The sequence below is a fragment of the Sorghum bicolor genome, chromosome 2, assembly GCF_000003195.3.
Source record: "Sorghum bicolor cultivar BTx623 chromosome 2, Sorghum_bicolor_NCBIv3, whole genome shotgun sequence".
Classification (NCBI taxonomy): domain Eukaryota; kingdom Viridiplantae; phylum Streptophyta; class Magnoliopsida; order Poales; family Poaceae; genus Sorghum; species Sorghum bicolor.
The window spans coordinates 65,047,870-65,106,332 of NC_012871.2; the positions used below are offsets into that span (position 1 = coordinate 65,047,870).

The 58,463-nt window shown below is 46.9% G+C and overlaps 7 protein-coding genes and 1 pseudogene across 8 annotated transcripts; 4 read left to right on the forward strand and 4 right to left on the reverse strand.

The window, feature by feature from the left end:
* On the reverse strand, window positions 471–2,034 carry LOC8059011 (UDP-glycosyltransferase 74F1). Its single transcript, XM_002462629.1, has 2 exons — window positions 1,360–2,034; window positions 471–1,199 (listed from the first exon to the last, which is right to left on the reverse strand). Exons 1-2 carry the CDS (start codon window positions 2,032–2,034, stop codon window positions 471–473), a joined length of 1,404 nt encoding a protein of 467 aa, XP_002462674.1.
* On the reverse strand, window positions 6,230–7,961 carry LOC8054853 (UDP-glycosyltransferase 74E2). The gene has a single exon (XM_002462630.2). The coding sequence runs from the start codon at window positions 7,791–7,793 to the stop codon at window positions 6,348–6,350; it is 1,446 nt and encodes a 481-aa protein (XP_002462675.1). The 5' UTR covers window positions 7,794–7,961; the 3' UTR covers window positions 6,230–6,347.
* LOC8054855 (UDP-glycosyltransferase 74F2) lies at window positions 26,533–29,108 on the forward strand. 2 transcript variants are annotated; one of them, XM_021453804.1, is made up of 3 exons: window positions 26,533–27,465; window positions 27,549–28,287; window positions 28,972–29,108. In XM_021453804.1, the coding sequence occupies exons 1-2, from the start codon at window positions 26,782–26,784 to the stop codon at window positions 28,272–28,274; spliced, it is 1,410 nt and encodes a 469-aa protein (XP_021309479.1). In that variant the 5' UTR covers window positions 26,533–26,781; the 3' UTR covers window positions 28,275–28,287; window positions 28,972–29,108. The 2 variants fall into 2 exon arrangements, with proteins under 2 accessions (XP_021309479.1, XP_002460531.1); XM_002460486.2 differs by lacking the exon at window positions 28,972–29,108 and having other exon boundaries at window positions 26,535–27,465; window positions 27,549–28,469.
* On the forward strand, window positions 29,008–30,589 carry LOC8059012 (annotated as a pseudogene).
* On the forward strand, window positions 35,225–39,192 carry LOC8059013 (ankyrin repeat-containing protein At5g02620). Its single transcript, XM_002460488.2, has 4 exons — window positions 35,225–35,566; window positions 35,670–36,395; window positions 37,031–37,440; window positions 37,814–39,192. The coding sequence occupies exons 2-4, from the start codon at window positions 35,987–35,989 to the stop codon at window positions 38,681–38,683; spliced, it is 1,689 nt and encodes a 562-aa protein (XP_002460533.1). The 5' UTR covers window positions 35,225–35,566; window positions 35,670–35,986; the 3' UTR covers window positions 38,684–39,192.
* Window positions 40,033–47,734, reverse strand: LOC8054856 (inositol-tetrakisphosphate 1-kinase 6). Its single transcript, XM_002462633.2, has 17 exons — window positions 47,300–47,734; window positions 46,757–46,792; window positions 45,961–46,156; window positions 45,700–45,788; window positions 45,545–45,616; window positions 45,255–45,457; window positions 44,508–44,661; window positions 44,301–44,414; window positions 44,033–44,095; window positions 43,798–43,934; window positions 43,483–43,630; window positions 43,171–43,303; window positions 42,051–42,136; window positions 41,771–41,945; window positions 41,434–41,512; window positions 41,231–41,345; window positions 40,033–40,910 (listed from the first exon to the last, which is right to left on the reverse strand). Exons 1-17 carry the CDS (start codon window positions 47,447–47,449, stop codon window positions 40,290–40,292), a joined length of 2,571 nt encoding a protein of 856 aa, XP_002462678.2. The 5' UTR covers window positions 47,450–47,734; the 3' UTR covers window positions 40,033–40,289.
* LOC110432847 lies at window positions 47,901–48,768 on the reverse strand. Its single transcript, XM_021453805.1, has one exon. The coding sequence runs from the start codon at window positions 48,478–48,480 to the stop codon at window positions 48,112–48,114; it is 369 nt and encodes a 122-aa protein (XP_021309480.1). The 5' UTR covers window positions 48,481–48,768; the 3' UTR covers window positions 47,901–48,111.
* LOC8059015 (DNA-directed RNA polymerase II subunit RPB1) lies at window positions 53,789–54,580 on the forward strand. Its single transcript, XM_002460490.2, has one exon. The coding sequence runs from the start codon at window positions 53,789–53,791 to the stop codon at window positions 54,578–54,580; it is 792 nt and encodes a 263-aa protein (XP_002460535.1).

The window sequence follows — 58,463 nt, forward strand, 5'->3', positions numbered from 1 at the left end:
ACAACTCTTTGCTAGGTCGGTCCAGCTGTTGATCACCTAGCACACTTGTTACACGTTGATTGTACTGTAAATTCTTTTTTCTTAATATAATGATATACAGATCTCCAATATATCAGAGAGAAAAACTATATTAGTAGATTGAGCTATCTAAACTATCCACATAGTAAATAGGGAACCAACAATCACAATAGTGGATGCTAAAGTGCTATAACGGACGCTAAGTTCCAATACACTATCTTTGGCTCACTGTAGCGGAGCATGTAGTAGAGGGCCATACACTATCGACCACTATTGTGGCCACTACATATGCTACAGTACTATGTAAATCAATTCTCCATGACGTATAGTAGCACCTTACAATTATAACACACATGCTAAATACATTGTGAAGCTCTCGAGGTACTGCAAACCACAATTATTTTGAAGACGGCCGGCCTGTAAGCCTGTTTCATTCATGACCTTGATGTCGATTATTTCTGGCTCTTAACCTTGGAGAGGAAATCCGAGATGTTGATATCCGAGCTGCCACCACTGTTCATTGCCTTCCTCGCCTTCTTACTCCACTCCAAAGCTTTCAGCCTGAACTCCTCGCACCTTTCCCCTTCCATCACTTGCCGCACACACCTCTCCACCTCCTTCCTCGTGACCACCCCATCGGAATCCGGCCGTACCCGCACGCCGACGCGCCACACGTCCTGGACGTACTTGGCGTTCGTCGGCTGGTCCGACCAGTGCGGCATCGCCACTATGGGCACGCCGGAGCTGATCGCCTCCAAGGTCGAGTTCCACCCGCCGTGCGTCACGAAGCACCCAACCGAGGGGTGCCCTAGAACCTCCAGCTGCGGGCACCACGGCACGACGAGCCCCTCGCCGCCGGCGAAGTTCTTGGGCAGCTTGCGGGTCTCCGTGGCACTGACCACCCACAGGAACGGCATGCCGCTGCGGCAAAGCCCCTCGGCTACTTCCTCCATCTGCCTCGCGCCTAGGGAGGCTATGCTGCCGAAGGAGACGTACACGACGGAGACCGCCGGGTGGGCGTCCAGCCAGGCCTTGCACTCTGCCGCCATTGGGGTGTAGAGGTGGACGCCGTAGGATACATTGTCGTCGTCGTCGCCCGGAAGGTGGTGATCGAGGTTCACCGATGGCATGTTTGGACCGACCGTCTTGGCACCCCACGTCGAAGCCAAGAAATCTGCTTCCTGTGAATGTGATATGCAGAGCATGACATGGTGTCCAGTGTCTGTACTATGCTAGCTAGCTTGTCCACACACACTCGCAAGTATCAGTCAGTGGCACGACATTTTTAATTTCATGCGTGCAGCGTGCATGTGTGGGCTTCGCTGAGCCACCCACACTCACCTGCGGCTCCAAGTCGTAGAATGAATTGACAAGCACGTGGTCCGCGGTGCCCAAACCTAAGAACTGGCTCGTCAGCAACTCCAAGAGTCCCGGGGGACGGTTCTTGTCAACGAAGAACGTCGGCAGGTCGGTCAGTTGGAGGCGGACCGGCAGCCCTGCCAGCTCCTCCGGCAGCTCCTGATCCCTCACCGGCGGCGACGGTATCCTGCCGGCCAGCAGGTGCGTGTACAGCACGTCCACGGCGCACGTCTGCGTGAGGAACGCCGCGCACGCCGCGCCGCGCCGCCGCGCCACGCCCTGCGCCCACGGCAGGAACGCGTCGTACACCACCACGTGCACCGGCCGGCCCAGCTCCGACTCCGACCAGAGGAGCCGGTCCACCGACCCCGGCCCGGCGGAGCTGAGCCGCCCGAAGTAGGGCGCGCGGTGCCCTCCTACCCCGTCGGGGCCGCTGTCGTCGCAGCCGTCGGAGAAGACGGCGACGTGGACCGAGCCGGTGGCTGGCCTGGTCGAGCCGGCGACGAAACGGGTGACGGCGAGAGTGCAACGCACGCCGCTGTGGCTGGCGAGGCGCCTGGCGAAATGGAAGAGAGGATTGATGTGGCCCTGGGACGGGTATGGCAGGAGCAGGATGTGGATGCTGTGCAGTGCCGGTCCTACAAATTTGAGGGCCATTGCGACGACCCCTAAACTATAAAATTTTATAATAATATAAGTTAATTTTTTCGTAAAGGGAAAGCAAATCCAGTCATATATAGACAAACTGCTCTTCTTATCTTTTTCATTTTCTTTTCATGGTCCTTGACAATTGTTTCTTAGGTAACATTCTAAAATTCTAACACCTAACTTAAATTACAAGAAAAATGGAACAAAAAACTAGTGCCTAGACAATTGGGACATAAACAGAACTAAGATTCACAAATCACAAAAAATAAAAGGATAGAAGGAAATAACAAAGATCACATGTTGTAGTCCTCTTCGAGCCCTGCCAGCTGGTCGCCGGTATCGTTTGGAGTTTGGAAGGCTAGAACTCGGGTGCAGAGGTTTTGGTATTATCCACTACAGCTCGTGATCGCGTGGTGAACTGGTGAAGTGTCGCTGATGCCGCTGCGTCTAATCACGACTCGTGATCGCTATGTGTGGCAACTCGTGTATGAGCATTGGTGACTTGACTGCTTTTGGCTCACGATTTTTTTATGATAAATCATTGCACCATATATATACATATACTAATAAATAAAGATTATAACTAAAGAGTATATTGTATTATATATATAGGTTTGGGCCCCTATCTCGCGAGGGCCCTCGGCCGTCGCACCTCCTGCCCTCCCCCTAGGGCCGGCACTGATGCTGTGATCGGAGTAGTTCACCATGGTTGTAGTATCAGCGGGTGGTAACAATGCTAGCCCGATATTCAAGGGAAAGACGAAAGAGGTCCACGCTATATATATATAGAGAGACGCCCTTGCGTTGTTGCTGTGTTGACAAAGCAAATTAAGTCCTTGTTTAAATGTGAAAAAAATTTGGATTTCGTTATTATAGCAGTTTCGTTTGTTTGTGGTAAATATTGTCCAATCATAGACTAACTAGGGTCAAAAGATTCGTCTCGCGATTTACAGACAAAATGTGTAATTAATTTTTGTTTTCGTCTATATTTAATGCTTCATGAATGTGCCGCAAGATTCGATGTAACAGGAAATTTTGAAAACTTTTTGATTTTCGGGGTGAACTAAACAAGGCCTAAGCTGAAGTAGTTTTTTCTATTAATTAAAATAAAATTACGCAAAAGTATTATTAGTGGTGGAGGACAAGTGAGGATCTGAGATATGACGTAGATGCACTGACGTATGTAGCGATGAAAGCTGATGAAATGACGTGCGTGATACAGTAGACATGTGCAAATAAAACTCAAGGTATGGCTGTGGCAGAGCTAGCTCCGCCACTGAACTGAAGGCCGAAGCAACCCTAACTTATCTCTATATGCGAGACGAATTTTAAAAATTATACACTGGATCTAATATACTGTCAGCTCAAGGTCGACCGCGTTATATTGCCTCTAGCTAGTAGCTACGACATGTTTTTAGTCTGGAGATACTATTTTTCAGCGCCCACCTGCTAGTAGCCTAGATAGCGATCATTCAAATATGGTAATATATCACCCGCCACTCCGAAATCCGAATCAGAGAAACATGTCGTAGCATCAGTGTTGCAATAAAAATATAACGCTTTTGACGATGTGTATCTTCTTGAATGTTTGTTATTGTGGTGCACAAGTTTCTAGAATAACATTATTATTGCTCTAGACCTAGCTAGATGCCCGATAGCTACTGGAAATGACTGTGGTTCCCTAGCTTCACCCAACGAATTGCATCTGACAGTGACTACATAACTAATCCCACTCCTGTTGAGATGCATTTCTGTTCAGACATGAACATTGCATCATTTCAACGTGACTAGCACTAACAGAGGCAAAAGTTAATTCACGAAAATGTGGATGGTGATACAAAGCATGCTGTGAAAAGTTTTTTTTATAAGAAGCACATGCTGTGAAATGTTGGTAGTAAGAGAAGCAAGCATAAAAGGAGATTTCTTCTAGGGATCAGGTATGCTCTCCTCTATTGATCGTGACCAAAATGACAAAACACCTTTGTGAAAGAGAATCTTTGATGACATGCTGGTCCGTCATGTCATGACTCATGACTCTTGCGAGGACCATTGCCCCCGGCCTCCTAGCAGAGGCTGCAACCACGTACTCTAGGGGTCATGCTGGATGTCACAATCAACACTACCATGGCAAGTCCCAGCAGGTTGTTCGTATGATTCTAAAAAGAAGATTATTCGTATGTTAAGGGCATCTCCAATGGTTTCCAAATAAGCTAGTTTAGAAAAAAAAATTGATTGACTATTAAGAAGAGAGATTAAATGGCTAGCGACTCCTAAATAGCTAGTCTAGCATGATGTCCTAGAAACATCTCTCTCACAGCTCATTTAACTTTTCAGTATAGTGTTTATTTTTTTTTATTATTTTTATGTCTCATTTAGTTAGCTATTTACAAATTAGCATTAGGCCTGGTAAATCAGATACATGTAGTGGTAAGGTGCTAATTGGGCCTGGCAAACGGTTTCGGCCCATCAAAGGTTTTGTCGCACTTTTCTGACGTATATGGGGACAAATCGTCGATACCCGAGGGGCCTTGAGCCCGAGGAGGCCCCGAGCCAGAGCTCACGGCGCGCGCGCGGCCCGTCTCGTCGATCGAGCGCCGGGCCTCCTGTATCACACACAGGCAGAGAGTGGAGACACACTGGCCGCCGAAGGCGACGGCACAGTGACAAAGCGCCGGCCGCGGCGACAGCAACAGCAATGGGCGGCGCGCCGTGCTTGCGGTTGCGGGGCCAAGTTGACCACAACGGGCGCGCGGCAGCTACCTATACTGCTCTGCTCGCATGCATCAATGCATGACAGTAACCGCGCTAGGCTACGCGCTATTCCGTACGCATTACAGTACTAGCTACGATTAGAAGATCACAGCAGCAGAAGCAATGCCGTTTTCCCGTCTCCATGGCCATGGTGCACCATCTGTTTTGAGAGCTCTGCTAATTATAAGCTCTAAGTTGGTGTGGCATAGTAGTATTTTAGACCGATTTCTCTATTTATATATTTTCATGCTCTTGCATATATATCTCGATCAGACATCAAATATTTATGCTCGAATATAGAGCCCGAGTGAAGCTCTAAGGTGTCTACAAGATTATGTGTTTTCTAACCTTTCAGTGTAGCGCAAAGCGACGAACTTCTCAACGTACGATGGCACCAAGGCCCTAGATAAACCACAATATATATGAGCTGGCTACAATACTTTTTTCATAGTTGGATTCAAATTTGAGATCTCTGGTCCTGTTGTATCGTATTGAGTTGTGAGTTGCATGCAGCTAAACTAAAAGTTTTAAACTAACAGAATAGGTAAAGATGAGCATATAACCTGCAGGCAGACGGTCCAACACGACCTCCACTAGTCCATGCCAGGCACGGCACGAAGCATAGGTCGTGCTTGGGCTACCACCTTAGCCTGTCGGGTAGCACGACACGGCCCGATAAATAACCAAAGGCCTAGTGAAGGCCCGCTATGTCTATAGCCCAACACCAATACTAAATCCCAATCTGGCCCATACACTAACTCGGTCATTTTGAACACCCATCCACTATCATCGTCTCGTCCACTCCACATCCCCTTCTAGGTTGCGACTACACCGCTTCCACTCCATCTCCGTCTGCATCCCCTTAGGTTGTGACTCTGCTGCTTCCCCTCTCTCCACGTTGGATCCAGACGCACCTCCTTTTCTCTGACGCGTAAGCGACCGTCGGCCGAGCGTGATGCAAGCCTCCCTCCCCCGACGCACGCCTCCGCTCAACCAGATTCCAATGCCCAACTACGTCGCCTCCTTCGCCGGCCCCATGCTTAAGGACCTCGTCATAGACTAGGCGCGTGGCCACGCCCTTCTCCTCTTCCTCCCTGCTCCCTAAGTCCCTATGTAGCGACTGTGCGATTTATGGGTCAGGCCCGCGCTATAAGATTGGTCGTGCTTTTTAGGCCAGCCTGGCACAAAAAAGACGTAGAGTTTCGTGTCTGGGCCGTCGGCTAGGCACGAGGCCCGACCGCCCCGCGGGTCCTTCTGTGTCATGTCGTGCCGGTCCGAGCGGCCCGATTGCTCGTCTTTTAAGAATAGAAGACAATTTGCTTATACTTTAACATCACTTGAGTGCTTATGCTATATTGCACACGCCTTACCAAATAACAATTTATATTTTGTGTTCACAAAATTTTGGGGTGCAATTTATTATTTATACCCTAGAAATGAGAGCCTCCATATGTATCGATCATCTCTTTAAATGTATAGGAGACGCGGATATCTTTGTATATATTAAGAGGTGAAACCGTATAGCAACGAACGAGACATCAAACGGTGTATCCGTATCCGGCCATGTGCAATCAGTTAGCCGGAGTCACAGGAGTGGAGTGTCCAAAACAGGATAGGAAGTCTGCGATGGCGACATCCGAGCTACCGCCTTCACTCATGGCCTTCCTCGCCTTGCCGCTCCAGTCCAAAGCTCTGTTCCTAAACTCCTTGCCCATCTCCCCCTCCATGACGTCCCGCACGCACCTCTCCACCTCCTCGCTCCTCACCACCCCCCGCGCATCCGGCCGCACCCGTACGCCGACGCGCCACACGTCCTGGATGTACTTGGCGTTCGTCGTCTGGTCCGACCAGTCCGGCATCGCCACCATGGGCACGCCGGCGCTGAGCGCCTCCACCGTCGAGTTCCAGCCGCAGTGCGTGAAGAAGCAGCCGACGGCGGGGTGCGCTAGGACCTCCAGCTGCGGGCACCACGACACCAGGAGCCCCCTGCTGGCCTCCCTGGCCTTGTCGGCGAAGCCCTCGGGTAGCTTGCCGGTCTCCGTTGCCCGGACCACCCACAGGAAGGGCTTGCCGCTGCCGTAGAGGCCCTCGGCGATCTCGCCCATCTGGTCGGCACCCAGCGACGCCATGCTGCCGAAGGAGACGTACAGGACGGACCGCGCCTGCTGGGCGTCCAGCCACGCCTTGCTCTCTGCCGCCATTGGGACGTGCAGGTGGATGCCGTAGGACACGTCGTCCGGCAGGCGGTTGTCGAGGAACGCCGACGGGACGGTCGGCCCCACCATCCTGGCTCTCCACGTAGCCGCCAGGTACTCCGCTTCCTGCGGCTCCAGGTCGTAGAACGAGTTGACGAGCACGTGGTCGGCGGTGTCCAGCCCCAGGAACTGGTTCACCAGCAGCTCGCGGAAGCACGGGGGGTAGCTGGTGTCAGCCAAGAACGTGGGCACGTCGCCGACCTCGAGCTGGGTGGACAGCCCGGGCAGGTCCCGCAGCACCTCCTCCTCCTCCTCCTCCTCCTTCGGGCGCAGCAGCGGCGGGGGCGGCACCCGGCCGGTCCACGCGTGCGCGTACAGGATGTCCACGGCGCACGGCTGCGTGAGGAACGCGGCGGACGCCGCGCCGCGCCGCCGCGCCACGCGCTGCGCCCACGGGGCGAACGCGTCGTACACCACCACGTGGACGGGCCGCCCCAGCTCCGACTCCGACAGGAGGAGCGCGTCCAGCGTCTCGGAGCCGGCCGACTCGATGCGCTCGAAGTAGGGGACGCCCATCCCGCCGAGCTCGTCGGGCCCGCGCTCGTCGCAGCCGTCGGAGATGGCGGCGACGTGGACGGAGCTTGGGGTCGGCTTGGTCGAGTTGATGATGAAACGGGTCGCCGCCAGGGTGCACCGGACGCCGCTGCGGGCGGCGAGCCGCTTGCCGAACTGGAGGAGCGGGTTGATGTGGCCCTGCGTGGGGAATGGGAGGAGAAGGACGTGGACTACGCTTTGGTCGGACGACGACGTCCTCGCCGCCATGGTTCAGCTGATAAATGAATGTGATGATTCTACCACAGATGTATGATTTGCAACAATGGCGACGATGTTGTTCGGAAGTACGAGACTGCAGGTGTTTCTCTATATATATAGATAGACGTCCGTCGAAAAGAATTCATCAGATGCTGAAGCAAAGCCCAAGCGGCCAACTGTTTCTATTGAATTCGGTGAGAAGGATCGGAGCTCGTTTTTTTTTGACGGAACTGGAGGGATTTGCATCCCTACAGGAATTTTATTAAAAGGAATCAAAATTACAAAGTAGCCGGCAAAGAAAAGAAAAGGGGGAGAAGGGGTCAGCCGGAAGCACGACTAGGAGACAAAGGAGGAGAAGAAAATAAAAGCTAACACAGAGAGAGACCAAGCTAAGATAAACTTGCTATCCATTGATTGAGACCTTGGAAGAACCTTCGTCTTATTCTCAGAACTAAAAGCTGAAGTTCAGCCCTGAAGAAATCTTTGGCTGATTGAAAGCTTAGGTTTATTTGTCGAAAGATGTTGTCATTTCTTATCTTTCAGATTGCCCATGACATTAAGATAATGATTTCCATGAAGAAGGGAACTTGAAGCTGCGCCTTGAAGCTTTCTAAAATTTGAAAAGGGCTTAAGCTTTGATCCACTTGAACATTGATCCAGGCCCAGCATTGAATGGCAAATGGACAGACTAAAAAGAGATGTGCCAGAGATTCATCCAAAGAGTCATTGCAGAGGACACAGCTATAATCTGGCAGTGCCATTCGCTTCCTTCTTAGCAGCTCCCGAGTACTTAGTCTATCCTTTATTAGTAACCAGAAGAAGACTTTGTGCGTGTTTTGACAGGAGCAACGCCAAAGCCATTTGTAGACCGGGTGAAGAGTTGAATGACCACTGAGACACTGATAAGCTTTTTTAACTGAGAAATCAGCCGAGTTCCAGATATAGATCCATCTATCCGGAGTGTGCATAAGCTGGAAACCCTCAAGGCAAGTTTGTAACTGAGTCATTTGTCTATGAGCTTGTTCAGACAGTGGTAAGTGAAAGAGACCATGAATGGGGACTTGGTTTAAGGCATCTGCGAAGGTGTTTTCCTTCTTTTTTGCAAAAGAAAAAAGCTCTGGAAACTTATGCTTGAGAAGATCCTCCTCCCAGAGATCACCCCAAAGTTGGCAAGATCTGCCATTTCTTACTTCCACTCTTGCAATTCCTTTAAACTTATCTAGGAGCTTTAAAATGTCCCTCCACCAGAAGGATCCCTTCTTTGAGTTACCTGGAAGATTCCCTGAGCCATAGTATTTTTCCCAGACAAGGGAGACCCAAGGTGTGTCATCTTTGTTGAAGAATTTATGTAAATGTTTCAAAAGAAGACTCTCATTTTGAGTCTTGATGTTAATTACTCCCAATCCTCCTTCTTGTTTTGATCGACATACCATTGTCCAAGCTGCTTTAGGCCTCTGTTTTGCATTGACATCTGCACCTCTCCAAAGACACAATTTTCGAAACTTATCAATTTGCTCAATCACCGATTGTTGCAGGAGAAAGGTGCTCATGCAGAAGGTTGGGAGAGATGTGAAGATTGAGTTAGTGACTTCCAGTCTTCCTGCTTGGCTTAAGAAGGTTGAAGTTGCAGCTAGTCTCCTTTCACATCTATTAACCAGAGGCGAGAAATCAATTATCCTTGGCTTTGTAAGGCTAAGAGGCAGACCGAGGTAGGTAAATGGCAGAGTGCCCGTATCACAGTTGAAAGTCCTTGCCAAATGCTGTAACTTTTCCTGGCTTGTGTTAATGAGAACCATTATAGACTTCGCATAATTTACTTTCAGCCCTGTTGATTCTCCAAAAGAATGCAAAAGAGCTTTGAGCGTCCAGAGTTGTGTAGCACATGCCTCCATCACCAATAGAGTGTCATCAGCATACTGAATTATGGGGAAATCAGCAGTGTATCTCAGGGGAATTGGAAGCTTAAGAAGGCCTTGTTCTTTAGCTTTGTTGAGAATGGATTGAAGAAGGTCAGCCACTATGACAAATAGAAGAGGTGATAGTGGATCCCCTTGCCTGACCCCTCTTTTACAGTGAAACACCTTTCCTGGTACCCCATTTAGCAGCACTGCAGAGGTTCCTGATCCCAGGATTTCCTGAATCCAGCTAATCCATTTCTGCCCGAAGCCTTTTGCTTTGAGTATCTCTAGGATGGCCGAGTGCTCTACTTTATCAAAAGCCTTTTCAAAGTCCAATTTTAGGATGATCAGATCTTTCTTGGACTTGTGACAGTTATGCAAGTATTCAAGGGCCCAGGCCAGGCAGTCCTGTATCGTTCTAGATCTGATGAAGCCGTACTGATTGGCATGGATGATTCTCTTGATGCAGCCCTGGAGTCTATTTGCCAACAGTTTGGTTAGCAGCTTCAAAGAGGAGTTAAGAAGAGAAATTGGCCTATAATCAGCAACAGTTTGTGGTCCATCCTTCTTTGGAATTAGAACAATGAAAGAACTATTGATGCTTCTCAGACCAACTTGAAGTTCAAAGAAACTGTTGCAAAGATTGTAGAAGTCTTGAGCTATTAATGGCCAGCATCCCTTTAGGAATTCATTGGTGAAGCCATCTGGACCAGGGGATTTATTGTTTGGAAGACCAGCCACAATGTTATCTATCTCTTCCTTAGAAAAGGGGTTCTCCAAGTTATTCAGTCCCTCAATCGGTTGAAGAAGCTCATTAAGATTGAAGATCATATGGTTGAATTCTGACTTTCCCATTCTGTCCTTGAAGGCCTCCCAAATGAATTGTGCCTTGAGTTCATGGGTCTGATGAATGTTTCCTTGGCTATCCATCAGAGTTGTTATTGTGTTTTTCCTATTCCTTATGGTGGCATGGGCATGAAAGAACTTTGTACCAGCATCTCCCTCCCTGACCCATCTAATTTTCCCTCTTTGTTTCCAGTATGTCCTTTGTTGTTTTAAGAGGGAAATAAGCTTTGCACTCACTATATTTCTGAAATTCCATTCGGGCAGGGACAGATCTCTCAACACCTCGATTGACTCCAAGAAGAAGAGGACCAATTTTGTGTTTTCTATTACTAGAGCAAGTTTTGATATTTGAAACTTCCACATCCTCAGTTCCTTCCTTAGGTTTTTGAACTTTGCAGTCAGCAGCTTGGCTGCATCTGATATATTTTCTGAAGCTGACCAACCATTAACAGCTACTGTAGCAAAATCATCATGACTAAGCCAGTAGTTTTCAAACCGAAACAGTGCACCCTTGGAGATTTTAGTGCCGACTTCTATTACGCAAGGCCAATGATCAGACGTCTCCATCACCAGGGTCTTTGCTAAGGAGTTGGGGAATTTAGTTAGCCAAGAGGTTGAGGAGAAGAACCAATCCAATCTTTCAAGCAAAGGAGGGAACTGCTTGTTTGTCCAAGTGAAGTGCCTCCCATGAAGTGGAAGCTCAATTAAACCTAGTTTGTTAATGGCTTCATTGAAGAGAAACATTTCATTTGTGTCTGCCCCTTCTCTATTTCTGTCAGAAGGTCTTCTAATTAAATTAAAGTCTCAAACTATGAGCCAGTCTAAATCTGGTGGCATTTCAATTTCTCTAAACCACTCAAGGAAGGCTCTTTTTCCTCCTGGCGTGCATGGCGCATAGACAACTGTCAGCAGCCAAAGCTCATTACTAAGTCTGGAGGTGAATTCAATGGAAATTGCAAAATTGTTGGAAAACACCATATGTCCAGTGAAGGCACTGCTCTTCCACACCACTAGAATACCACCTGAGGCTCCCACCGAGGGGAGATATTCAAAAGAGTCAAAGTCCAGGGGGCAGATGTTCTTGATGAAACCTGAGTCAAAACTTTCCTTTTTGGTTTCTTGTAGGCAAATAATTTCACTCCCACTCTCCACCACTTTGTCTCTGACTGAATTCCATTTTTTGTCCGAATTCAATCCTCTAACATTCCAGTTCAGGATTTTCCAGGATCTAGTTCCTTCCATAGATCAAAGTCGATAAATTCGAAGTAGAGAGAGGTCCTTTTAAGATGGACCCAAACCCAGCACCAAAAAAAGTGGGGAAGCTTTAAGAAGCCAGAAAGACCCCCTAAGCAAACTAAGAAGGAAAAGCCAATAGCAAACAAAACAAAGGGCAGTAAAATTAAAAGATGAACCTTAAAAAAGTCTAGCATAAAAGGGTACCAGTTTTCAAACAACCAACTAAACAGATCCCACAGCTGGGGCTTACAAAAGAGAAAGTAGCAGGGGATTCCTGGACAGACTTGACTAACAAAGGAAAAGCAAAAGAAACTACTCAGTACCACTCTCATCTTGGGGTTAGTTTTTGTCTTCATTGTCCTCCTTGTCATCCTTCTTTTTCTTCTTTTTTTTCTCCTCCTTGTTCTTCTTTATCTTCTTCCCAATGGGGTCTAGGTTCTTCTTACCCATCAGCATAGCTTCACCAAGTTGTTCCTCACTCAGGTCACACATGGACATTCCAATTTTCCTCAAAGATGCCGGGGATAGAGTTGGTATTTCGGAGGAGCAGCCCAAACAGTTCTTAGATTTGCAGTTTGGAGTTTTGAATCCATTACAGCTGATTCTAACTCTAGTACTGCGTCGCACAAGAGATTCAACGATTGGAGTCTCACTCTTTCCTTTCCTGGATTTCTTTCTGATAGGTGATATTTCCTCAACCTCTTCTAACTCCTCATCTTGTACAGCATGTTCCAATTCTTTGGGCCCTGACAGTTCAGAGTCCAGGAGGGGACAGGCTTTGTTAGGGGAGGGTTTGCAAGTAACAGAGATTGTAGTGATCCAGTCTGTTTCTCCCTGCAGCAAATTGGGAAAGTTGGTCCCGAGCAGCTTTCTGGCCCAATTGTTTTGGGCTGGGGACAAAAGAAGAGACTGAAAGAAGTCCAGCCACCGGCCGCCGAGTTGGCGTAATACCTACGTCCTGCGTCTGGTTGTATTGATTTGTGTTGAGAGAATCGTATGTATCATATTGTCCTCTAGGGGACCCCTGCCCCTCCTTATATATCGTGAAGGGACAGAGTTACAAGTAAACTATCCTATTTGGTACAATATCTTGTAGTCTTGCGGTGCACGCCGACCAGTCGTGCGCCGCACGTCTTCATCCTGTGGGCCGAGCCACCTCTGATGGTGCGGCCCATATAGGACCATGAGGGTATAGGGGTTTATACCCCCACAGCTAGTCCCCGAGCACCATGTATTGTGATGTAACACGCCGTCTTGAGCTTCTTCGATCAGTGAGGCTTAACGTCTTCAATAAGCAGGAAATTCGTCCAAACAGTTGCAACGGTATTTTGACCGACTCAAAAGATAGTTGATCAACATTGACATCGAAGAAGCAGGTTGTTCGAAGAATGCATGGTGCTCTTAATCAAAAAAGATTTCTTTCCTGGTGAAGTGTGCCCACTTTACTTTTCTGAAAAGTATAGTCTTTCAAAAAGCAAGCATATTCACCGCAAGGTGAAGTGTGCCCACTTAGTCTCCGAGCCTGGTAGTAGGTGACGTAGGCACGTGGTGCCAGGGTCAAAAGAAAAGTCCTCAAAGAAATTCTGAAACTGAGATGCATCGCCAGATGCATCGTACCGATGTAGTCCCCGAGCTTGCTGGAAGGCGAAGTATGAGCCTTGTAGCAAGGTCTAAAAAATTGAATTTACCAGTCCCCGAGCATATCATGCTCGTCTGCAATTGAATAGACTAATCGACCAGTCTCCGAGCATATAACGCTCGGTGGTCGGTACAGTCCCCGAATTCTCAAATTGGTGGGTTGGTCGACCAGTCCCCGAGCGTATAGTGCTCGGTGGTCGGTGCAGTCCCCAAGTTCTTAAATTGGTGAGCTGGTCGACCAGTCCCCGAGCGTATAGTGCTCGGTGGTCGGCACAGTCTCCGAGCACGGCGTAGGGACCGGTGGACAAGTCCCCGAGCGTGGTTGGGAACGTAAACGTGCTCGGTGGTCGGCACAGTCTTCGAGCACAGCATAGAGAGTAGTCGACAAGTCCCCGAGCGTGGTTGGGAACGTAAACGTGCTCGGTGGTCGGAGCAGTCCCCGGGCACAGCGTAGGGAATAGTCGACGAGTCCCCGAGCGTAGCTTGTCGACTGGGCCAAACCCCTGAAAAATAAATATAAAGAATAGGTAGTACATGATGTATAAATAAACTTTAGATAAAAAATCAGTACTGAGATAAGTTTTAGATTTTTTATTATAAAATTAGCACGAGTAATTAATTCATCCTAGAGCTTGTACCAGCTCTGGTCTAGCCAACAATCAGCATGAGGTGCGGAACCTAGGCATGCGTAGGATTGTCTGCCACGTCAGAGAGTACTGCCGACCACCCGGAACGCAGAGGGCGGATCTCGTGCACGTGTGGGGAGGAGTCGGAGACAGTACCGGCTCTGGAAAGCTCGTGTAGGAGAAAAAACTAGTCGGCTAAAAAAGTTCTTTTGAAGAATAATAATATTAAAAATATTATGCCAAAAATAAATAAGATATTAGAAGTGTACTTATCTTTGGATGAAAGTCTAGTCGGTGACGATAAAATTGTCTGGCCCTCGAGCTTTTGGACTTGTTATCGTGACGGTGGTCGCGGTTGTCGTAGCGCCGTTCTTCGCGGCGATTATTATTGCGACTCGTGGTCAGAGCAAGTAGGCCAAACAACTTGGTTGATAGGCTGAGCAGGTCGGTGTCGTTGATTTGCCTCCCTTTGTAGCAGAGAAGCGGCGACGCGTTGTCGGCGTGGTCGGAGACGCTGCTGGTGTGGTCGAAACCGTAGCCAGCGTGGTTGGAGCCGCAGCCGACGTCGGTGAAGAAGTGATCGGCACAGATCGGATCTACGCCTCCTCTGCGGTCATGGCGGTGAAGCTGTTGAAGCCGACGATGAACGTGAAGCCGCCCGCCATGACCGCGAAGTCGGGGATGATGGCCATCTTGTTCGTCGGGAGAGCTGTACGCACACCCCCTACCTGGCGCGCCACTGTCGACGAAAGCTGGTCGGCAGTCTACCTTGGGGTATACCCACGGTAGTAGTTTATCGGTAGACGGTGCGCAAACTACGAACTCGATGGTGACGCAAGACACGGACAAGCTTTTTATCCAGGTTCGGCCGCCGAGTTGGCGTAATACCTACGTCCTGCGTCTGGTTGTATTGATTTGTGTTGAGAGAATCGTATGTATCATCTTGTCCTCTAGAGGACCCCTGCCCCTCCTTATATATCGTGAAGGGACAGAGTTACAAGTAAACTATCCTATTTGGTACAATATCTTGTAGTCTTGCGGTGCACGCCGACCAGTCGTGCGCCGCACGTCTTCATCCTGTGGGCCGAGCCACCTCTGATGGTGCGGCCCATATAGGACCATGAGGGTATAGGGGTTTATACCCCCACAGGTGGGTAACTTGACCACTGCATTTTCCTTGAGAGAGTCCTTCTCATTTGAAACTGGGGCTAACCAGCAGGGGTTCTGCTTGGGGAGACTAGAGGGTTCAGCAAAGTAAGTCCTGACCATTCCTATCTGTAAGTTGTTCTGAAAGAAGGGAACCTCTTCTTCCATGTTCTGATCCTGACCCTGTGGCAAGTGAGGTGGGTTTGGCTCATCTATTTCCATTACCCCCTGATTGCCTTCTTCCAAGTTCATCAAATCTTCTTCTGGAATTTCATGGTGAAGGAAGTTTTCTCCTGGGACTTGTAGAACAGGTAGCTGAACATCAAGCAAGAGGTTAATGTTATCGGCAACCCCCTCCAGGTTCTCAGGATCAGGTTGAACAAACGGCTGGGGGATAAAGTGCAGCTGCTCCTTTGCTTGGTTCTGTCCAGCAGGATGAATAAGGACTTCTTGTGGGTCCTCTAGCAGAGGGAGAGCATTCAAGTCTTGCTCAAGAACCGGTGGGGCCATATTCAGATCAAAGTTTTGTGCTGCTGGTAATTCCTCGGGCCAGTTCAGCCAGGCATTGTTTGGCTGGGGATCAACCTCCTGTTCTGGAACAGCATCAGGCCAGTTCAGCCAAGCATTGTTTGGCTGGGGATCAACCTCCTGTTCTGGGACAGCATCTAAGAGATTCTGCTGATGAAATCCTTGTTCAGGGACCTGTTGCCCGAGGCCAAAGAAGTTGAAAGGCAGCTGTCCCTGGATCTGTTGCTGATCTGGAATGGGATCCTCATCTGGTGGTCCACCACCCAGGAGCTCCTCGCACTGAATAGTCCAAGAGTCTCCTTCGTGTACTTCATTGTCAGTAAGAGGAATAAACTGGGGGATTGACTCCAAGTCAGTCACTCTAGCTCTGACAAAGACCCTGCCCATGTATCTGTCGTCACCCACCCAGTTAATCATCTTTCCAAAGGGCTTAATCAAATCCTCCACAAACTCATCATGCCAGTAATCAATGTGAAGACCAAGGAGCATTAGCATAACCTCCCTATTAAAATAAACCCGGCGCCAGTTTCGCCCCTGGTTGTGTCGGACGAAAGTGAGCTGCACATCATCAAAAGGGTGGGGGCTTTCCAGGACAAAAGTCTCCCTATCCAACACAGAATAAAATCTGACCAAAGCCTGTCCTAGATGCGTAGGTTGTATGCTTCTAATGGCAATATTCCTTTCCTCAAAAAACTCCCCAAGCACTTGTCTGACTATGCTGAAGTTCAAGTGATTACCCGGAAGAGGATCGATCGTGACGATGGCGACATTTTCATTCCTCGGTTGCGGCCTAGAGTGCGCCACTGCTCGCACCATCAGGACCCTGTTGGGGATCTCCAACCACTCCATGCCATGCGGAACAAAGGGAGTTGGGTCTGCACGTTGGAACGCCATGGAGGGCAACGGAGAGATTGGTGGAGTGGGGTTTTCTGAGTGAGCGAGGTGAGCAGCTGAGCTGAGCCGTGGAGCAGAGGCTGATAAAATATTCAGGGAAGACGAAGGGTTAGGCAGATTGGAGCCGGGCGCTTGTTCCAAGTTACACCCGTATCCCCACCCTGGCCGGGGCCCTTTTCTCAGTGACTCTTTGGGTAACTTCCAAGGTACAAAGACCGGTTCGGGGGGTGAATTGATTGCACACTGTTCCATCAACCAATCTGTGATAGAGTTGAAAATGGGTGGGCTGCTTCCCCCAGGCCCAAAGGGAACAGCCGTATCTCCAAAGAGCTGCGTGGGCTGGTCAAGGATCTTTTTGCCGAAGAGGGGATTGGGGGCCTTGACTGCAGCATTACTGTTGTTTCGGGGCCTGCGGCAATTGTCAGCAATATGACCCCAGGCTTTACAGTTGAGACACTTGATTGAGTTTTTACAGTCTCTCCTCGAGTGTCTGTCTGAGAGGCATCGCGCGCAAAACCTGGATACTCTGCTCTCTGGAAGATTTTGTTCAGTGTGCTGGAGCTGACCCAGACTTAGCTCTAAATTCAAATTTGAAATGCCCTGCTGAGTTTGACTTCCCTTCTTGTTCTTCTGCAAAGAAAGTTGGCCCAAATCCTTGGAATGACAATCAACACCTGAAGAATGGCTCTTAGGGACATTCCTAGTTTTGAAATGATCAGGCAAGAAAAAATTGACATTGTGCTTTCTTTGCTGGTGAAACTTTCTTGAAGCAAACTGCGAGGAAAGCCTTTTGAGGTTAACAGCCTGGTTTGGAAAAAACAATCTTTTAAAAACTGATCTTCTGAGAGGGATCGTGTTAGCTCCTGTTAGCGGGTTTTTCTTCACCACCTCAACAAAGGAAAGCTTACGCTTACCATCACCCGAATGGCCAACTGTTGTCCAGGAATCGCGTTCTTCATTGTTGAACGCTGCAAGCTCAAGCTTCCACTTCGGACCACCATTGCCCCATAAGTGAAAGAAAACTTTGTAGTTAAGACATTCAAAGCTCCTGAGTTTGAAGACGTGAAAACCCACAAGATGAGAGGAAACTGAGAACCGAAAGACCCGGGGACCCAGCTGAAGCACATCAAAATTCAAAGCAACACCACCCAGAGTGGCTTGGAGGATCAAGCTAACTGAGGAAGAACAAAGACGAAATTTACACCGGCCAAAAGACGCAACCAAGAAGAAGACACGAGTGCCCGGAAGAGGAGAAACAGGGAGACCAAACCTCTGCAAAATAGAGGATTGCACACCTATTCCTGGGCGGAAGCTGAGACCTGGGAGCTCCATGGAGGCAGAATCCAGCCAGGGCCGAGCTCACAGGAGTCCACGCCAGCGCCATAGGTCGGAGTCGCGAAGAGGCCGCTCCATGGCAGGATCGGAGCTCGTTGATCTGCACCGGCAGTTGAAGAAAACTACAGCAGGATCACAACACGATACGCATGCACTTCTTCCCTGTTTGTCGACTTCTCCATCATCTACACGTGGTGCGGAATCGTCACTTCTTCGCTCTTGGTCGTTTTCTTTATCTCGCACGTCATCGATGACTTAAGCTTCCTGTCGAATGCATGAATGTGGTGTCAGCAGTGACTTACATTTTATTTCGTGAGCATCTGCGGGGGGAGTGCAGTATGGATTTCATTCAAAATCCATATATTTTAATCCTGCCAATTATTTCCATCAAAAAAATATTTTAACATAACACACTTCTCTATGGCGGCTATAGAATACTCCATTGCTGTGGAAATTTGGAGATGATGTTTATGTAAAGTTTGATAAATGATGCCAATACCATAGGTGGAGTACATGGTCTCTAGTTATTAGCTGAACAGCATGATAATAAGTAGCTAATGCCAATGATATAGAATGTTTCTAGTGCGTGGATTTAACAGCACACATGTGAAAATGTGTGCATATATATATAACTGTGAATTGATTCTTGGGTTCACAGCTTGTAGTAGAAGATGAACCGAATATGAACGGCAAAAGCCAAAAGCACACACTTGTTGGATTTTGATCTTGGCCAATGCCGAGATAATGATGAGATTAATTAACCACGTGATTAATTAAGGGTTAATTAAATGGTCTACCTGTCATATCTATCCAACGTGATAAGATCTGCCACGATCGGCGGCGGCTCTTAGATTTCGTCTAGGGTTTCTTTCTCCCTATCTCATTTATTCCCACCAAACTGATCAAATCAGGCGCCGGAGGGTTTAGGAAGGTCCCAACCCGTCCAGACCAGTGCCGGTGGCGTCCCAAAGGTCGCCGCTACCGTGCAGTTCATCACCTGCAGAGGGTTCCCCAACCCTCAGCGGGTGAATCACGTCCATCTCCACCACCACCAACGTCTGCATCACCACCGAAGGATCCAATGGCGTCTGCCAACGCTGGTCTAGCACTAATTCCCTCAGTATTTCCGTAACAGTTTATTAGTGGTTATGTAATAGTCTAAGAATAAGATCCTGTATAAAGTTATTTATGATTTATGATATGTTTAGATCTATCAACACTATCCTGAAGAGCAGCAGAAGATACTAAAAAATTTTAAAACATACAATTCAGCAGAGATGGAACAGTGGATACGAAGCCTTGGAGTGCCAAGTGCCAACCTTACCAACTTTGGATTAAACCACAATAAAATAAGCCTGAATAATAATGGATAAGAAATCAGGTTGAGATGCTTATTTTCTGAAATAACCAAATTATCTGTGCATGATAACATCATGTGTATCGTCGAATGAAATTGGTTTTCTGCTAAACTGGAAAAAGGAAAATCGAATTTCTTATGAAAAAATTAAATAGAAAGCAAGCCTCACTCGAATATTCTATACATACCTGTCGGCACAACACAATGCCTCAATCTCGTCCAATAAATAAATAAATATGGATTCCAGTCGCCTGAAAGCTGCAAAAAAAATTAGAGAATGGAATGAAAAAAAAACGCAATTGAAACTACTGTAAATCGAAAAGCCCTATTTATTTCTAATATTATACAGCGAAAAATTCTATCTTTCGTCTCCCCATCCTATACTATTTCTCCCTAGTGTATGTAGACAAAAATAACTGGGAATATGCATGTAGCACTGCACAGTGTATGTGGCTAATGCCACATAGCCCTCTCGGGGGTGCAAAGCTAGATGATATAGATTGGGAGAAAGAATCAGATGAAATGTTTCCCAAGGCGGAGAACAATGGTTGAAGCCTTGGAGGGACGGATTCTGCACGCTCTCTGTGGTAGGTCGGCACGGTGACTGCTTGTTTGTCTAGAGAGGATTATGACATAGGAGCTCCGATCCAGTCTGGGACATAAAGCAGCTGCTCCATATATAATGAGCACCTGACAGAGCTTTACTTATTTGTTTGTGCTCACAGTAAATATTAGCATAGATAGATTAATAAAAGGAGGAAATAACGTACCTTGCCATCTTGCATAGAAAATCGTATTTCAGCGACCAAGCTGGATCGCGGCTCTTCTATGTTGTAGACCATGCATGGAGCCATCGACCAAACCAGGCAGCCAGAACTCAGGGATGAGCTACAAAAGCTGCAGCGAATGCTTGATGCAGTATCGCTAGAAGAGGCTACTGATGATGAGAGAGTGTGTGCACTCGGAAAAGGAGATCACAAGCTTCCGACTGCCATGATCTACAAAGCATCAGTTAGAGGTGAACAGAACCTCCCTTCCTTTACATTGCAAGATCAACCTCTCCAGAAACGTTCATGAAACTACCTGTGTGACATACGCAATAAAGATGAAGATGCCGACATATCATCTCGGGCTAGCTGTGAGTTTGCTTGTCAATTTTGGCTGATAATTGGGATGGAACACCACGCCCCCCGTTCAGAGACCCAAGAAGGTTGCATCGACCTAGATCCTTCTCTGCTGCCAGGAATTCTGGAAGCACCGACATGCTGTGGTGTTCCGAGATCTCCCTCCTGGCATGGACAGGGTGGTCATGGCCTGCAACACCTCAGCACAACTTTGGCAGTGCCGCTTCCCTAGAAATGCTCCTATGCTGTTTTACTTCTGGAGCTCTATAGATTGGATATAATGTGATCTCTCTCTTTTCCCTTGGTTCATGTATAATGCTCATGTTTTTGGGCCTTGTTTACTTTCTGAGAAATTTTGTAAAATTTTTCAGATCCCGTCACGCATCGAATCTTACGGCATATGCATGGACCATTAAACGTAGATTAAAAAAATAACTAATTGCACAATTTATCTGTAATTTGCGAGACGAATCTTTTAACCTAGTTAGTCTATAATTGAACAATATTTATCAAATATAAACGAAAGTGTTACGATATCTATTTTGCAATTTTTTTGCAACTAAACAAGGCCTTAGCGCCATGCCTAAACTCGGGCTACGGCCGTCTATCCACCAGGCTTGTCTGGAATAATATAATCAGGCGGGGATTTATCGTCCGGTTGGGCCATCCCTCTACATCAAGGATGATTTTGGAGCACAACAAACCAGCCCAAAGTAGAGCCACAAGCCCATTACTTGTGCACCATTGATCGTGTCTCTAAATCAATAATTGAGATTGTTTTTTGAAAAGCATGTAACCAAAATTCTAGCCTCCATTCTCTGTGAGAGAGCTACTGCTGTGAGACAGGAGGTGACAACAGAACATAAGAACAACACATCTTGAGAGAAGAGAGGAAGAAGGAGAAACAAATATGTCCAGATTTGGTGGCTCTAAACCAGTCATCTTTAAGCTGATAATTGGAGGCTCAAACATGGTTAGATTGGCACCAAACGTGATAAGCTTGTTCCTCACTTAAAGTACTTCGCTCTATTAAGTTGGTTTGAGGATTGGTTGAGTGTAGCACCAGATTTGAGAGGGATTTTATGAACAACACAATTTTGGTAGATGATTTGTTTGGATGGTCAAACGATGTGCGACTGAGCTGAAATTTGGTTAGTGGTTAGGGGACTCGTGGATATACTTACCTACCAAAACTCATGCATAGTGGAGTTTTAGTTTGTGAGATACGAACTAATTACCGAGGGGGATGTAATCTTTGACTTTTCTGTTGGCTGTTGTTATTTCTCTTGTTAGAAGGTTGTGGTTATAGTTGATGGCATCTTTGACTTCTCTGTTTGGCTGTTGTTATTCCTCTTGTTAGAAGGTTGTGGTTATAGTTGATGGCAAGTTGTAACTTGATGAATGTGCTGCTTCTTGTGTAAATCTCTAGATGATCTAAATAAGACTCCTTATACCCATTATTGATTATAGTGGAAGCTTGGAGTGGACCGATTGGTCCCGTGGTTTTTCTACCTCACCTTGAGTAGGTTTTCCACGTAAGTCGCCATATGTATTGTGCATGTGATTATTTAACTGATGTGATGATAGATGTTCTTCTCATGATTCATCATAAGATAAGGGATTAATTGTGCATTGTTTCTGCCTTTTTATCCAACGCATCCCCTGTTGTTGTTGCTCAAAAAAAGGCTACTAGGCACTGTCTAGTTTGGAATCGAGGAGGAATGGAGTAGATCGGACATGTGCCATTTTCATTAATTCAAAATCCTATTGGCAGAGCATGTAGAAAAGCACTCAATGGTTGATGCTTAGTGGATGAAAACTAAATGGTTGATGCTTTTTTCATATATAATTTAGAGATGTACCATAGTGAGTTTAAATAAAATTCACGTTTAACTTGGGGGCACTGTACTAGAGAAATATTACTAGGAGAAGTCATAACACGCCAAGGACGGTGGTGGGTTGGTGGCAGTTCAGTGGCTTGGTGCTCGTAATGGGCTAACAGCCGCAAGACCAAGGGTTGTTTGGTAGAGCTCCGACTCTAGCCAAAACAGCTTCAGTTGTGACTTCATCTACAGAGTAGATTTAGTTGAGAAGCTAAAGCAGTTCTTTTAAACCGTTTGGCAGACCAGCTTCTGTTGGTAGTCCAAAAGGATGAAATGTCCATAATACCCCTTTTCTTTTTTTTCTTGTCTCTTTCTTTGTTTTCTTCCTATTCCTTCCCTTATAAGCTCCTCTCTTCTTATCTACATCAGACCGCATGCCACCGCCCTTCTTTTTTTCTTTTTTCTTTCTTTCCTTCCTTTTCTATTCTCTCTTATCCTCTTCACATCATCGTGTTCATTCAATGCATAAAAGCCCTAGTTTGATTTTTGGATAATTGATGAAACCTATTTAGACTAATTCTTGTATCTAAGTGTGCGACCAGATAGGAAGGTCCAATGCAAGTGGTGGGGCAAGACGAAGTCCATAGTGATGGTGATGGACATGTGCTACTGATGATGATGATCTAGACTTGGAAAAGAAGAAAGAGAAAAACAAAATAGACTCAAGACAAAGATATATTTGATAGGGTCATTTTGTTTTGCCACTCAAAATACTAAGTGGATGTGAGTGGGTTTAAAATAGATAGACGTACTATCAAGAGGAAATAATCTCGGTTAAAATTATTGTCAAGTTCCAATAGGTGAAGTGATTCATGCATATGCATTAGGACTTAGTGTGCTAACAATAATCCTTCTAAAGGTTATAAAAATGCTAACACACTTGCATATGGGGGTGTACACTTTATGGTGTTGGCAAATTTGTAAAGGAGAAGAAGTTGGCGAAGTTTCAAAAAATCTTGAGTTCAAAAAGAGAAGTGATGGTTCTTGGATTAGAATTCTACTTTCATCTGTTATGCTTTGGATAAATATGCATGTGGGATGTGTTTCCCTCTGCATAAGCTTTTGAAAATATCCAAGTTCGGAGCTAAGAGTTATAGTCGTTCTAGTGTCGAGTCCATGCTTAGGATGGTAGGTCCGAAGTCGGTTTGGAGCTAGGGCCCAAACCATGTTTTCTAGGTCCGGTTGAGCACCTTTTCATATGTTTGGAGGGTCTGGACCCTAGGATAGTCTAGAGGCCAGGTTTAGAGGGGTTTTCCCTCTCTAGAATCTTTGTGTTAACCTCCGGACCCTGAGGGTCGTAGTTGGTCTAGACCATGGTCCCGATCTAGGGTTTAGAGCTACGCTGAGTGACTCAAAAAATTGTGACCATTGAGATCTAAGGGATGTGTTTGAACGTATGGACACATGGCATCATCCGGGGGTCCAGATCTTTGTTGTAGATGGTCTGGAGCCTAGGTCTAAAGCCCGAGTCCGGACCTACCCGAGGGCATAATGGTTATAAGGTTTGGGGAGCTCTATATATATAGCTCATTCTCTTGGCCATTCTTACATGTGATAGCATCCTTTGAGCTAATACAAACCTCTCCCACTCATCTCCTTGCTTGATAATGCAAATCAAAGTGAGATTGAGTGATTTCAACTGTATTTGGTTGAGTGAATGCATCTAGTGGTACTTGGGGATCGATTTCATGAGGTTTTCTTGTTACTCTTGGCGTTTGCCAACGCCTAGATGGCTTGGAGAAATGGAGGATAGTTGGCAAGAGTTGATGATTATTCTTGGCCATCCCTTGGTGATTTATGAGGTTTCTTGAGCCTTCCCTATGAGAGATCACAAAGATATCTCTAGTGGATTGCTCGTGGCTTGTGGATCCGCATCTTGTGTTGGTTGTGTGGCACCCGATTGTGGGTTATGCGTGTGGGACATATTAGCGCGTGAACCTCCAACTGGGTGATTTGCCATAATGGAGACTAGCTTGTCGGCAAGCATGTGAACCTCAGAAAAAAAACAGTGTGATTGATCTCTTGCCACGATAATATAACCATTCTACTCTCTTGTATTTACCTTCTAGTGTAGCTAAGCTCTTTAATGTAATTAGTTTTGAGAGCTAGCTTGTTGATTGAGTAGTTTGGTTAGTGAAAGCTCTTTAGTTAGTGTTTGAGAGCTCATTAACTTAGATTTAGTGACTTAGCCATTGCTTGTGATTTAGAGATCATAGCTAACTAGAATTGTGGATAGTTGGCTTGCATTTTGTAGTGCTAATGCAAAACTTGTATTACACTATTTGGTTGTCTAAGCACTTGGCTTAAGTGTTGTTGTAGATTTTTTTTAAGGTATTGACCCCTCTAGATATTTAGAACCTTTCAACGCACCACCCTGCCTCGCACCCGTCAGCCACCGGGTGACTCCACCCCACCCCCAGCAACACTGTGTCGCTTGCACCTGTGTTTAGGTAAAGTAAAATTTGCCCTTAAAGACATGCCCTCATAATGTGGACCACAAGATTTGCTCTGAGATTCGTGACCAGCAGGAGAGAGATAATTTTTTATTATCTCTTTCCTGCTGGGCATGAATCTCAGAGCAAATCATGTGCTTCACAGTGAAGAGGGCATGTGCCCTTAAGAGAGAAAAAAATTGTGTTCCCCGTGCTCGCCTTGCGCTTGGCAGCCCAGCAGCTCTGCGTCCGATGGACCCACGCTGCCCACCCCCGATGCCCTCGCAGCTCGCGCATGGAGCTCTGGTGGCATCGTGCCCGCGTGACGGCGGTGACTCCGTGCCTGCGGCTGCACGGCTCGGTGGGGGCAAATCTGTCCAACGCGTTGGGCCCACGATACCTCGCTGAGCTGGTTGAAGCTCGTTTTTCTAGCTCCTGTTCTCTGTCTCTCTCCTCTTGTCTCAGCGGTTTCCCATGGCTCTCGACGTGAAGCAAAGCCGTTTTCTCTCGTTTGGCTGATGGAGCAGCAAAACTGCTCCTAAAGCTGATTTGGGAGCCATATATACCAACGGTCACAAATCACAGGGCGTGGGCTCATGGCGGGCTGAAAACTCACATTCCTCATGGGGTTCTGTTGAATTCCTATCTCTTGCAGTTCTTGCTGACTCCTCCCCATGCCGAGTTCTATTTCGAACCATCTAGACTGTGACTTGGTGGTTTGGCGGGCTGGCGGCGGCGGCGAGGACGAGCGGCACGCCAAGCTCGTTTCCTGGTGGCCCCTGCAGCTTGCGTGTGCGCATTCATGCGACTCTTTGGGACGTGAGTACAACAGTTGCGGTAGAGTACTTACGGCGCCTAGGGCCTTGTTTAGTTCCGAAAACTGAAAAGTTTTCGGAACTGTACCACTTTCGTTTGTTTGTGGTAAATATTGTCCAATCATAGACTAACTATAGTTAAAAGATTCGTCTCGTGATTTACAGTCAAACTGTGTGATTAGTTTTTGTTTTCGTCTATATTTAATGCTTCATGCATGTGCCGCAAGATTCGATGTGATAGGGAATCTTGAAAACTTTTTGAATTTCCGGATGAAAGCCTAGCTTGGCACTGGATGATTGGATGGACAGCAGAGGATCAGAGTCGGAGGTATTATCAGTCTCCTCTTGTTCCAGCATGAGGACAAGTTTCAGATGTCATCGCTGACGACGATGGTTGGTCAGCCGATGGACGGCAAAGGCAATCCGATTCTAGCCCGACATGTGCAGGACTTGCGAAGCTTATGGGTGTCGTCGCTCTGTTTTGTGGTTTGGTAGAAATTAGAAAATGCTTACTTGACCGCCACGCATGTAGAATTGTGTGTAACGTCATACCCTATGTCATCTTCCCATGCTGTGGCTGGTGGATGCACTCTGGTGTGCTAATCAACCAACCAACCATATAAAGCAAGCATGTCCCGTAGTATCTATACGCAGTATATGGATTTAGTTCCGAAAAGTTAAAAGATTTCGCTACTGTAGCACTTTCGTTTGTTTGCGACAAATATTATCCAATCATGGACTAACTAGGATCAAAAGATTCGTCTCGTGATTTACAGCTAAACTGTGTAATTAGTTTTTGTTTTCGTCTATATTTAATGTTTCATGCATGTGTTACAAGATTCGATGTGACGGGAAATCTTGAAAACTTTTTGGTTTTTAGGATGAACTAAACAAGGCCTATGTCCAGCTGCAGGTGTGTTGTTGTGGCCAAGTTACAATTTGGAACTGCTTCTTGTGACGTCAGTTGTCGGATCTTTGACAGCAATCTGAAAATACAATACATTATCACCGCTGAATAATGCTGATGCGCAGCGTTTACGTGATATGCAAGCCAGATTAGTCCATAATATATATATATATAATTAACTCACGTGCTTCCGTCACGCACCCATCGATTTTCCACACACAAACGTGGTATAAAAGGTTGTGCCCTGCCGCGCTCTCGCACTTCACAATCACTCGATCAGACACTCACAGTGACACAGCTCAGTGAGCGAGCGCCGAGCGGTGACCAACCATATGGCCGACACATCATCGGAGCGCAGCGACATCCACGTCCTCCTGCTCCCGTACCCGAGCCAAGGCCACATCAACCCGATCCTCCAGTTCGGCAAGCGCCTCGCCGCGGCGCACCGGGGCCGCGTGCGGTGCACGCTCGCCGCGACGCGGTTCCTGCTCAGCAACAGCCAGCCGTCCGCGTGCACCGGCGGCGACGCCATCCGCATCGCCGCCATCTCGGACGGCTGCGACCGCGGCGGCCGCGCCGAGGCCGCCGGCGCCGTCGAGTACCTGTCTCGGCTGGAGTCGGCCGGGTCGGAGACCGTGGACCAGCTGCTCCGGTCCGCCGAGGCGGAGCAGGCAGGCCGGCCCGTGGACGTGCTGGTGTACGACGCGTTCCTGCCGTGGGCGCAGCGCGTGGCGCGGCGGCGCGGCGTCCCGTGCGCGGTCTTCTTCACGCAGCCGTGCGCGGTGGACGTGGTGTACGCGCACGCGCGGGCCGGGCGGGTACGGCCGCCGCTGGTGGGCGACGAGCCGGTGGAGCTGCCCGGCCTGTCGGTCGCGCTCCGGCCGGTGGACATGCCGTCGTTCCTAGCCGATCCCAGCGGCTACCCCTCGTACCTGGACCTGCTTTTGAATCAGTTCGACGGCCTGCACACGGCCGACCACGTCTTTGTCAACTCCTTCTATGAGTTGCAGCCACAGGTACGTACGTGTACGTCGTTCAACATCACACAGAACTGTCCTGGATAAGGTGGTGACCAATGAATCGTTGACATCTTTGCAAGGAATCGGATTACATGGCGTCTGCATGGAGAGCCAAGACGGTGGGTCCAACAGTGCCGTCGGCCTACCTGGACAACACCTTGCCGGAGGACACGTCCTACGGCTTCCACCTCTACACCCCGCAGACGGCGGCGACGAGAGCCTGGCTGGACAGCATGCCGCCGCGCTCCGTGGTCTACGCCGCCTTTGGCAGCGTCGCCGAGCCCACCGCGGCGCAGATGGCCGAGGTGGCGGAGGGCCTGTACAGCTCCGGCAAGCCGTTCCTGTGGGTCGTTAGGGCGTCGGAGACGTCCAAGATCCCTGACAAGTTCGCCGACAAGGCGAACGAGAGAGGCCTCGTTGCGACGTGGAGCGCGCAGCTGGAGGTGCTAGCGCACCCGGCCGTTGGGTGCTTCGTGACGCATTGCGGGTGGAACTCGACGACGGAGGGACTGAGCGCCGGCGTGCCCATGGTGGCGATGCCGCAGTGGTCGGATCAGCCCGTGAACGCCAAGTACATCGAGGATGTGTGGAGAGTGGGCGTGCGGGTGCGGCCAGACAAGGATGGTGTGGTCAGGAAGGAGGAGGTGGAGAGATGTGTGAGGGAGGTGATGGATGGCGAGAGGAGCATGGAGTATCAGCAAAATGCAGCTGACTGGAAGGAGAAGGCTAGGAAGGCCATGAGTGCAGGTGGCAGCTCAGATAACAACATCAAGGAGTTTCTTGGCAAGCTAGGACTGAAAGTCTAAATGAGTTGCTTGGGTAGAAATCTTCGAATCCTTTGGTTCTGCATTTGTTACTTTCCCTAGCGAGCACTGTGCCTCTCCTTAAAACTCCATCTGCTATTAAATAATGTGCATATTTTAAATGTAATAATAAATCGTGGAAGATGTTGGAAGCCTCTACTACTATTACTACTACTATTAGTATTATTATTTGAATTATCATAGCTTCATTTCTTAAATAGAGTTATGGAAGCCTTTCTTATTAAGCATTAACCCTTGAATCCCTCAGTCAATGTGGTCTGGCAAAAGATTTCTTTTATTTTCAATTGTCATGACCCTAATATATAGTCTCAAAAGGTCAAAACAGTGACATTCTAGTATTGAAAATCTGTTCTATAAAAAAAAATGTTATTTTACCTTCACAGGCTAGGTTAGTAGGAGCCTGTTAAAATCACACCGCCCTGTCCATGCGTGTAAATTGGTGGCACTTTCTCAGTGTTAGTGGAGTTTTATGACAATAAATAAGCTGAAATGTCACGGTAGAAAATCGTACAAAACCTTTTTATATAGGTAGCTTTATAGAAAATAAAATATGCCCAGTTGATGGTATAGTAAGATGTCAGCTAGCGACATTTTCCACCAAATCATGTGCTTGGTCATCATTTTCAACTATTTCGGCACAGAAACCGCAGTAGGTTGAAAATGTAATCTGCTGTTGTAGTTGCAGGCCGCAGCGCACGCAGCTGAGGGACCAGCCATGGCAGAGCAAGATTCAGAGCACAGCATCCACGTTGTCTTGCTCCCGAACCAGAGCCAAGGCCACATCAAGCCGATCCTCACAGTTCGGCAAGCGCCTCGCCGCACACCGCGGCGTCCGGTGCACACTCGTCGTGACCCGGTTCGTGCTCGGCCAGAGCGGCGAGCCGTCCCCGGGGGCGGGAGGCGCCGTCCACATCGCCGCAATCTCCGACGGCTGCGACCGCGGCGGCTACGGCGAGGCCGGCGGGATCGAGGCGTACACGGCCCGGCTGGAGTCGGCCGGGTCGGAGACCGTGGGCGAGCTCCTCCGGTCCGAGGCGGCGGAGCAGGGGCGGCCGGTGCGCGCGCTGGTGTACGACGCGTTCCTGCCGTGGGCGCAGCAGGTGGGGCGGCGGCACGACGCCGCGTGCGCGGCGTTCTTCACGCAGCCGTGCGCGGTGGACGTGGCGTACGGACACGCCTGGGCCGGGCGGGTGGAGCCGCCGCTCGCGCGAGCTTGGTGAAGAAGAGCCGCTCGACCTGCCCGGGCTCAGGCCAGCCGATCTGCCGATGTTCTTGACCGACCCGGACGATCGCGGGTACCTGGACCTGCTGGTGAACCAGTTCGGCGGCCTGGACACGGCCGACCAGCCTCAGGTGCGTACTCCACTCCATTGCCGATCGAGCTTCTCAGAAGCCGCTGGCGGTAGACAAGCAGGATCCGAGTACGTGTGCTACTGCTCACTGAATTTGTTGTTCATGTGTCGCAAAGGAATCGGACTACATGGCGTCGACCTGGAGAGCCAAGACGGTGGGTCCAGCGGTCCCGTCGTCGGCGTACCTCGACAACCGGTTGCCGGACGACACATCCTACGGCTTCCACACATCTTCACACCTCTGACGGAGAACGGGAGAAGACGAAGGCATGGCTGGACGCTCGGTCGTGTACGCCTCGTTCGGCAGCATCGCCAAGCCAGACGCGGCTCAGATGGCAGAGGGTCTGTACAACACCGGCAAGGCCTTCCCATGGGTCGTCAGGGCCTCGGAGAGCTCAAAGTTGCCTGAAAACTTCACCGACATGGCCAAGGAGAGGGGCCTCGTCGTGACATGGAGCCCTCAGCTTGAGGTGGTGGCTCACCCGGCTGTCGGGTGCTTCGTGACGCACTGCGGGTGGAACTCGACGATGGAGGGACTGGGCGCCGGTGTGCCGTGTGCCGATGGTGGCGATGCCGCAGTGGTCGGACCAGAGCATGAACGCCAAGTACATCGAGGACGTGTGGCGAGTCGGCGTGCGAGTGCGCCTGGACGAGGACGGTGTGGTAAGGAAGAAGGAGCTTGAGAAGCGTGTGAGGGAGGTGGTGGAAGGAGAGAGGAGCTTTGGAGTACTACATCCGAAACGCTGCCGGTTGGAAGGAGAAGGCCAAGAGGGCCATGAGCGAAGGCGGCAGCTCCGACAAAAACATCCTGGAGTTCCTTGGCAAACTTGGACTGTAAAACTAAATGACCGAGGCAGGTGTCTTTGGACTTCATTGTTTCAGTGTCATTTGTCTTCTGTTATATTGCTCTCTTTCCTGGGCGGCTGGGCCCTTGTTGTTGTGGAATTATGTGCGGCATTTGATGCAGTAAGGGCACTCACAATGCAGAGTCTAAAGTTATTTATTATCTCGAACAATATGAATTTGGAGTCTAAATAAGACTTGGAGTCTTATTTTTTCTACCTCTTTCTTCAATAAATATGTTGTCACATCAGCAAAATACCATAAATAATATGTAATTAAGTGTCTTGAACTCTGTGATAGTCTTGCATTGTGAGTGCCCTAATGCAAGTCAGTTGTGACAGTGAAGTAATTTAAGAGGTGTTTAGTTCCCCATAAAATACAAAATGTAAAATGTCAACTACTTTGAAATGATGGAATATGAAATGCCAAAGTTTCTAGGGTCACTAGTTATTTTTTTTATCTGCTCCATGCATGTGTCGCAAGATTTGATATGATGAGAATTTTTAAAAAGTTTTTGGATTTTGGGTGTAACTAAACAAGACCTAAATATTCCGGCTGCTCTATTTTGGGTGTAACTAAAGAAGACCTCTATTTGTTAAATAGTTATAAATTTGATCAAGTTTATAAGAGGATATCAAATAGACGCCATTCAATTCATCAATATATATATATATATATATATATATATATATATATATATATATATATATATATATATATATATATATATATATATATATATATATATATATATATTCTCATAATATACGCATATTATGTGTTATAAGTATATTTTTTTTGAACGGATTTAGTACAAAGCTTACGACTAAACGTGTCGTATGTTAGGCATTCATCATCCATTACTCGGGAAAGTGACATTGCAACCACAATTGCAGTAGGACGAGCGCAAGGCAGCAGGCAGCAGGCCTGCCAAGTGCGCGGATCTGTTGGTGGGCCGGGCCTGCTGGTGCAGGCCGAAACCGGAAGAGTGTATCGTTTCAGAGTTTGTTATGCTGCTGGTCAGCTACTGCCACTTGGATTAAGACGACTCGAATCTTTTCTTTTAGGAACGAAACAATTGACCGATGTTTTGTAGCCTTGTTGGTTGTAGTTGTAGGTATACCATGTGTCTCCCCCTTTGCGATTAAACTGAGTGCGCAGGTCAACTTGACAAGCCTGGGCTTGACCGAGAACGAAACAAAAACAAAGCGTCTTCTTCTTTCTAGAGGCCCTTGTTTGACCGATCAAGGAGCGAAACGCTGCATTTGTAGTCAGGTCAGGGGAAGGGAATCCCAATCCCCAAGCGTAGAGACGTAGAGTACGTATGGAAGAGAAACCTGGGGTAGTGGTGGTGGCGTGCGGTTCCTGTCTAGCTGGTGTAAAAATCCCCTCGCCCTCCTCCTGAATAGAGGTAGTTTAGTTAAAAAAGCTTCGTCTCGCAAATTATAAATAAATTATATAATCAGTTATTTTTTTTATCTATATTTAATGCTTCATACATGTGCCGTAAAATTCGATGTGATGGAAAATCTGAAAAAAAATTTAATATTTTTTGAAAACTAAACAAGGCCTAATGAGCGGACCGGCCACAGACGGTTGAGAAATGGAAGGAGGCCTGGACTAGAAGCATGGAGATTTTTTTTTTGACAACAACATATAATAATATACTCCCTCCGTCCCTGAAAGAATCAATTCCTAGGATCCGTGCCAGTCAAACTTTTTAAAGTTTGACTAACTTTATAGAAAAGAGTAGCAACATCTATAATATAAAATACACATTATATGAAAATATATTTTATGATAAATCTAATAATACTAATTTGATACTATAAATCTTAGCATTTTTTTCTAGAAATTTGGTCAAAGTTTAAAAAGTTTGACTTAGGACAACTCTAGAAATTGATTCTTTCAGGGACGGAGGGAGTATTAAGGTAGCAGCCGAAGTACATGTATGTATATATTTAGTTTCTACTAGTCATCTAAAAATAGCTAAAATAATTTTAGTTGGTTAAAATTTAGCAAGGGAAAAAAATAGGGCCTTTCTCTATGGAAGCATGGAGATTGAAATAATGTTTGGGCTGCAGAGATAGGCATGATGATTGTTTGGCTGGTAGTGGAGGAATGGTATGGTGGCGACGGGGACCTGAACCACCCTTGCTTACTGCTGCCTTTCAAAGCATCGTCGTGGACCAGCAGCAGCAGCAGCAGTACGTGCACTCCACAACAACCGATCGATCGATCGGCCGGATTAATAAACTAACGGAAGCAAATTAAAGCCAGGGCACCAATGCAAGTGAACGCGTGCGTGATGATCACTTTTTAATCGTGCTGAATTGACCATTTGACCCGTGTGCTGGGTCGTCTGCTGCTGCCTGCAGATGATGCTCTCTCACACTCGGTCTGGACGCGGTGACGAAGAAAACACAGAAAGGAGAGGCATCCCAGCTCTCCAACCAACCCACCCTCCTACTAGTCCGTACGTTATACACAGTTACACTTGCCCTTGCAGTTGCAGCGTTGGCACTGCACACAGATGGGCAGATCGACGTGCACCTGGACGGACCTGGGATTCGACCAGGTTATCATGCTGTCGAATAATCGATATCGATGAGAGAGAGAGATTCGTGCAGAGAAATTAACAGAAGAACAAAGCGAGATGCAGAGACAAGCTAGTGCTCGATATATCTGTGCCTTGGTGGTTGGCCACTTGCATTGGCCTGTGAGAAAAAAAGATGCCTTTTTGTTTTGATGCGTCATTGATCACAAAGCAAGCAGCTTTATTAAGCTCAGCATGATCTACCACTGTACTACCATGATCGACACTGTCGCCACTGTATGTATATGGCTGCCTTCTAATCTAACTTTTGGAAGCAAAGCAAAAGCAGTATTAGCACCATGCCGGTCTCCTTTTGCAGTTGCCGCTCTTCCAGTGGACCAACAACCGGACTTTTCGACTGGGCTGTGTGGGTCTACAGTTAGTCGTGCTGGTCGCAATATGTTATCATCAGTTGATCACCACGCGTTGGGCCCGCCATCGATATTACAGGGGCAAAGCCAAACATCGGTGTCAGAAAAGAAAATTAACGTGTGGGGTTCATGATATATATGCATATGCTGATATACATGCCATTTGCTGCTTCTTTTTTTTTGCCTGCTCACACCAGTGACGTTGATCGAGAGAGCCAGCCATATGGCCGCCAGCCGTCTTCATCTCCTCCGTCCCCAAAAGACAAAAAGAGAGAAACACCACTTGCATGTGCGACTGGTTCTCATGCATATGTTATGTCGCCACCAGACGAATATATCAATAAAAAAAGCCATCAAAACTAGAATGGAAGTAATTTAAGTCACTTCTGTCCAAAGATTATTACTGACATTGGAAAACATATAGACAAATATTCTCCAACGCACGGGGTCGGTCTGGTCCTTGTGGTAGGTGCCTATAATTGATACGATGTCACCCGTTAAATTCGCTATAACGTAGGAGTACATAATCAGGCACCAAGATGTGATCTATTTGCCTAGAATCATATCTTAATGGTATTATGGTAGAGTCGGCTTTTAAGGGCACTCCCAATATAGAAATAGAAGTGATTTCTCCATCTTAGCTACGACAATGTGTGAAGAAATTAGGTAGTTACGGTTAAGAGTCGCTTGCGGGAGTGTTGATACGACGAACAACTTGTATGCAACATGATTCTGCCCCTTGTCTACGTTGTCTCTTTGTAAAACTTATTTTTTAATACAGTACGACACGTTCATAAAAAAACATAAGAAAGCAAAGGAGAACCACAAACGGGGAAGACAATCGTACCCGTGGATTCGGGCATTGACGAGTTTCGTATCTGCTGGGTGTAGGCATGGGTACGAAAACTCACCTATGGGTACATGAGCGTCAGGTACCTATAAAGATGTGGATATCAAATTTTACCTGTGGATATCTGATAGATACCCGCAATTTGAAAATAAATATGAATATATGTAACATATGTCATATACATATCATGTCGACGGACTCAATTAATATATATTTTGTAGCCTATACATAGCATGTCAAACTATAAAGATGATATTTCTCATGGATGACTAAATCATATCATGAACTTGTAAAAATCAAACTACTACAACAAGAAGAAAAGTGATTGTGTAAGCTGTTAACTTGTTACTTTAGACTTTATTAAGTTGTCTTGTGTTAACTTGTTACTTTAGACCTTATTAAAGTGATTGTATTAAGTTGTATTATAATAACTTGTGAGCTATTGTATATCATCTTATTGAACTCTATGTAAGTGAGATTAATCGTATTTGTGTGTCATTAAACTATAATTGATTGATTATTTAATTTTTAATATCACTAAAATTTTACTATGCGATCTCTTTTGAATATACCTCACGGGTGTTCGATACTCAGGATACCGCTGGACACGGATACAAAATCTTACCTTCGAGTATGCTGACGGATAGGTAAATGCTTTTATCCGCGTAGTACTCGACCTGCTGCCATCCCTAATCTCACGTGACCTTGCGCAAATGGTGAGGAGAAATAGACATTATGCGGTCGTCTTGCTGACAGTGTGTGTGTAGCAAATAGTAGTTATTTAACTTATTTTTTTTAGAGTTATCAATAAGGACCCTCTCCTAAAAATAAAATAAAAAAGCGCCGGAAAAAGTTTGCCTTTTTAACGCAAGGACGAAAGAAGGCAGCAAAGTCGCACACAATTATTCCCCCACGGGTGAAAATAGAAAAATCAGGAGCCGGAGACTACCGAACGTGTGCTCACTTCCTCCAGCAGTCGTCGTCCTCGATGATAAGCAGGGGAGGTGGATCACTCGAACCTAATAAGTGAGCTTCCAGGTCGGGAGAGGGACCGCCGCTGGAAAACTTTGGAGGCGCCCAGCTTCCAAGATACCCACTAGCTCCCAGCCTCCCACCGTGTTCTTTCCACCCTTGGCCTTGGCTGATGCTAGGAAGATGGAATTTTTGGAGCTTCAAGACAACCACTTCTAATCCCTGCGCTTCAGGCGCCCCTTGCTCCCTCCGTGTTCTTGTCTTCTTGATTTGTCCTCTTTTTTCTCGTGGTGAGGAATTATCTTCCTTACTTGTTACTTGTTAGGGGATAAGACGTTTTTTAGTCCTCCTTGAAATTTGTATGCATGCTAATTTATTGATTATTTTTTGCAGTTTGAGGTGATATCTCGATTCTAAAAATCTGCGAGATTTCTTCTCCCTGTTTGTATGGACAAATTTGGGAACGAACCCTAGTCTGTGTCTCAAGCAGCCAAAGTAGTGTTCTTGCGGAGCAAAGCTAAAGCTGCAGCAGTTGGTGAGGATACAGGAGAAGGGCTTGTTGGATTCTGCAAAGACACTCTTATTGGCTGATTTTTTTTTTCCCATAAACTGGGGCCGGATTTGCGGAAGTGCAACCCTCTTGGATTAAGCAAGAACAAAGCCTCGCAATTTTAGGATTCGGCACAATACCATCCAATTTGATCTTGGACATGGACAAGCAATCCAGCACCCGGCATGGCACCCTAGAGAAATTGAAGAGCTTCCGGGGGATAGAGAAGCAGAGAAGCTTCAAGTTCTTGTCCATGGAGAAGCAGCAGAGCTTCAAAAGGAACAAGGACAGCCCTGGGAAGCGGGGTGACACCGAGCTCCACCTTGCGGCGAGAGCTGGCAGTGTTGCACATGTCCAGAGGATCCTTGCGGAGTGTGATCCAGAGCTGGTGGTGGAGTTAGCTGCTCGCCAGAATCAGGACGGTGAGACTGCGTTGTATGTGTCTGCTGAGAAGGGGCATGTTGAGGTTGTGTGTGAGATTTTGAAGGCTTCTGATGTGCAGTCAGCCGGACTCAAGGCCAGTAACAGCTTCGATGCATTCCATATTGCGGCAAAGCAGGGCCATTTGGGTGAGCTTTCATTCTTTCATCATTATTTAGTTGTGGATTAGGCCAGTGCGAATTTGGATTCACTGGCTTGCACTGGCAGTTCTATGTGATCTTTTGTATTGGTCATTATGCTTGGAGTTGTTATGTTTATAAAAACTGACTTGTATCTCATTGACTTCTGCAAATCTCTATGATCATGAAGGAACTGTTTCCCTCATCTTTTTCCCCTTCAGGAACATAGAGTATTAAAACAGTGACACTGAGTCCCTGATTTCCTTTTGCTCAGATGGCTGATAAATTTACTTTGCTGATCTGGTCTAGATTACAACCTACCATGTCTGTCTTTCTTGGTTTTACAGACAAATTGTTGATTTCTCAGAGTTGGCAGTTTTCTACAATCTTGCCATGTTGTTGCGTCTAAATCAAAGAACTGGCAATCCTATATCTAGTGAGGAGATAAGCTCGCTACTACTTGTCTGCTCAGCTAGAAGTCTTCACCATACCAATTAGGCTATGCAATTTCTGATATTTGAGTTAGTATGCTGTGTTGAAGAGCAAACTATTATACAGTTGTTATTTAATCTTATTTTTCAAAACGTGTGTATTCTCTTCTTTCAGAGAAAGATGTCATATTAGTTCAATTTTGGTCTTTGCAGATGTCTTGAAGGAGCTGTTACAGGCCTTTCCCTCATTAGCAATGACAACAAATTCTGTAAATGCCACAGCTTTGGACACTGCTGCAACTCAGGGCCACATTGACATTGTTAATCTTCTGCTAGAAACAGATGCAAGCCTTGCTAGGATTGCAAGAAATAATGGCAAGACAGTTTTGCATTCAGCAGCGAGAATGGGCCATGTGGAGGTGGTCACTGCACTGTTAAATAAGGATCCAGGGATTGGTTTCAGAACAGATAAGAAGGGACAAACAGCTCTACACATGGCTTCAAAAGGCCAAAATGCAGAAATTCTGCTCGAGTTGTTGAAGCCTGATGTCTCAGTTATCCATGTAGAAGACGGCAAGGGGAATAGACCATTGCATGTTGCAACTCGAAAGGGAAACACCATTGTAAGTGACGTTATCTCAGAATGTTCTGATTTCTGCCGCGGTTTGAGTCTTCTCGTTTTACATTTTAACAGTCAGATGTTTTATTGTATTTATGGTTGAAGCTATGTTGCTCAGGAGAATTACTAAAATAGAGTAATCACATTTGTGAGATATTACTTGCTTAATACTTAAGTCTCCAATGTTTTATAAAAGAATTCTAAGAATAATTTGCATCTTTTCAGGAATCAAACATTATACTAAAAAAGAATACTTTCTTCCTTTAAAAAAGCAAGGAATTTCTAAGAGGTTTTGGATTGAATTTTGCTCAAATGCAATTTGCGTTTCAAAGTACTTATTACTTGTGCTTTATCTGAAATTCGTCTGTTCCTTTCAGATGGTTCAGACCCTAATATCAGTTGAGGGGATTGAAATCAATGCGGTTAATAGAGCTGGAGAGACTGCTTTTGCTATTGCAGAGAAACAAGGTAATGAAGAGCTCATTAACATCCTGAGAGAGGTTGGTGGAGAAACTGCAAAAGAGCAAGTAAATCCTCCTAATCCAGCAAAGCAGCTTAAGCAGACAGTCAGCGATATCAGGCATGATGTTCAATCACAGATCAAGCAAACACGCCAGACCAAAATGCAATTCCAAAAAATCAAGAAGAGAATTCAAAAGCTCCACATTGGTGGGCTAAACAACGCCATTAACTCCAACACTGTTGTTGCAGTGCTTATTGCCACCGTTGCCTTTGCCGCCATTTTCCAACTCCCTGGTAATTTTCTGGAGGATATAACTCAAGCACCTTATCCAGACATGACCTTGGGGCAAGCATTGATAGCCAGTGATCCAGCCTTTATAATCTTCTTGGTTTTTGACGCTTTGGCTCTCTTTATCTCGCTTGCTGTTGTAGTAGTCCAGACATCTCTAATTGTTGTTGAGCAGAAGGCCAAGAAGAAGATGGTCTTTGTGATAAACAAGTTGATGTGGCTTGCATGCCTCTGCATCTCGGCAGCCTTCATAGCACTAACCTACGTTGTCGTGGGTCGAGATGATGAGTGGCTGGCTTGGTGCACAATGGCAATCGGCACTGTTATCATGGTGGCCACTCTCGGTTCCATGTGCTATTGCATTGTTGCTCACAGGATGGAAGAGAAGAGCATGAGGAAGATCAGGAGGACCTCCACAAGCCAGTCATTTTCCATATCAATTGACTCGGAAACGGAGCTGATGAACAGTGAGTACAAGAAGATGTATGCCCTTTAGGATATCGGCCATGCTTGTCATCTGAGTCATGTATATATTGATACCCATTTGCCTGAGACCAGTCCATGGCATTAAGTGGGATTGACTCAATCAAAACTATATTTAGTCCTAGAACATGGCACCTGTATCAGTATGTAACTGCAGTCTGCAGCCTCCAGCCAGGAACATAGGGGTGAAGTCTAGGTGATAGGTGTAGCCACTTTTTGTTGGCAAAATACAAATATTGCCAAGCATGTTGTCCCTATCTTATGCTTATTTTTGTGGATGGCAGTGAAAACCATGAGATTGTATCTGTATAGTAGAATAGTATGGAATAAGTTGCCCTTATGTCAAAAGTTATCTGGTCGTGGATGCTCTTATGATGCAACATGAGACTGGAGTAGACTGGGGCAAAAAAAAAAATTGGACTTTGAACTGGAGGAAACTGAGACAGACTTTGTTGACCGTTGTCGTTACGCGGCATTTGCAGCCGTTCTGTGAAATATAAATGCCTATGGGCTGTTATGATCTCCGAGTTAAGATATGACCGAAAAATTGACAAAATTGCTGCTCTTTCAATTGGAAAACAAGAAGATATTTTAGAATGCAGTCCATCATCACCTCTAAAGCCTGTTCTTGCGTTTCCAGCTGGTTAACCATGGTGTCATCGGCAGTGCTCGACAAATTCAGATACCCTGAAGCATGTATGCCAGCTGTTTGGTCCACCGTAGTCACGTAGAGCGACTGAACACTGCGCACGCACAGGGTGACTTGTGGAATTGGCAATGGACCAGATCACTTCAGCCCCATCAATCATTCAGTTAGAAGTCTGCAGACACTTCCGCATGCCGCAAACAACAGGCGGCAACTTGATGGTCACGACGAACAGAGGGAGAATATTTTTGTGGAGAACAGTGGGTTCCCGTCGGGGTCAGTTCCATGTTTCAACAATTTTGCTTACTCGTGTAACAGTCTCCGGTGTTCTACTGTGTAATAGTGGTCAACCTTTGTGCTTCTATTACATATTTACATGGGAATATGGGATACTTTATACTTACAAGGCTTAAATTCAGAAACTTCTACGGGAAGTGAAGTGCTGATCAAGATGGAGACGAAACCATGGGTTGACAGTCGGAAGAATTTGCGCGGTTATGTACACGTTGCTATCTTCTTTTCTGCTAAAAGCGCAAGAGTCTATTCCTTGGAGTCTAAACTAACTGCTTCTAATATTTCAACACCTTGCAAATTAGGAGTTGTATTTACCGACTTGCTGTGTGTGAACGAGTGCATTCTATGAGTGAAATAATATTTTGTGTTAGAATATATTTTTCTCAACTTGTGATTGTGCATTCAGCACATGGTGCAAAATCTCCGTCAAGAAACTGCAGTGATTTGGGATAGTGAAAAGTCCCCATCCAAAAAGCTACATGGTGAATATCACCAACATAAAACATTAACTGCTAAGAACAATCAAGTTACGCGTATTGTCATAACTTAAGGCAACTAAGTTTATTCCAATAACTCAATAGGTGTATTTGCATACATTGGGTGGAAATTGGATGTTACTCTTTCTGCATTCCTTCCTGAAGAGAGCGTCCCATCTACTGATCAGCTGAAACCACCGTGTTCACTTCTTAGCATGGCTTCCAAGCTTTGGTCTCTGCTGCTTCTCTCCTGCTCTCCTTCCCTTTAGCACCGCATCGGTGGCACTGGCACCCTTACGGGCAGTAGGCACAACGCCGGTGGCAGCTCTGCTCCTCCCTTTCAGTGTTGCTGTAACCTGCACGTTGTCTGTTGTTGCAGCAGCTGGGCATGACAGTCTCCTGGTGATGACAGCATCCACCTTCTGATCCTTTGCACCAGCATTCAACCGAGGTTTCGTTGCGGTTGCTGTAACGTTCTTTGGTGCCTTGTCCAGTCTTGCCACATTCTTGGCTTCCTTTGATGGCTGAGATTTGTTGCCAGAAGTTTTCTTGGATGCTTTGGTGGCTGCAGTAGTAGTAGCTGTTGTTGGCGCTGCAGGAATTGAATTGTGCTGCCTATTGGTCAGAGGTGTATAGCTGGACTTCTTATCCATTCTGTAAGCTGAGTCCTGATCTTTAGATGGAGTAGGAGCTTCTCTGTTGAGTTTTTTCTTTGATGATGAAGAGCTGGGCCTCACTGTCGGAGTTGTTACAGACGTAGTGGAGCTGGAGGTAGGTGATTCAGACGTTGTTGATGCAGTTGTAGAGTCAGGATTGCTTGAGAACTGTACCAGTTTCACAATATCATTGAAAGATCAAGGAAAGATGAACACAACAATTTTTCTATTCCTTTTTTATTTTTGATAAACCTTATACTACTGTGTACCAATATAAAATATTTCTCTGTGGCTTCGACATAACTTTAGAACGGATATGTGCTGACATGTTAGATACACCAGTTTTCAGCAAATTGTCTGAGAAGATTGGGTGATTGCTTAATGGAATGTTTTGCACTCCTGAATCCTGATGGAGAATTCTAGCTTGGTGAATTAACTTCATCATTTATGCACAAAGGACGAGATATGAGTGCAAACATTCATCATACCCTTGAAGTTCTGATTGGCTGAAGTATAGGCAGCTCCTTCTGAAAAATCATCTGGGATGAGTTGGCTTCCATCTCAAGGGAGGGGAACAGTGGGGTCGCTGGAGGAGTCTTGAGCCTGAAAACGAGCTGCTACGTTTTACAATTCAACTGAAGTAATGGGTGCATCTGGATGTAATTAAAACTAGGGATCTATATGTGTTTACCAGTCGTAATCATGCTTTTCGCCATCTGGAAGGAGGTAATCTCTCTTTCCTGAAGGAAGCTTGAACATGCGACCATCTCCTATATTCAGTCATCAGAACGCACTCTCATCAGATGATCTTTTATGGAAATCTAATTAACTGCACTTTTCTTGGTCGTTTTAAGATATGGTATAAATCATTCAATCAAAAATCAAAATCCTTGTTTAGTAAAATGAGATGAGAATGCATAAATATCTATTCGACTAGCTCTAGACCCTAGACAGTGATAATAATAGATGAAAAATGGATGTCATTGATTGATATTAACAAGAACAGGTGAATAGAAGTAAACCCTCACCTTGAATAGCTTCAAACTCCACCGAAAACATTGGCTCAAGGAGGTTCATATCTCTCTCTTTCTCATGCTTATACAGCTCCCCAAACAGAACCAAGCTCTCATCTTCATCTCTCCCAACTGGGACCGCAGTAGGTGTGCCCTTCGCCATGCCAGTGAATTTCTTCACGCGATCCATCTGCAGGGTCTCCAGGCGTTAATCACAAGTTTTTTTTCCCCACAGCAATCCACAAAAAGGCCCTGAGACGCTGGGAGAGCAGGAGCATATATCACCGTGTCCTGCCACACAACACAGGTAGCCAGAGAATACTCTAGGCACCAAAACTGTGCCGGCAATGCTGAAACCATCCCTGGAGCTCCACGCGATGTGAACAAATGTAACAGATGTGTTGGTGAAAGGGACAGGCATATGCCAATGCGACTGAATGGGCAAATTGTCAGAGTCGACGATTCATTCGGTTTCGGTGTGTTGTTCCGTTCTCCTTGGCCTCCATATGGCACAAATGTGTTTTTTCTTCAGTTTTTGTTTTTTGTCCTTTGCCTGCATGCCATCCCATCTCCATCGGTAGCGGTTTCCATATGGCGTTTTGGTAGAGGCACGTTGTGTCAGATTCAGAAATGAAAACCATGGCATGAATTGAACAGGAGCTGCTGGAAGGTGCTTCACCTGATCACATCTGATTTCCCTTCCCGCCTTGACACCTCCCCGGCTCCCCAAGTTCGTCCGGGTTCTCTCACTCCACTTGCATCTTCATCTCGAGAATCTCCGTCCAGGGCGGCGGCGCAGCGGTTGCCATGGCTGGCCCGCGCCGGGAAGAGGGAGTAGAAGCACCGCTCGCCGTGAGGCATGAACGCCGGGCCCCTGGGGAAGGGTCGCTGGGCGCCTGGGGCAGCCCAGGCGGGGCCAGGGCCGTCACCCCCCTGCCCAAACAATTAGTTTCAGAAACATCAGTTGACAGACCTCCAGACTCCAGATCTGAAAACGTCTCACAATCCTGTCTGACCTTGCCGCAGATGACCAAAGGAACCCTTTCGGATTGCGTTGAGCCGTCGAAGCAATGAAACAAAAGAAATGTACAAACATGCTACGCGTCTGCCGTTTCAGAGTGGGCTATAAATTCGCAGTAACAGAAACTGACACCGTGATAGAGCACACCACGGCGGTGAGATCAACAGTTCAACAAGGCGGTGCGTCACAGTGTTAATTATTATTATTACGCTCCCTATTTCACTTATTCCAGCAGCTAGAGCTGAACATTACTTCGTGTTTGCTCCAGAACCATTACAGCCAGCGAACATCACTTTGCCTCAACTGAAGCTCTCCTCTACATGACAAGCAACCTCTTCTAGGCTTTTCTGGTAGATTCACTTCTTGGGGAAGCGTTGAGCTTAACACTGGGCGTTCCCTCGCCGCGATTCGTATGCCTGCCTGACTGCATCCCAGAATGCAGGCACCGCCTCTGAGTCGGGAACTTCTTTGAAAGATGGGAGGTAGTTTAGGTCCACTATGACATGGTCTCCGGTGCCTTCTTGAACCTGCATATTCAACGAACACTCACTAAGCAGCTATCTTGCTACAGCACTGCTTTTGGATTTCCTTGTTTTACATATCCTAATTAGAGAGAGAGAGAGAGAGCAGCCGGAACCATAATTGCTTGTAGTTGTACGGAACTTCACGAGCATCATAAATATGTAGGGTCAGAAAATATACTTACAACGACATCAAACCCAAATATTGTAAGTCCAAGCAGTCCCTTTAGAAATTTCGCAGCCTCTTCTACTAGATTGGCATCTAACAGTTTGCTATCTTGCACCCCGGTTTGCAGTTGCTGCTCCTTGGTAGCCACTGGAAGAGTCTTCAAACTGAGACACGCCAGATTCAAGCATACCTCAGTGTTATAGTACCAAGCTCTTACAATGGAATGATAATAAAGCAATCCAGGGCCAAGATAAGAAATAAAATTCAGGTGGGGAGCAAATCCCCCCTGTTGAACTTTTAAAAAAAAAGGCAATCCAGCACTTTTGATTACCTATTAAACGTAAGAGATTCACCTCCTGATGATGACTTCAGAAAGCGTGCATTGGGCATTGAATCTCTAACAGCATAGAAAACTTTGTCTCCAATCACATAAAATTTGAAAATCTTGGATCCATGATCCACATATTCCTGTAAAATGTTCCTTAGCTGGTGAGTTACTGAGACCTGTACAGCGAAAGCTAGAGAAGGAAAGAAATTCAAGAAAAGGCACGATGTTATACTGGTACCTGTAGTACAGCAGGAAGGGGCACACTTAGGTTGCTAAATTCTTCAATTTGAAAAACTAATGCCTGCCCACAGCAACAAATGTGATTCAGCTGATCAAGTGGAAAAGACAAGGCAAACTCTGAATTTAAAAGGTTGGGTTTGTAGTGGTGGACTGGTGGGAGAACAATGAATGATTAATTTCTTTATGTAAAGGTGATGATTCAGAAAACTGACTTAACATACGGACCAGCATGTAAAACAATACAAAAACAAAGATAAAAATCAAACCATATTGTGGGCATCAGCAACTCCACAAGCGACTTGTGGCTTTACAATGAGTGGGAAGGATAAATTAGCTTCTGCTAGATGCTTATCTAATTCACCATCATGAAAATTGTCAACCTGTTCTACAAAATAGTTAGTCAGGAAAATGGTAATACTTGAACTCTCAGAAAAAGGGACCAATAACTCAAAGAGTAACCATATCAAAATTACCTTCAAAGAATATGGTGCTCGAAGTTTTGGCTTTCTTTCAGTGCTAAGTTCTTGCAACCGGACAAGGATTTTTTGGATTTGAAGACGATCGAGCAATGGGTAAATATTTTTAAATGAATCCATGACGCAAAAATCAGGGTGCTCTTCCACAAACCTGATTTAACAGAGGGCTGCGGTGAGACAGAATAATGAAGTCCAACAGAGCAGATAATATGTTTAAAGCATCAAATATTATTGAGAAAATCTCCACTTTTCAATTCTCAAAGTAGCTACAGAACACATGCCTACATTTGCCTGTTACTTGTTGTTTCAGTATGACCAGTCTCCGCAGCCAGAAATGGATAGCAAACTGAAAACAAGTCTCCCCATATGTTTGCAAAAATTAGTAGAAAGGCAAAAGGCTCCCTAAATATTTCTGCTCTAGATTGATCAATGCACAAACAGTTGGGTTGATAGAGTTCAAGCTTCTTCATGACAACTCCGATAAGCTGCGATTTAACATTGTCCTGGAAACAGTTTCAGAAATAGTGACTTGCTCTGATAGTCGAATATCAGTCTATTCAGTACAGAAAGTTGGTAGGCATAAGATAGCTCCCCAGAAATTATGTACAATATATCAGAGAAAGACAATAAGAGATTGTTTTAAACTGATACCATAACATCATTACTTGAGTAAGATTTTAAAATATTCACATGCACACACAAGAAATTACTCCCTTCACATCTAAGTTGGTTAGTGCTTCATACCTTATAATTTCAGACATTCCTGCAGAAAATGAAATCCCTCTTGGAAAATCGATGGAGCAGTTTGGATCGATCTTGACAATCTCATCGGTTATTTTGTGGAGGACCATATCAACTTCTTGCAGTTGCAAACTTAAAGGAAGCTCGAAAGAGAGGGGAACGAAGATAAGATTGTCCTTACTAGGATATATGGGAAATGCTCCTCTCTGTAAGCAAGATGAAAAAGCATGATGCTCATGCTGGAATCCAACACATAGTTGTTAATATTCAGTTACACTTTAAAGAAAACTTGCCTTTGCGAAGTCTTCCTCACGGGATTTTTTCATTATATATCCAATCACCAGAACAGATGAGCCACATATTTCCTAAATCAAAGAGGGAGACACTTCAAATTAATGCACACTGTAATTACAGAAAGTGTTTAAGCAGAAGGCAAGGACAAACTTACCCTTTTTATTAGAGTAGCCAAGGTGAGAATCAACTCCTGAAGCCTCTGAACATTTAAAACACCAGGAACATCTATGCTACATTCATTACCTGGACCATTGAAGAGTATCAGTTCCCATCAACACCCACGAGGAGCCGAGGACAAATGTTCCATTATGTAACACAGCAATCGCCACATATCTTGTGCAAAATCCTAATATAAAATGACCTGCTAAAAATAGCATGAATAGAACCTGGCTTTTCAGTTCCAGTATAAGCTTACCTACAGAAAGAACTCTCCAGTTCTGATTCTGAAGCTCAGAAATTAAACCTTTGTCAACTCTTGAAGTCACATATAAACAAAAACTTGTCCGGCTCCATTCTAACATTAATTCAGTTGGAGAAAGATTCCCACTTTTTGCAAGAAGCAGTATAGAGTCAAACAAGTGTGAGCTTGCAACCTTTTGAAGAAAGCCTGACTAATAAAAGGAAATATGCTGTTATTTTTTTTTCCTAAAAGACACAGTTGTTAAATATTAGAACAAGTACAGAAGTATTTTCATAACAGTTGCATAGGGACACATTGAGTGATATGGAAGTTTCGATAGTTAAAAAATCCTTATACTGAAGCAAATAGGCAACACATGTCTTAACTGTTGAAATCAAAGGCAATGACTAAAAAGTCCATTTTTTCTGATATGAAGGAGATAATTACATATGATCAATTGAAAATTCAATGGTCCCATATTTCATGAAGAACTTGACATGATTTATCATGCACTTGATTATATCAGGACATATGCTAGAAATATTGGACCATGCCTAAAGATTATTGAAATATATGACAGTCATCAGAAATTTAACAGGACATGCCTTCAGAACAGCAGTAATAAACTGTCTTTCCATTAGAAGTGACTGGTTTCTCATTTATTCTTATTAACACAATGTCATTCTTTGATGACAGCATGATAAGCTAGAGTACCCCATGGGCCATGGATAACTAAGTATGGCAAGAGGAAGCAAATACTGTCGATACTTCTGAAGAGACAGCTTCAGAGGGTTATAGATCAATAGAGTACCTCATTAGATGGCATGCCCTCTGCACAGCAGATTGCCTAAAAAAGGAGGATATAGTCAGATGTCTATTCATTCCACATGTTTACTGAAATCACAGTCCAAAGCATAACAGACAAAAAAAAGGTAAGCCATACTAATGTGGAAGCAATGTAGGCTCATTATACAAATATATCATAAAACAGTGCTAAGAGTACTGCGTTTAGATAAAAAAAAAGTTGGTAATTGCCCATCGCTTGCTCAGTTTATGAACTCTTGTAAGTTCTACTGATATACTGACAGCAAGCATTGAACTGTTAGGCTAAAACTTGAACACAAGGAACAAGCATCCCATCAACCACATGGTGTTAAATGGAATCCTAAATTCCAGACAGGAGAAAAGAATGGAAAAATTGAGCCTTTAGCCAACTTCCCGGGGCAATCTATCAGCGAGAGCATTTCCTCGAACAGTACGCCACTATGAAACAGTAAGATCTCAGTCAACTCATCTATCTAAACAGACAATGACAAAATCGCACCGACAGACCAAAAAAAGAAGTCACTCATACCACGCTCAGGTTGGAGTAGCGCAGGCGCCGCAACAGCTCCTCCACCCCGGGCCGCAGCGCCACCGCCGCCGCCGCCGCCTCCCTGGTGGAGGAGGGATTGAGGAGGAGGGAGGCATCCAGCACGAGTCGTACAGACCGCCCCGTGGCCATGGCTTAGGAAAGGGAGATGCCAATTGCCAACGCCTGGGTTCGGTTTCTGGCTTTCTGCTCGGCGTTGGCACTACCGCACTCGGGGGCTGCCGGGCTGGAGCTGGACGCCTGAACCTGGAGCCGGGCATGGGAAAGGGGAAGCTCCTGATCGGTAGGCCCAGGTGTCAGTGGCAGGCGTGGCCCCCCACGGACGCATGGGTGGCACCTGGCGGGAGGAAGGCGAACAGATGTGCAGCGCAGCAGGTCAGAATTCAGGAGTCAGAATACACCTGTTATTATTCCTTTTCCTTAGCAGCAAAATAAAAAAAGAAATCAGCCTAGCTTTTCAACTTTCAGCCTTTCAGGGAATCAGATCCGTTGCCTTCATCATCATCAGGGGAAAAAAAATATCTTTCTCCTTTTGTCTTCCCAGTCGAAAATTTCACTGGTTTATGTCAAGGTAATGCAACAAGTGTTTCGCCAAAAGAAAAAAAAAGGTAGTGCTACAAGTTCACTAGTTCAGTGATTTGCCAAGATGCATATGTTCCTTCCATTTCCATGTTAGTAGAGCACAGTATTTCATTTGCCATCAGCGAAAACGCAAGTTTTTTGCTTCGCAGCAAGCGCTACATTTCACTCGATTTACAAAAGTTGTCCTCGCGGCACATGCTAACAGATTCTTCCTACGCGCCACTGACGCATCCAAAGAGGCGCATGCTACTGAACCTCCGGGACTTGGACGACAGACCACGCCACCCATCGCCGCCGACCGGCGGGAACGGCTTGTCCCGGAGACCCTCCTCGGGCAGTGCCCGGCCACCCTCGCCAAAGGAGAAACCGCGCTCGTCATCGGCCGACGACCGCGCGGCGAACCGGCAGCTCTGGCTCCGAGGAGGATGGTCGTAGGCGCCGGGGAAGCGCTCGTGTCCCCATCCACACGTTGGCGGAGCGCCGGCGGCGGAGGAGAGGCGCTCGTAGTCCACAGCCTGCTTCGCTGCCCTCCGCTTCTTGATCGCGCCGCAGACCAACGGAATGAGCCCCTCCATGCTCATGTTGCAACGATCTGCTCTAGTGCTCTGCACCGCCGACTTCAGCAGCAGCTACCGATCGATCGAGATGGGGATTTTTTTTTTCTGGAGCAGCAGGAGGAACATGAGTCGATTCTTGGCTTCTTGCTAGCTTGATGCATGTGGAGATGGCAAGGAAGTGGCTTTCATGTTTCAACGAACGATGATTCTTATAGGAAACCAGAACCAGATCATGCATGATGTCATAGTTTTCACTGACTTCCCCGTTGTTAGCCGCCGATGGAGCATGCAACCAAGGCATCCCTGAATTTTATAATCCTTTGCTGACTACCGCTGAGATATGACTGCACCTGCAACTGGATCTGCATGCATGTGAAGGTCTGAAATGCATCTCCGGTTCCATTTGTATATGTTTCCTCTACGACCACCGCCTGTTTGTTGAAAAAAAGAAAAGAAAAGAAAAGAAAAGGTAAACTCAATCAGAGACTTCACGTGCACTTGCGATAATCTCGGGTAGTGATGACTGGCTGATGAACATGACATTGCCCAACGGCCATATCCAACTGATTACAGCTGAACCTCGAGTTAGTCTCCATTCATGTGTAAGATCATATTCAGACGACGCTAATACGTGTGCAGGTATGTATGTGCTAGGTCAAGGCTGAGCTTACCTGGACCAGCTGCATCTAAACATGGAGGGAATATAAACAACATCCTTTTTTTTCTGTATAACCATCATTAGGCACTTTATTCATTTGTGTGGTAATGAAGGCCATCACGTCCCTTGTCCGTCCCCATCCCCATCTGGACCGGAAAAAAAAGGGTTGGGCCGGACCCAAAAGACGGGCCGAATAAGGAGTGGACTCCCCTAAAATTCATCACAGCAAATAAGGCCTATATATAATCACGACACGGTCAAAATAAATCATGACACGACCGCCGCTGGTCTAGGGCAAGCAACACCGACACGATCACAGACCCGGCCGATCTGCTCCGTGCCTCCGCCTGCTCGAGCTCGACGCGGATCGGCGGATCGCGATCATTCTCCCCGGCGTTCCCGGCGTATAGTACCGTCAGAAAAGACTCCCCCTCCTCGCCCGGATCTCCAAATTATGTCGACTCTGGACGAGCCGCCGCAACCTACCTCGCCGGCCTATTACTACCCTACCTCGCCGGCGGCCTATTACCCTCCCTCGCCGCCGGCCTATTACTACCATACCTCGCCGGTTTACTCACCACCCTTGTCCTCGCCAGGCTCGAGCGCGCGTTGGTATTCCCCACCCCCATCGGCCCCGCCGGTTTACTGCGCGGTCCCGGTCTATGCCCCCACCTCGCCTGGCTATTCCCCGGACGAATGGTGGGGTGATCATACTACGTCTCCGTCGTCGCCGGGTTCACCGGTCTATTGCAACACCCGCACCTCACGGCCGATTCATGGCAACCGCTCAACGACGACGGCCAGCTCCTGCATCACGGGGCCTGCAGGTTACTGCGCTACTAGAGAATTCAACGATCAAGCGTGTCCGGCTCTGCTGGTATCGCCGGCATACGACTCCCCCACCTCGCCAGGTCATTTTCCAGAAGAATTCAACGATGTTTGGGGAGACATAACTCTGGCGGCGGACAAGGTACAAACACCGGCATCGCTCGAGTACTGCTACTGTTGTTCGACGACGCTGCAAGATTGCTGCTGTCAGGCCAGCGACGACGCCGCCCTCGCGCCGTGAGCTACTGTACCACGCCGCTGCTCCCTGGCTGCTGTCAGTTGTCACAGGCAACCGGGGTCCCTTTGCCAATATCTCCCGCTGGCGGCTGGCGCCGTGTTGCAGACTTGCAGTTTGTAATCGATCTCCTGCATTCTGGATTTCTGGGTCACGTCCGTGCAAGTCGTGCTGCATGCTTTTTTTAGTCGATTGTCTCTCTCCAGAACACATAACTTTGCTGAATTTTAAGCAGTGTGTTGATTTGTTTGTGAACCGTGATTTATACTTGCGCGCGGGCACTTATATAGTACCGAAAGTTGCTACATCATGATGTATCTATGTGGATTTCTTTGATCATAAATGCGTCATCCAAGTACTTCAAGGCATGATCCCCAAATCTTCCCTTCTCTAACAGCGCGGACGCAAAAGAGAAGTCACAATGCCACCCAGCCAAGCGCCGCCCGCCTCGCCACGTCAGGCTGCTCCTCGCCGGCATAGAAGATGGTGAGTGGTGCCACTGCCGTGGACATGGGCCCCACCATCTATTCGCCCCTTCGCCTAGCTAGATGAAACCCCAAATCAAAGCAGGGCCCGAGCTGCCGCCAAGACGAGACAGAAGGACTTCGGCTGCTTCATGGGCCCTGCCATCTCCTCTCCCCTCGCGAATGACTACAGCGTGTTGGCTTCTCAGGCCGCTCCCACCATTGACCTTGCCGCTAACCCGCTCGCCCGCCGGCCACGCCCCCGCTCCTACCGTAGACGCGCCCCAGCCACAAGTGGAGTTCCACCGTTGTCGCCTGGGTCGAGCATGTGGGAGCCCCGGCGACCCCGCCCCGCGGCTGCTCGCGCTCCTCCCCCGGCAGTCAGTGTTGGCTCAAGAAACATGTGAGCCTAACGTGCGACCGCAAGCCACTCTTTCTATGCTTGGTCCATGGCCTCGCTAGTCGCCGCCGGCAACCTACCTGCTCCTTCCTTCCTCTTCTCCGTAGCCGCTTCGGTCCAGGCCAAGTGTCATCCAGGGTGCTCGGTGCCAAGAGTGGACGAGACACCATCAATGCCGAGGACGATGGTGCGGGCGTCATGGGTGAGTAGGCCCTCTTGGTGCAGTTCGCGAAGCAGGACCATCTAGGTCGAGGAGAATAGTGCTGGAGTTTTGGGTCGAGGAGAGAGACACCGCAAATTTGAGTACCCTCTCTCCATCGATGCAAAATGGATTTGTGCTTTGCCTTCTATGTTAGAAGGTGTTTTCCTCCTGTATAAGGCCTTTTTGGGTATGGGTAGCATATGATGCCCTCCCTATTGGAGATGGTCTTAATTAGGAGATAAAGCCAAGTAGACATACATTCTGGCCCATATGTCGTATGGTAGCTTGCTGTGAGAATTGATTGAGGTTGAGGAATGCACAATGGCATTGCAAAGACTTTGTGCAGGTTACCTGCCTATTAGCCAAAGCCAAGTAGGCATTATTTTCCTCAGCGCTACATGTACAATACAATATGGAAGCCACTGAATCAGCATGTGTCTATGGCATCTGTTCAATATAGTGCAACCAGACGGGTATGTGAAGAGGTCCAATTTGTATTTGTGTTCCCGCATAACGAAGGCCATCATCGTCATGTCCCTTGTTGACCCCATCGCCATCTGACCAAAAAACAAGGGTCCTTCTACACGGAAGTCAAAACTTCCAATGCTTCGCTGGTTTAAAAAGCTATGGTTGAAAGTACTGTTCGCTAATTTATTGTGCAAGAAATGACTGACAGCAAAATACGGCTTATAAGAAAAGTGTCGCCGCTGCCCACAACCCACCATTTTGCCGCAGTGAGGTGGGGTCTGGCCGGAGCGCTGTGGCCGCAAATGTGGTCGTAGAGCTCCGGTGAGACTCTACCGCGCCCACAATGGTCTCCTTCTACTCACCCTCTCTAACTGCCGCCATGGCTATGGGCGCTCTCGTGCACTACTATAAAAATGATTTTATAAAACATTGTCCAAATATTAATGGAGACGATCACAAAATTTAACGTCTTGTAAAATACCAAAGGATTTTCGAAGGCAAAACTTTTTATTTATGGAAATTTTGCTCTAGCTAGGACAATACAAATTTGTGAAATTGGCTGTGGGAAACTGAAATATTTTCTCTTTTGTTGTGGGACATTAATTCATTAATTCCTTTAGTATAGGACACCGCATAGTGTACCTACAGCCAATTTCACATATTTCGATGTCCCATACCAATTTGACATATTTGTAGTGTCCTGTGGGAAAATTTTTTATTTATGGAGCGGTCATAATTAACTATCTCACAAAACATCTAGTGACAAATATTTTTATATACAGAGGTGGTCACAATTTATGGAGGCTGACATTTTATTTACTGAGGCGATCAAGACTGCGAGTCTCACAAAATTAATTTATGAAGGTGGTTAAAATTACCTCTCAAAAATCAATTTAGGGAGTCACCTCCTAAACTCGATTTATAGAGACGGACCCTTAAATGACCCACCTTGGTTAAAAGGCTCAAGGCCCATCAACAGCCCACTATCAAACCCTAACTATAAAAGACAACTCTCTCTCTCTCACCACTTCAGCTCTTAGTCGCCGCACAAAGTAGAGCATCAGTTTCCTTCCCCTTCTCTTGCGCTCGTGACTCCTTCCATTTTCCCCTTTCGCTCGTGACTCGAGGAGCAGAGCAACAACCCCCTCTCCCTCTCCACTCCTCTTTGTGCCTTGCCTCTCTACGCAGGACGCACGGACCCTCCTCCAGCGCATGCAGACAGGCGCCTAGCTAGGTGGGGGATGGCCACGGCGGGCCCCCATACATCTTGTAGGCTCGCTTCTCTTACGGTTGACATACTGCGTCCTGTGAGCTCGATCCGATGGCAATCTGGTGGAGGATGGCCAGATCCAGTGGAAGGCGGCGACAATAAGGCAGGTACAACTCTCTCCATCTATCTCTATCTCCCTCCCTCTCTTTCCCTCTTCATTTGTCACTCTTTTTGAGAAAAAAATCGATCTCTCACTCTTCCCTCTCATCCTTTGTAGATCCATGGGCTGCAGGACTCTGGAGCAAGTAGATCCGGGGGACGCCATGATGGGAGCATGGAGGGCGGTGGGTGGCGTGTGTGGAGGATCCCAACGATAGCAGCATCAGAAGCCGGAGCTTTTTTCATATAGGAGGGTGTTGTGATATGTCATCTCCAAAAGGTACTTTTGACTATCTCGATTAAAAGCATTAACAAAATCCTAACGTTGCTCTCCCACCATTCTCACCGTCTAACCGGCCTACCTTTCCTAAGCCCCTTCTAAAGCCGTCAAATTTAGAGAAGAAGAGAGTGCGAGGCAATGGAGAAGAAATTTTTGAGAGATAGAATTGCTCCAAAACACTGAGTTGTTGTTCTATAGCATTTCTCAAAAAAACAAGGTTGGGCCGGTCTGAAAAGATGGGCCGAATAATAAGGACTCGCCTAAACTCATCACAGCACACCCACGACCACGATCACGGCCGTTTCAAGGCACCAGCCGCACTACCGCTCCCTAGGGGCTAGTCGGCTAGGGCAAGCAACACAGACACGATCACACTCCACCCGATCTGCTCCGCCTACTCTCGAGCTCGAGGCGGATCGGCGGCGGGCATGGCGTCGGCACCTGACGGGTCGCGACCCTACTCGCCGGCGTCCCCGTCGTTGCTGGACAGCATGCTCCCGACCCCGACCAGCCCTACCCCTCCGGCTCCGGGCACTCCCATGCCCGGATGGTGGGGATCGCCTATGTCAACTCTGGACGCGGCGTGGTGGTCGCCGCCGAACCCTATGCCCTTCTTCTCGCTGCCGGACGAACTCATCGCCACCCTATTACCCTACCTTACCTCAACGATTTCCTCCCCCACCTCGCCGATTTACTCCCCCACCTCGCCTATCTATTCCCCCACCTCGCCGATCTATTCCCCCGTCTCACCTCGCCATGACTGCTCCGGATCGACGAACGATTCCCCACCCCCACCCTCACCGGTTTACCGCGCGGTCCATTCCCCTACCTCGCCGAATCATTGCCCGGGCGAAGAATTCAACAAGTTGGGTGGTCATACATCTCCGGCGCCGGGTTCACCGGTCTATTGCCACACCCACACCCAGACCTCACCGCCGATTCATGGCAACTGCTCAACGGCGGCCGACTCCCCCACCGCGCCAGGTTACTGCCCTGGAGAATTCAACGATCATGCATCTCAGGCTCTGCTGGGATCGCCAGCCTGCTCTCCCACCTCGCCAGGTCATTTTCCAGAAGAATTCAACGATGTTTGGGGAGACATAACTCTGGCGGCGGACAAGGTGCAAGCCCCGGCATCGCCCGAGTACTGCTACTGTTGTTCGACGACGCTGCAAGATTGCTGCTGTTCTCAGCCCAGCGACGACGCCCCCGCGCCGTGAGCGCTCCCTCCGTTGTCACAGGTAACCCTGGGTCGCTTTGCCAAATGCCAATATCCTGCCGGCGGCTGGCGCCGTGGGCTCACCGCTCAGGTAGATATGATGTTGGTTATCTTAGCTGCATCGCAGCCTGCAATCTTGCATTCTGGATTTCTGGGTCACTTGCCGTGCAAGTCGTGCTGGATGACTTTTTTTAATTCGCTTGTTGTCTCTGTCTGAAGTCTGAACTCTAGAACAGATAAGTTTATTTGTCTCTGAATTTTGAACTTTTAAGCAGTGTGTTTGTTTTGTGAACCGTGATTTATACATGTGCGCGTGACTCCTCTTATTGAAGCACGCGTCAACGGACGTGTTCTCAGAAAAAAAATACTTGCGCGCGTGCACTTATGATGAGTTACTGAAAGTTGCTACATCATGTATTCATGTGGATTTCTTTGATCATAGATGCATGATCAGGAAGTGCTTCAAGGCCAACCTGAAAACTTTGACATTCTGCCCCATATGTCTTCAGCTGGGGTAGCTTGCTGTGATTTTTGAGGTTGAGGAATGCAGTGGCATAGCAAAGGCTTGTGCAGGTTATTACCTGCCTGTTAGCCAAAGCCAAGCAGCTTTTTTTTTTCTCTTGATGCTACATGTACAGTACAGTGTACAGTATAGAATAGCCACCGAATGAGAATGTATCTATGGCATCTGTTGACACATTCTGTTGACCTGTTCTTGTCAAGTGCAGAGTTGGCTACCATTGCACTGAAATGAGATTCAGGAGCTAACACGCACATGTCTATAATCTCTCGACCTACAGCCAGCATCTGAATACTTATCGCAGGCTGTCTCAAGCAACATCTCTGCGTCTATTTGAACACCCAGTGTCCTCACACAGTTATATCTTTTCAGCATCGTATTGCCTTTCACATGGAGGAGGTAATGCTTGATTACAGGCCATCTCAAAGGACATCTACACATCCTTCCGTAAAATATGCTCACCCAGTCCCTTTTCAAGTTTCCTTCCCTGGAAGGCTGGAACAATCTGCTCACTAACTGTACCGTGAGTTCAACTCAAATTACTACACAGTCCACAGCTTCTTTCTTTCCCTCTTGTTTAACCGTTTGTAAAAACTTCACTTCTTTAGTTCTTTCAATAAATTCCTGTAGGGGCTTTATCGGCCCCACAGTTTGTTGCTTGACCTCACCGGGCGGTTTTCCCACCCTGCTGCCGTGTTGGACTATCGACATTTTTTTAAAAAAAATACCGACAGAAAGCATGCGAGTTTTGCAGTTTTTTCTACCATAGATCAAACTAGATTTACAAAAATAAAGTACCGATGGTTGCCTGGTTGGCCACACACGCTCGCCTTCTGAGGTCCATCTCGTTGATTAGGCCACACACACACCTGAACTAGTGTTAGCTCCCGTTCTCGGGTTTTTTTCTGTAATACGCAAGAGGGTTGTGTATCTTTTCATTAAGCCGTTCTCTTGTTTTAATTTGTTCCTTCCAAACATTCCAGCTCGATCGCCTGCAGCATGCATGAGTTAATCTTATTTTTTGTTGTTGAGGACTTTGTCCCTGCTGCAGCGATGACGCCCATGCACCACTAGTCCAACGTCACGTTAGCTGCAACTTGTATGGCACAACTCGTCCAGGAGCTCATGAGCGCCATAACTCTTTGGCGAAAGGGGGGGATTCCAAATAGAGGTGTCATGTTGTTTCAGGAGCTTGATCACACAAGAGACAAGACGCATAAGCAGGGGTCGAAAGGCCAATTATTCCTCATAGATAGCTTATTGGCTGTTAGTATCTTTGCTTGAACCAAGAGCTATAGGTGAAGAATCTGTGCTTTCCCTCAGCATATATACGCCATTCAAATCGATTTTACAATGAAAGGGCAGTAGGAGCCTTTCAACTGAATTAGATAGACTGATTTATAGCAGTGTACTCCCGTATTGCCCACCTTCAGGTTTTTGTATCTTCTAGAATCTAGATCAGAGAGCTGGACGCCCAGAACTGCTGAACAAGGCCCCAAAGTTGAACAAATTAGGCCATTTTTTGTTCTCTCCATTCTCCATTCTCCAAAGTCCTCTTTGTCCAGTTATGATTATTCAGCCCCTCCCTAACGTCTTATTCTTGGGTCATGCCAATGCATATAGGCTTGGAGCAAGGTGCATTGGAGCTTTTCCAGGCCAGTCTCAATGCATAGTTTCATGACACAGTTACCAAGACTATAAACTAGGTAACCGAGCCACAAGAGTTTTATGGGGATGAAACTCCTCTCTCATCTGATGAAACTCCTTCATTTAATGACCCTGCCAAGTCAGCAATTTTGTTTATATGGCACCCTATTTAATGTGCATGACACTCCCATGAAACATGCATTGAGACTGGCCTTAGCCACTAGGAATGCTAAAATTTCACTCTAGCTCCTCAGCCTAGATTGACAATGCTTGCCCTCCATCTATATAACTATCGGGGCGTGGCGGCACAACCTTGCACAGTCTTGTGAAATCTACAAAGAATTGGATTCCGTCTTTTTTTTTTGGGATAAATTTGATTTAAGTTTGTGTGTGTGTTGAACTATCATGCTAGCCGAGCTGACCCGAGCACACTGAGTTCACCGGGCTAACAGGCCAGCCCAATACGGCCCAAGGTTTAAAGGGTTGTGCCGTGGGGGCAACTTGTGGACGGACATGACACGGAGTTGTTGTCATTCCAGCTCGTTGCCTAGCAAGGTTGTGCCGGCCGGGCTATAGGTGGCCCATTTGGCCATCTAATACCACCGTCGTCTGAAGCCTGTTCAGGGCTCATATTATCAAAAAGATATAAGTTTTGAACGTTACAGCCAGGACGAAACAACATGCTGGAAATTGTTTCAGGTGGATGAGAAGCTGCGTACGGTGACCCTCTCGCCGGGTATCACCGATAAGTTCACTTGGAAATGGACCTCCGATGGACAGTATTCCAGTTCTTCCGCATACCGTGCCTTCTTTGCGGGCTCCACCACACTTCTTGGAGCCAAGGAGCTGTGGCAGACCAAGGCGCCGCCCAAGGTCAAGTTTTTCTTCTGGCTGGCTCTTCATGGACGACTCTGGACGGCAGCTAGACGGGCACGTCATGGACTCCAGCAGACGGCGTCTTGTTCTCTGTGTGGACAGCAGGACGAGACTTCCGACCACCTACTCCTCGCTTGTGTCTACAGTAGGGAGGTTTGGTTCCGTCTGCTGAGCTTTACAAACCTTCAGCAGCATGCCCCGGGCTTGGACGACACTCTCACGGACTGGTGGCTGGGGACAAGGAACGTCATTCATGCCGACGTGCGCAAGCCATTCGACTCCATCGTCCTTCTGGTCACCTGGGAGATTTGGAAGGAGCGCAACAGGCGGACGTTCGACGACGCCTCACGCTCCCGCTCTTTGCTTCTTAAGCGCATCCAGGAAGAGATGGAGTCGTGGGTGGCTGCAGGCTACCGGCTCCTATCGCCGTTCGTTCACCTCGTCTCCTAGAGTGTCCCCCTCTCCCTCTCTCTTTTAGCGGATTAGTTCTATCCTAAGTATACCGGTCAAGCTCTACCGTTAACGCCGGTGCTCTGTGTTAGTGTGTTTGGCCATTAGCCTATGGCATCTCGCCATGGATCTTGACGTGCTTGTACTCAGACTCATTTTTCCCTTAAAGCAACACGTGCTAAGGCACGTTTTCGAAAAAAAAACCCACAAGACATGCTTTGCACCATTATAGCAAAGGATATTGACTGATTGCTTTATGAGAAGGGAACATATCTAGTGGAAACTACAACCTTCGTGAAAACTCGTGCAAACCACGTCAAAAAAGTTATCTAAATTCACAAAAAAATCACACATGTAGATGATATGATTATACACAATATTTTAAAATATT

Coding starts and splice junctions, on each gene's coding strand:
- LOC8059011 (XM_002462629.1), bottom strand. CDS start 2,034: ATGGCCCTCAAATTTGTAGGACCGGCACTGCACAGCATCCACATCCTG. Junction 1,200..1,359: donor TCTACGACTTGGAGCCGCAG/GTGAGTGTGGGT, acceptor TCACATTCACAG/GAAGCAGATTTCTTGGCTTC.
- LOC8054853 (XM_002462630.2), bottom strand. CDS start 7,793: ATGGCGGCGAGGACGTCGTCGTCCGACCAAAGCGTAGTCCACGTCCTT.
- LOC8054855 (XM_021453804.1), top strand. CDS start 26,782: ATGGCCGACACATCATCGGAGCGCAGCGACATCCACGTCCTCCTGCTC. Junction 27,466..27,548: donor TCTATGAGTTGCAGCCACAG/GTACGTACGTGT, acceptor CATCTTTGCAAG/GAATCGGATTACATGGCGTC.
- LOC8059013 (XM_002460488.2), top strand. CDS start 35,987: ATGGACAAGCAATCCAGCACCCGGCATGGCACCCTAGAGAAATTGAAG. Junction 36,396..37,030: donor GGCAAAGCAGGGCCATTTGG/GTGAGCTTTCAT, acceptor TGGTCTTTGCAG/ATGTCTTGAAGGAGCTGTTA. Junction 37,441..37,813: donor CTCGAAAGGGAAACACCATT/GTAAGTGACGTT, acceptor TGTTCCTTTCAG/ATGGTTCAGACCCTAATATC.
- LOC8054856 (XM_002462633.2), bottom strand. CDS start 47,449: ATGGCCACGGGGCGGTCTGTACGACTCGTGCTGGATGCCTCCCTCCTC. Junction 44,662..45,254: donor GGAATGTCTGAAATTATAAG/GTATGAAGCACT, acceptor CTGTTAAATCAG/GTTTGTGGAAGAGCACCCTG. Junction 40,911..41,230: donor AGCCAATCAGAACTTCAAGG/GTATGATGAATG, acceptor AAACTGGTACAG/TTCTCAAGCAATCCTGACTC.
- LOC110432847 (XM_021453805.1), bottom strand. CDS start 48,480: ATGAGCATGGAGGGGCTCATTCCGTTGGTCTGCGGCGCGATCAAGAAG.
- LOC8059015 (XM_002460490.2), top strand. CDS start 53,789: ATGGCGTCGGCACCTGACGGGTCGCGACCCTACTCGCCGGCGTCCCCG.